We start from the raw sequence: 69,833 nt of genomic DNA on the forward strand, positions 1-69,833 counted from the left end.
ATGTTATGATACATTACGGCACTCAAATATAGGGATTTGTAGTTCATAGATTCTTTGTCACACTTTGAAACATTGAATGAACATTTGGACACAATTAATATGTTTTGTGAATTTTTCATGTATTTTATACTGTAATTATGAGCATTACAGCTCTATAAGTCCCAGGTCATGTGATCTTTTGGCTAAATAGATTTAGACCTGGTTTATTACACAGACTTTATTATTGGTTTTGGAGACTATTAATATTTTTTTAGTGAGTTTTTAATTAATTTTAATATGTAAATATTAGTATTTTAGCTCAATAGCTCCCAAGTCATGTGACCTACAGACACCAAATCTAAGCAGGATTAGAGCATCTCATAGAGTGATCAAGACACAGCACTTTTTACTCCATCTGGATACTTTGCATATTTTATATTGATATTTAACTGTAAATATTAGCATTTTGGCTCAATAGCTCCCAGGTCATGCGACCTAGAGACTCCAAATCAATAAGGATTGACAGGACTATAAAAGGTGATCAAGACACACCAGGTTTTATTACATTTGAATGCTTTATGAATTTATTATTAATTTTTTACAGTAAGTATTAGCATTTTAGCTCAATAGCTACGAAGTCATGTGACCCAAAGACTCCAAATCTATTTGGGATTATAGTATGAAACAGACTGATCAAGACACAGCACTTTTTATACCATTTGGATACTTAATGAATTTATTATTAATTTTTTACAGTAAGTATTAGCATTTTAGCTCAGTAGCTCGCAGGTCAAGTGACGTATTGACCCCAAACCGGTGCAGAATGATAGTGCTACTAAAGATGGTCAACATACGGCAATTTATATTTGATTTCTGGTCTTTATTGATTTTTAACAGTTTTTTTTACAGTAAATATTAGCTTTTTTGCTCAATAGCTCTCAGGTCATGTGACGTATTGACCCCAAACTAATGCAGAATGATAGTGCTACTAAGGATGGTCAACATACGCCAATTGATATTTGATTTCTGGTCTTTATTGATTTTTAACAGTTTTTTACAGTAAATATTAGCATTTTAGCTCAATAGCTCTCAGGTCATGTGATGTATTGACCCCAAACTAATGCAGAATGATAGTGCTACTAAAGATGGTCAACATACGCCAATTTATATTTGATTTTAGGACATAATTGATTTTTAACAGTAAATATTAGCATTTTAGCTCAATAGCTCTCAGGTCATGTGACTTATTGACCCCAAACCAGTGCAGAATGATAGTGCTGCTAAAGATGGTCAACATACGGCAATTTATATTTTATTTCTGGTCTTTATTGATTTTTAACAGTTTTTTATAGTAAATATTAGCATTTTAGCTCAATAGCTCTCAGGTCATGTGACGTATTGACCCCAAACTAATGCAGAATGATAGTGCTACTAAGGATGGTCAACATACGCCAATTGATATTTGATTTCTGGTCTTTATTGATTTTTAACAGTTTTTTTACAGTAAATATTAGCATTTTAGCTCAATAGCTCTCAGGTCATGTGACTTATTGACCCCAAACTAATGCAGAATGATAGTGCTACTAAAGATGGTCAACATACGGCAATTTATATTTGATTTTAGAACATTATTGATTTTTAACAGTTTTTTGACAGTAAATATTAGCTTTTTTGCTCAATAGCTCTCAGGTCATGTGACGTATTGACCCCAAACTAATGCAGAATCCCAATGCTACCTTACCTGGTCAGCATACGCCAAAGAAGAAGAAATAGTTTGGCTTAAAAGATTTTAAAGCAAAAAATTAAACATTTTTTAATGTAAATATCAGCATGTCTTCTCATTTCGGTCCAGATCATGTGACTTTTCGACTGAGGTTTATTTTATTATCACACTAATAGATCACTGGGATGACACACATCACTTTTTATTTGAATTCACAATTTTTAAGACAGACAGACAGACAGATAGATAAACAAGTTTTCAGCTTCTTATACTTCAAGCTATTTATTTAGTGTAAATATTAGCCGTACAATTCGATAGTTAACAGTTAAGCTGAGTCAGTTACTTAAAACATCCCTGTATAATACATCTGCGAATGCAACGCTTTATTTTTTAAACCGGAAATAGTTGATGCGCGGTCGTGCATTTACCGTAAGCTGACGATAAGAGCGCACTGAAAATGTAGGAGCGGCTGGCTTGACCACGGAGAAACGAGAGGCGGCTGGCTTGACCGCAGTTGAGAAATGCTCGGGCATTCCCAACATTTGTGAAAAGGGCCAGCACAATGAACTGATTTTCATTATTATTATTTTATTTCAAAACAGTGTACATGTGTATATTTTTGATTTTTGTTTGATATTTTTCCATGCCAAAAAACAAACAAACAAAAAAAACTCATGAACGGAAATGTGTCAAAGTATGTTTTAAAATTTTAATTAGAGCATTATTTTTATTTATTTATTATTATTATTATTATTGTTTTTTGTACGTTTTCTTTTTTTGTGATTTAAATGACAAGCCCCGCCCCATTTACCTACGTCACAGCACCGGTATGGAGGGTATTTTGATAAAGATGTTGGTTTGCTAGGCTAAAGCTAAAGCTAGCTGTAAATAATGTGCGTTTTAATGCGGACAGAAATAAGCAGTTTAGTTTACTAAAGCGACCTTCTCGAGTTAACCTACCGGCTTCTCCTGTAACCCAGTCAGCTGTCAGTCAACCGCTCAGGGCAAACCAGGAAACTCAGAGTTCGCCTCCTTCCCTGAAGTCTGCGGTCGATCACTGAGGGGTCACATGAAGGCAGATAGGATGATCACTTTAATCAAGTTTCTCACTTCTGCACCTCGGACCTGCTTCCTCTGAGAGTCCTGCAGGTCAGACGGAGCGACATGGAGCTCAGCTGCCAGGACTGGATGTCCGCTTTACCCGAGGAGCTGTGGGACGTTTCCCTTACAGACCTGGCCATACCTGGTACTTGTTTCATCTGTTCCCGTGTTAACTCCTAACGTAGCACAGAGTATTCGTGATTTAACAGCATGTTGGAGCTTAATGCACCCAATGTTCAATAATTGTACTCCACACTGATGTATTTCTGCTGTTTAATTGTGTTCATTGGAGCTGAAACTACTATTTAATTAAATCAATCAGTTAGCTTAATGGACTGGATTTTATTGAAGGGGACACACCACGGCAGCACAGGGTATCTGACAGACATCCCTCAGAAGCTTCCTCTGATTTATTGTATTACAAATGCTCTGAAATATTGTGTTTAAATATGCAAATGGGTTATATAACATACCAGTCAAAAGTTTAGTGTTTTTTATTTATTCGTAGTATTTTCTACATTGTAGTTTAATACTGAAGATGAACACTTTTTTGTTTACAACATAATTATATATATATTCTTTCATAGTTTTGATGTCTTCGGTTTTAATCTACGACTGGTAGCGTGTGTATATAGATAGATATAGATAGATCAAAAGTCCCTAATTTAAATTTAACCCCCACAGCAAAAATCTGATTTTAAGCCAGCTTAAAAATTCAAGATGTCATGTCGACATTTTAGAATCAGAGGTTGTTCAAAAGGGGGATTTTTATCATTCAGTAAATCAGAAAATATGGCAAACAGCTGGAAAAAACACATTTTCACCATGTTTTTTGGCATTAAGTGTTCCATAAATCAGGCTGGAGATGTAAAAATCTTAATAAAACTGGAAAGTTTGGTGCTCCTTAAAAAATAAACTTATTTTGAGGATATGACCATTAAATATATATATATATATATATATATATATATATATATATATGTATATAGGGTGTCCTAAGAAACTGACATCATTTGAGATGTCTGTATCACAGTGACTACAAGGTCAGGAGAAATGATACTTAATAGGATTTATTTTGGACATAAAATGGTTTATTCTACAAAGACAATACATGTCTGTTCCTGAAAACAGGGAAATAAAAACGATCACACTTTTTGAGCAAACAAATTATTAGGTGATGAAATTATGTCAAATTTTTTGGGACACTGAATAAAAAAACTGAAATCTATGGACCTCAAGAGACAAACAATAATAATATAAACAGCGAAACATGTATTTTCAGTGTTTTCTTTCCATTCGTCCAAAGAAGACGTGATGGAAGTAACATATGTACAAATCTCAGAAATCTTTATTATTCACCTGACATTCAAGGCATTTTTTTTTTTAAATTGAAGCCATCAAAATCATTACTGTCCAGCTTTTAACATGTGGACACCAGTCAGTGGTGGAAGAAAAACTAGAACAACTGCATTTACTCAAGTACTTTAAGTATAATGTTGAAATGCTTTAGTGCCCATGCCACTTTACAGCTGTACTCAACTACATTTCAGAGGGAAAAATTGTACTTTCCCCTTTATAATGACATTTATTTCACAACAACAGACTGCAGTGTTATACATAAAGCACATGATCGGCATATAAAAGCATTAAAGCCTCACACGTATTGCTGATGCAGACTTTGTTGTGCTTCCTCCCCCCCAGAAAACAGCACAAGATATGTAAGGTTGGAAATGGGGAAACTAAAAAAATGCACACTCAAAATGGGGTTAAAAGGAAACATGGGTTTTGTTTTCTCGAAGATAATGAGATTTGTCCCAGCTAGTGCCCTGAATCTACCAAAAGGACAACAACTGAAGGTTATGACCCCAAAACAGCTTATGTGGGACTCACTAGTTTTGTTAGTTGTTTGAGGAAAAAAAACTTGAGTCTCACATTCAGACACTCAAACTTTCCCCCAAAAGAGTCAGCTGAAGGTGCTGAATCTCCTGAACCCCCTCCCCACATGAGACGGGCATCAGAAATGCTCTCTTTATATAGACGCCAGTCAGGCTGATCACCAACAGCTGAGCTCCTCATCACAGGTGCAGCTGATCTACCTGATGAGCAGAGTGAGCTGTGGCCTGGTTTTGTTCAAGAAAAACTCAATAAAATGAAATCTCATACCAATCCACAGCAGCTTTTATGGCCATGTGACCACTTATACCTGGAGATTTACATTAAAATCGCTGTAATCTTGTGTGAAAAATCTGCTTTTGTTATCTTGGGGTCTCCATAAAATGGTTCCATTCTGCTGACAGATTCTGTCTTATTTTTATTCTTTCGAGTACATTTAGTGATTCTGTTTCTGTTTTTACTTAAGGAGGAATTAAAATAAAAAAAATAAAATAAAATTGGAATGGAGTATTTTTACACTGTGGTGCTATTAAGTAAAAAATTTAAGTACTTGTATCATTAATTTCTTCATTTATTCTGGTTATTAAGATCAGATCAATCTTCACCACACACAGACACACTACAGTAATTAAAATAATCAAACGTGATTAAAAAATACCATCAAACAAGACTTCAGGTACAGAGGAAGGAGTGTTTGTAGCTTTAACTGAAACCAGTTTCTTAACTTCTACCATTTTATTGTGTCTGTTCACTCAGGGAGCCATGATGCTATGAGCTACTGTCTGGACATAAACTCTCCTCTGCTCAGGTCGGAGTCAGACTTTTTCCGGGTCCTGGATGGACTTTTCTACTGTTTCACAAGGCCGATCATTTTCAAATGGGCCACCACACAGGTCTGTATGGTCTTAAAAATCAAAGATACGGCAACAACCAGACAACTCATGCTGATCATTATTATGTCAGAGTGACGTGAGCACATCTGTGGCTGACTGTTGTGGGTGTCATTGCAGTCAGACTCAGATATCAGCTGATGGTTGAACAGCATGGTCCAAAGTTTGAAGAGACAAGATGTTTTTTTTCCGCTGTAAATAGCTGCTGGCTGTAACTAGAAATGGAGTTGCTGAGTGGATAAAGTGAACCGAAAGGTCAGGCTTTTGAGACGGAAAACCAAACAATGAGAAGAAACTCTCTAAACCACTCTGCAGAGATTAGAGGAACTGCAGGGTCAGGACGGCTTTTAAGAACTTACTTCGGTTCCTCAATACTGGAAACGGCTTTCACATTTGAGTAATAGTAATAATAAAGTTCATTTATAAAGCACAAAGTTACAAAGTGCTTTAGTGTTAAAACATATTTTAAGTAATAAACAGTAGAATAGATAGATAAAAGAAAGATAAAACAGTTTAAGTTATTACAATAATTACTGTCCGTTTAGGAGGAAGGACTCTGACAGCAAAGACTTGGTCAGTTTCATTGGAAATTTAAAAATTTTGATTTTAGCACCTTTAAAAAAACAATGTGGAGGATTTAGAGGGATTTAATAGCAATATTTAATATAATGTATGTAATTATATTTTCACTGGCAGGCTGCACTGTCACCTCACAGCTAGAAGATCCCGGTTTGTTTCCCGACCTGGGATCTTTCTGCTCCTGTTTTCTCCAGCTTCCTCTCACAGTCCAAAAACATGCTGAGGTTAATTGGTGATTACTCTAAATTGTAGGTGTGAATGTGATTGTCTCTATGTGTCGTCCTGTCATAGACTGGTGTCTGTCCAGAGTGTCTCCTGCCTTCACCCTAAGTCAGCTGGGATAGACTCCAGCCCCCCCCCTGAGCCTAAAAAGCAGTGTAAAGATAATGGATGGATGTTTTTGTTGGTTAATAATTACCTGAAAGTAAGACTACAATTTTGAAACTGTTTTTTGTGCTTTCTTAAGATAGTTTTTAACTTAGTCTGACTTAATCTGCACAATGGGAGATGGAAACGCCTCTTTCAAATAAGTTCTGACCTCCTAAACATTCAGCTTACATGGCTGATCAGCTGTTGCTTCTGACGTTTTAGTGTTCAGACAGCATGAAACTTAATTAATATCAGCTGACGTGGAAGAATGATTGCAGCTGTCCTGATTGAAAACAGCGTCTAATGACTGGAGACTCAACATTTTTTCTTTCATAGATGACCAAAGTTTTCTTTGTTTCTTCTTCTTCTACTGTGCTTATTACAAACATGTCCCCCCCCCCCCCCCTTCTTTTGCAATATTTCAAGTGTTAACTTTAAAAAATGTCAGTTTTATGGAAACGCAGCTTCTAATATTCAGATTGTATCCAGCAAGAAAAAACATACCAACGATAGAGGGCTGGCTGAATAAATTAAACAAATTATTAACGCTGGCATGTTTTATATTTGTCCGCATATTAAGTCCTTAATAATGCCCCTTGTTACTCAGTTCATTTTAAAGTAAATTAAAAGACAGATAAGTTACATGCCTTTAACATTTAATTACTTTTATGAAAAATATTATGTTATTTCTTTATTAACTGGTTTCTGGCCTCCTGTCAGTCTGCAAAAGTAAACACTGGAAACAGCAAGTGCTCTGGAAAAGAGGTGAAGTGAGGGGCATTCAGGTGGTCTCAGTCTGCAGTCTTACTGTTCAATGCCACTAAATCCTACACACTTCTCCTTTAACTTGTCTGCAAAAACAATTTTGATTCCCCACAAAAAAGGCAGATTTTCTTCAAACAGCTGCTTTACAGCTAAGTGCTACGTGAACGTGAATATAAGAATCTCCTCTTAGATAGAACATGTACTTGTGTTACTCGATACATGATATATCAGCTACTGTTAAATGATACATCTGATTGTCATAATTGTCACAATTCACTGAGATTTATAGTCTTTTCCCTTCAGGATAAAAGCATCGAGGAGCAGCTGTCGATGGGGATTCGCTTCTTTGACCTCCGTGTTGCACATAAACCTCACGATTCATCCAGCGACCTGTACTTCACACATGTCATATACACACATTTAACAGTTTTGGTGAGTTTAATTTAAGCAAAGGCTTCAGTTTAAAGTGTCATATTGCTCACAGCTGATTTCCTTTCTCTACAGGAAACCCTTGTGTCTGTTGCCACCTGGCTGAAGTCTCACCCAAAGGAGATTGTTATCCTCGCTTGCAGCCATTTGGAGGGAATGGACGACGCACGCCATGAATCCTTCATTTACTCCCTGAAGAAGCTGTTCGGCTCCAAACTGTGTCCCCAGAAGGTCAGTTTTCTCTGCATATAAGTGATACATTGTTTAAAAACAGCACAGCCCCTTACAGCATGTAACCGTTCCTCCACCTCCCCAGGAATCAGTCCTGACCTTGAGGAACCTTTGGGCATCTGGTTACCAGGTCATTCTGTCCTACGACTCCCAGGTCGCAGCGAGACATCAGGAGCTGTGGCCTGCCATCCCTTACTGGTGGGCCAACAAGCCCACTGCACAAGGAGTGATCAGTTACTTGGAGTGGAACAAGCAGCAGGGACGTCCAGGTGAGTTTGACCTTGGACTGTAGAATGTGTAACGTTAACCTTCTGAACTCCAAGCGGTTTCTGGGCATTCTTTGTCACATTTTTATTCACTCTGACCTCATTTTTCACTTCAATAAAAAGTCCTGCACCTTTATGGAAACAGAGCGACCATGACGAGAAGTAGAGAGAACTCAGAAAGTCATAAATGACCACTGTTTTGATTCATTTTACAAAAACGGAGAAACCTGGAATAAAGATGTACAGCAGTTTTCCAAATTCCCACAAATGTTACCAATGCAGGAAACAATGGTGACTCTACATGTCTTATTAAAAAAAATCTGCCCTCCTCAACGTAACTGTGAAGCCTTGACTGACTCAGCTGTGACCGACAGTCACATGACAAAAATTCTGAGACTTTTTGGCTGAACTGCCGGTTGTGTTTTACACAACCGGCAGTTCAGCCGGCAGTTCAGCCAAAAAGAGCAGAGAAACAATTTAAAAATCTGGGTAAAAAAAAATATCTGTACGATGAAGAATCAGCATTTTTTCCCCCAATATCAGTAATACCTGTGGACACTTGGATAAACTGTTGTTTGGTGATTGTAGTTTTTTTCTGATTTTCTTTCTTATAATTCATGACATTACACCTGTGTAATCCTGCACAATATACATTTTTTTATTTCTGTTTCTACCCATGGTTGTGCTGTTTCCATAGAGGTGCAGGACTCTGTGTTGAGCCCACAGGAGGAAAAATGTGACAGGAGCAAAACACATACAATTTGGTTAAGTTTTCTGACAGATAAGCAGCTCAAGGACCGCTGGAAAGCTGAAACAGCGATGGTTTGTTTTCACTGTTTCAGGCTCTGATAAATGGTGTAACTTTTGTATTTTTTAAAAAGACAACATGTCTTTCAAACTTAGGTTTTGGGATTCAGAGGATTAAAGCTCATTAAGTGTATTTCCTGGCGTCTTTTCCTTTTCGTCAGAGGGATTCTTTGTCTCTGGCCTGAACCTGACAGCTGATAGGTGTTACATTGCCAAGAACCGGAAGGAATCCCTGCGGACGTTGACCTACAGCAACTGGGACAGTTTGAGTAAATGGGTGGAGGAGCAGATACCTGGATCGGACCCCAAAAGCCTCAACATCATCGCTGGAGACTTTGTTGGGCCCCTTCCGCTCTGCTCTCAAGTGATCGCACTGAACCAAAAACTGCGACGGAGGAATTCCATCCAGATAAAGAAGCAATATTAGCTGTGACTCACACACATCTTACCTCATTGGATTTTTACTTAGCTTCTCTCAATTTATATGAAATGTAATCATCGCTGATTTTTATCTGCAGTTTCTGTATTTCTTACATTCAGTATATTTTTTTATCTAAATCTATTATGTGCCATCAGTGTATGTTTACAAGAAAATACCTTAAACTGTTACAAATGTGTATCTTCAGGTATTTTAATATACTGTACAGCAATAACATATCATCTTATGGTACAGTTTGCAGTCCTTAACTGCTCCCGCAGCTGCTATTATCTGCCTTCGAACAGTTTCCTGTAGCGTCCGTGAGCGGCGGCGCTGATGATGACTCTGACAACAGCCGATCCTTCGTCTGCGTTCACCTGCACGTCCTGAACGGTTGCTTCTTTGTACAGCCAGCTGTGGATGAGAATGCACGCTTACCACAGATGCTTTGCTATTCTAAACGGTAATAATCATGATACGCTGACAGGAACAGATCAGCGCTCTCACCTGAGCTGAGGAGTGCTGAGGTTAACTGTGAGGTCTAAAATTTGTTTCCCTGTAGACTTTAAAATCTGCTCTTCCACTGCTCGCTGCAGCTCATCCAGGCCTCGCTCCTCCAGGGCAGAGATGGGCAGAGCGCCGGGCTCTGCAGGCTGATAGCTGATAGACACAAAGAAAAACAGATCAATAAAACGCTGCCACTCATAATAACAGAAATGACTGTGGGCTCTCTGGAGGCGATTTGTGTCTGTCTTTCCAACTTGTCATGCTGTGACTAAATGTTGCTCTGCATTGAGACATTCTACCATTAAATGTGCATTTTAGCTCTTTTATGTATGTCAACAGATGGTTTCATTTAAAAAAAAATGTTTCCCCCCCCCCCCGAGGATAAACTTGATCTTCTCTGTAATAAATTGAACTTAAACAGAATAATATGTGTACCTGCGACAGGAGTTTTGCTCTTGCATACCTGTCGATGAGATCGGTTTTATTGTGGACTTCTATCATGGAGCTCATCAGCCTGTCGGGGATTTGCAGGTTCTGCAGGACATTCAGTACGTTGGCCTTCTGATTAACCGTCTCTGGATGACTGATGTCTCTGACGTGAACCAGCAGATCCTGGAAGGAAGATGAGCACTAAGTCAGCAACTCTACTCCTAAAGTCACTGTAAAAAATGAGCTGAACGTCCCACATTTCATCAGTAGATATCTCTACGCTTTCTATATACCAGTCAGCCACAGCATTAAAACCACGGACTGACTGAATAACATTGATCATCTCGTCACAATACGATGTTCTGCAGGGAAACCTTGGATCCTAGCATTTACTTGGATGGAACTTTGACATGTATCATCATCAAACGTTGCAGACTGTCTGCTCATAGCAACAGCAGCCAAACAAAAATCACTCCATCAAGAGCCCAAGGCATTAATCTAACCTCCAAACTCCACAGATCCTAACCTGATTGAGTATTCTCACAATGCCATAGAAAAAGCCTGATCCACAGAGGCCCCACAACCCACTGGACCTAAAGGATCCGCTGTCCAGAGCAGAGACCACAGGTGTCAGGTGGTTTTATTGCTGTAGCCAATCAGTATAAATGAGACAACTGCTCTTTATGGGATTCCGTTATCCTGATTTCTCTATTTTGTGCACGACATCTACTGCATTATGCACATTTACAGGTGTATCATCCAATATGTTTGCATGTATGAATGTAAAAAAACACATTGTTTTAGCTCTTGGCTCTTTGAAGCTTCCTTCCCTGAAAAGCAGTCTGCTCTGTTTGGTCTATAATATCGGAATAATTGGTTTAATATTGGTTACACATTGTAGCTTCAGATCTATGAGTACAGTCAAAGCGGTATAGCTCTAGTAGAAGCAGTTTTAGCAAGGAAATAATCTTGGAATAAGAGAACGCTGCTCATTCTTGGCTTAGCGGCCAAACTCGTTGCTAGACATCATATAAATGTTTTCCATGGTGCCACAGGTAATTAATGGAAGAAAGGTCTCGACTTCAAATGAGGCGTTCCAGGCAGGTAAGGAACACGGAAAGAGAATAACTCCATTGGGCGTGGGCTTTGTAAGTTTGCAAATAAGCAGCTATATAACACACTGATAGAAAGGGGAAAACCCAAAAAGACTAATAAGGGCTGTTAAAGAACAGAGGAAGTTGTGTGCTCTTCAGACTGTAAACCACATGGATGCAAATGTGAGGTAAAATTTGAGCATGTACAGAGTGCTTAATGTCCTCCAGGGTGGCAGAGAAGGACTCGATGAGCTGGTGGGGCAGCTGGGATAAGAAACCGATGGTGTCCACGTACAGGACAGTCATGCGACTGGGCAGCTGGCCGGCGTGAACGGTGACATCCAGGGTTGCAAAGAGCTGGTTCCTGGGCTGAAGGCCGCTGTCACCAGTCAGAGCTTTGATCAGAGTTGTTTTTCCTACACAGATGAAGGGAAAAAATGAACACTCAACACTGCATTATCATAAAACACTGAATCTAATGGGGCGTGTCTCTCACCACAGTTGGTGTATCCTAAGACAGACACAACTGGGAACTCCTTGCGTTTACGCTGAGATCGCAGCAGGTGCCTCTTTTTACGAAGCTTTTCCAGCGCTGAGCGAATCTTCATCTCTCGCTCCTTTAACAGTCTCTGCTGGACCTCGTACAGAGTCTCACCTGTAAAGGCCATTCAGCAAGAGGAACGTTGACCATAACAGGCTCAAAAAACACAATTAGATTAGTATCCGCAGTGGATCAGATCATTTTTATTGTCCATGAATCTGTTAAATCTCAAAAAATTGTGAAATATGGTGTCAAACAGTGTTCCTCAAAGCCCAACATTACAGCCTCAAGTGTCTTGTTTAGTCTACAGCTTAAAGATGTTCAGTTTACTGTCTGAAATGGGGATACAGGAGTAAATTTTCATTTTAGACTAACTGATTAATCAATGAATTGTTGCTACTTAGTATCTATTGTGAATGTTCTGTTACCTGAGCCGCCGATGTATCTCGACCCTCCACCCTGCTGGTCCAAGTTTGCCATTTCATTTTTTAGACGAGATCTGCCATTGAAGTGAGGTAAAATTCAAACAATTAGGCATCATGAAATCAGACTGAAACAATCTTAATTGCTCAAAGCTTTTTAAAAATAAATGTTTTGTCTTTTCGGGATCAACGTAAGGTGTAAACGTCTTCATGTATGTCAAGGAAACACCAGATGTCAATTCAAAACATAACAGAATGTATGTGAATGCAATTATAAATTATGCTTTCTACTATCGATTCAGGGTTGGTTGCACTCATAATTCACATTTTATAGATTAAAAGACCAAGTGCTGAAGAGAGCCGACACTCTCCTGTCAGAGGTATTGTTTCATCTATAAGTCTACAAGCGTGAAAAAAGTGCAAAAATATTTAAATGACGGAAAATTTCATTCAGTTACTTACCTTAACAAGGGGATCTCTGCCAGCGAGATCTGTAATTTGGCCTCTTTGGTTCTAGCGTTGCAGCGGAAAATGTGAAGAACAACCGAGTATCTGTCAAAGACTTTCACCCCCCAGGTTTCCTCAAACTCCCTCTGAACAGATTTTTGAAAAACAAATGTCAGCACATGAAATCTCTGACAAACCACAGCCAGAAAGTAACCCTTAGAAAAGCTCACCTCAGACAAAGGGGACAGACGCTCAACATTCACAAACACAGCAGTGATTCCTGCTGTTTGCCTGATTTTCTCTGAAAGGGAAAACGCACATGATTAAAGTTTGTGTATAATCACAGACATTCAGGTTATTTTAATCATAAGTGCTTCAGTAGAAACCAACTCTAATCCAAGTAGTTTTCTCTGTTCTAAATGAGTAGTGGTGAATTGCACATATGCTTGTTAGAAATTTGTTTTGACACCATGGCTACAAGATGAGAGGTGAATCAAACTGTAACAATAAATGACACTTCATATACACTATAACTTGTGTTACAGACCATAAGTCCCTTAAAAGTTTACCTAAAATGCATTTTTTTTAAATTTTGTCTCATAAATTACACAAAAACAGACAACATATTCACGCTACTGGTTCCTATTACTCTACATCATTGTCTGTAACTTGTGCAGTTTTTCCTATTTAAAATATGATGCTAAAAATTGGTTATAGAAAAAAAACTACTCAACAAAAAGAATTGTGGATTTAGATTGTGACTCCTGGAGTGAATATAAAACTGATTCAGTTGCAGTTTTAACAAATCTCAAATGTATTTTTTAGCCCTGAACATTTTAAGTTCTATCTTCTGTCCATACGAAGTTATAAAAGAGCCAAAATGCAAAATTTCAACCCACCTCTGTGTACTTTAAGGGGCTTGGACTTTGACAATATTTTGGGTATGATTGTAAGAGTTTGCATGGCTTCGTTAAATATACTAAAGCTATTGTAAAATAAAGGCTATTTCCGAGGGGATCAGGTGGGAAGCACTAGTTTTAGTGAATCACCCAACGTCCCTCCACAGGCAGTTTCATAGTCAGTCAAACCTTAAATCATTTGAGTTTTGGATTGTTAATGGATCATGAGTCATTAGACTTAGGGGTGTCAATAAACGCCCGGGATTCCCCATTAGTCCCCATTTGAGGAAACCTCTTAGATGAGAGGAAGAATGTCTTGAAGAGACAAAAATGAGTTCAGTTGCCTCCTGCTCTTAGGAACAGATGATTATTATGAACTGATAAAATGTACAGACCCACAGGTGAACACTGGGATCACACAGTACCTGTGAGAGACTGGAAGTTGCCTTTCCCAAATATCCTCTTCTTCTCTGGGGTCTTGGTGGAGAGGATGATCTTGTCCACCACTGTCCAGTTGTCTAAGGTGTTCACGAGCCCCACAGCCTCAGCCACCATCAGCTCAGCTGCACATGCAACAGGTATAAATCTGAAAAGAAACCCTCTGACCCCCCCCATCATTTTCATTTAAGCATGTTTGTCTTGTTACCGGTGGTGAGATGTTGCTTCCTCCTTCCCCACTTCACATCAGGGTGGACAATGAACACTCCCTGCTGTCCGTCTCCGACGCCTGCAGGAATCTGCTGCTGGAACAGCTCCTCCACCTCTCTGTCCTCCAGGAAGTCTTCTTCCTCGTCATCCTCTTCTGAATATCCAGTGTGATGATTACTGAAGTCATCTGTGCTTTTCAGTGTGCAGGCAGAGAGCCCAAACGTCCTGGACTGCAAGGTGAACACCCCTCTGTTGAAGTGTTGTTGGACAGTGTTGACTGCAGCTGCATGGTGATGGGTGTGGAGCAGTCTGCAGGATGCTGCTGCTCTCTGACAGCTGGATGTCCAGGGTCGCTGCAGGAGAGGCAGCCATGAATGAATCCTCTGCAGTGCTGTCATGTTGCCTCAGGGAGCTCTCTGAATAGTGTCATCTGCACTGCAATAAAGTCCAACAATCACTTTCAATCATAACACTAAAGCCACCAGTGACGGAGCACACATCAGCGCCGTTAACGTCCTTCTGGCTCTCAAACGGCTAACAAGCTAACCGGAAAGCTCACACTGCCACCTACTGCGAGTGCTTCTGTTTCGCTGTTTAAATGGTTTTTCCACGCAATAAATAAACTAAAAGATAAGCTCTCCTTGGGAAAAACACAGCAGCCTGTTTTAGCGCTTGCACATGCGCTGTGGTGTTTTGGAGTTGGACGGAATTGTCACTTGCATCCTGGTGTTTTGTCTTGCAGGAAACGTTTCTTTACAGATTTTTCACTAAACTGCAATTAAGCCAAATAATGTTAAATGAATGCACAATAGCGCCGACTAGGATTTATATTTGGCGATTAAAAACAAGTACAGTGGATTTTGGATCACAGACCGTTAGGAAGTCGCTTCCTGGAAGGCAAAACTCAGGGAAGCGATGGTTTTAGTAGCTTTCGGTATCGCTTCCTGTTATGTCATTTCCTTTGTAAGCTTGGTTTTTTAAAATTTTTGATCAATTAGAAAGTCTTACTTTAAAAAACTGCAAAACAGAGTTAAATATCATACTTAACATAGTCATGAAACAAAAATACAAGTTTACAGATGTATTAAAAAGGGGCATCACTATGGTAACACGATTGACTCCGCCCCTAGTGGACCTAACTTAGCTTTTTTATTACTTTAGCCAGTTATGTCTTATCTAAAGTTGTTCATTGTAACTTTATTTCTGATTATCTACACGTTTCGTCTCATCTGCTGGCTTAGACGGACAAATATTAACAGCCAGTTGCAACTAGAGCTTTCTAGCAGCACAAAAATGAGTCTGAATATTACATTGCTTCAAAAAATGATCAGTATGGTTATTATGACTCATAAAATAGACGTTTTTTCTGTTTTCAAGAACGTGACTGCTAAAAACATTATATATTAAATAATTGCAGAACAGGAAGTGGGAAAATGTGGCAATAACAATTAAATGAATGAAGTCTAAAAATCACAAAGTAAACAACAACGACGACGACGAAAAAAGGAGTTGAAATGGAATTAGTTTAAATACAACAAAAACTCCAAACATTACTACAACAAAAACAATGACTGTCTTTCAAATTCTTCAGACTCAGGGAGATTTATAAAATGCATAAGATATTTATCCCCATGAAAATATAGCCAAAACACTATTTTAACACGGATTGTTGTTTCTTTGTTTGTTTGTTTGTTTTTTCTGTTTTTTTCCCAATCATTATTAAACATCTAATGAAAAATGAAAAAAATACATAAAATAGAATTAGGTATGTCTTCTGTGGAAAAAAAATTATCTAACAATTTGAGCAATATCAGATCTATGTTTGTTTTTTTTTTGTTTTTTTTTTTTTTTATGGCATCACGCCTCCTACATCATAATGGGTGTGTGTGACCTGAAAAGAAGTCAGACAGGTCGAACCAATATCCGCGCAATGACTCCTAACCGGATATTTTCTGACTGATACTGAGGAACCTCGTGTTTTTTACGCTTATTCTGCGTGGGAAACTAATTATTTTAAAACCAGTAGAGGTATTTTTCGTCATTTAAATCAGACAGGATAAGACAGAGCAGACAGGTATGGCACAACAAGCTGCAACATGACTGGTGATGAACTCCTGTGCGTAAGAGCTGGAACGAGCGGAGCACAAGGCGGTGAAGTCAGACTGTTCCATGATTTTCGGAGTCATGGACGTGTTTTGGGTTAATAGTACCAATAGTAAAGTGTATTTGAATGTGTTTTGTGCGCAAATGTGCGCTCGGCGGAGGATGCCGGCGGCTCTGTGGCACACTGGACTCCTGCTCAGCTTCCTGTGTATGTGCGCCTGTCTGGGTAAGATGACTGTCTGGTCATGTAGATCACATACTGAGGTGAGGAGTCACAACTCTGATTTTACATGCGTTTGTTTGTCTTGCTTCTACAGGGGAGGACTGTGTTCTTGGTATAGTGGGACGCCCGGTGTCTCTGCCCTGCTTTTACCCTGACTTACTAACTTTAGCGAATTATTCCATTGAGTGGAGGAGAGAGGATGAAGTGGTGCTCAGATCAGTGTGGGAAGAGGATGGAAACATTCAGATATGGAGCATGAACAGAGCCACGGTCCACACTGATGCTACACAAACTGGAAACTTCTCTCTGGAGCTGCCAGAAGCTGATCCCAAGCAGGACAACGTTTCTTACAGTTTTTTCATCATTTCAGGGGAGAATCAGAGGTCGCTGGTGTGCAAAGTGTGTCTCAGGATAGCAGGTCAGTGCCAAAGACAAAGATAGATGGATAGATAGATAGATAGATAGATAGATAGATAGATAGATAGATAGATAGATAGATAGACTACCGCTCAAAAGCTTGGATCCACCCAGACAATTTCATGTTTTCCATGAAAACTCACACTTTTATTCATGTGCTAACAAAATCGCACAAAGGTTTTGTAATCATCAATTAGCTTTTCAACACCATTAGCTAACACAATGTAGCATTAGAACACAGGAGAGATGGTTGATGAAATGTTCCTCTGTACCCCTATGGAGATAGCCCATTGAAAATCAGCCGTTTCCAGCTACAATAGTCATTTACCAGATTAACAATGTCTAGACTGTATTTCTGATTAATGTTATCTTCATGAATAAAACTGCCTTTCTTTCAAAAATAAGGACATTTCTAAGTGACCCCAAAACTTCAAATGGTAGTGTATATAATCACACAAATGACATGTAAGAAAAATAAGGTGCAAATCATGCTGGGAGAAGAACCAAGTTCAGGTACAAAAAGAGAGGATAAGACAATAAAATACGATATAAGCACACAGAATAAGGAACTCTTGTCTTTGCTGGTTGTTTGCAGCCAGTTTCAGCTTCCCAGACCTCCACAGGGAAGAAGCAGTCGAGGGCCAGGAGACGTCCTTCCACTGTCAGTCCAGCGGCGGTTACCCTCAACCTGTAGTCTACTGGCTCATCAACGACACCGATGAGCCCCCCGAAGGCTCAGTGAGGACCCTGGCAGCATCGCTCACCGACTCCCGCCTCTACAACATCACCAGCCACCTGACGGTCAACATTTCCAGAGACTCCAGCGTGACGTGCATCATAGAGAACCCGTCCATGAATGAGACGCAGACGTCCACCAGCTGTGAGTCGTTTTGTTTGAGTCGTTTTTGTTTATTCGGTAAGACTTCAACACACAGAGGCAGGTCACTAATTTGTGATTCTGGTTCAGACGGAACGCCCAGCGGCCCCGTGGTGAGCCGAGCCTCCGAGGCCATGTGGATCTTCAGCACGGCTCTGTGTGCGGTGGTGGGCGTCTTGGTGATAGTGGGGGTTTGGTACCAGATCCACCTGGACCGGATCAGTAAGAGGAAGAAGAAGGAATACCAGCAAACACAGAGAGGTGGGCCGGTCACACACACACCATAAAGAGTTTTTATCTGTCACTTCATTTCCTAAAAAGTCCAGTAAACAGAAAATCTAGAACAAATGTTAAGTACGAGAAGACAGAGTTTAACACCTTCTGTTTTCATGTCAGCCTTAACACAACCCAACATTTCTTGTCCTTAAAGTGGGAATATTACAGAGATCAAAGTTGTTCTCTACCTTGTGTGTATCTTAGTGTTTTTTTTAAAGTGCTCAAAAGCTGCATTTGACAAAAGCACATTAAGCTGTCATCTAGTGTTTTATACAAAGACTGCAACTAAAACAACTTAAAAGCTGGAAAATTACCACAAAAACAGCCAAAATTGTCACAAAAAAACAAAATCACCCCAAAAAGAGCCAAAACCTTTGAAAGGTTCAACTATGCCAGGAAACCCTCCAAAATCACCACAAAACATGTGAAATTGCAATAAAAATGCAAATTCAGCTCAAAAAACTTATATAATCACCCCAAAAAGAGCTCAGATGACCATGAATGGGTCAAATACGTCAACAGAAACACCCAAAATAACCACAAAGAGAAAATATTACATAAAAATAAAAATATGGTATATTTTTGTTGTATGTTTAAGTGGTATTTTGTCTAGTAAATGTGTGCAATTGAATCATAATAATATTTTATATTTGCACTTTCCATCATAATAGAAGCCATGGTAAAAAAAAAAAAAAGTACCTAAATCTGTATCAGCAAAGGCAGTCAGCCAAGAACAAGTTGGAAAATACCAGAAAAAAATTGAACATCGTGCATCTTTACTTTTTTGCCTTTATCTACATAAAATAAGGCTCTACCAAAAATATAATGTCCAATATATTTTTTAAATCTGTAACAGGATCTAAATCAGGTTAAATATCTTGTGGTTAAAAGAACCAATAAGAGCAATGAATCATAAAAAGCACCATTATTGGTCATTGATTGACTTTTTGTTGAAATTGAACAAACTTTGGTTGAGAAAATACAATTTACACAGCACTTGTATTTCCTTTATAGAGGCCAAATAAGTACTCAAATCCATCCCTTAGTATAAATACAGAAACTCAATGTTAAGTGGGTCTAACCAAGAAGCTATTATAGATTATACAGAGAGAGTGTTTCCAAATTAAAAATGTTTTTGTGACTGAAATGCATTTTTTCCCCATCAGGATACAAAAGACGACGTCGGTACAAAGAGGAAGCTGAAATGATGAGACAGGAGTCAAAGGAGACAGACGTGTGAAATTCTGAATCTATGAACTGTCACTTTTTATTTTTCAGCCGCAAGGCAACAAAGCACTGATATGTAAATATGTATTTGTTATGGTCACCACTTAAATATTCAGTCAGGCGGGTTTCACATACAGTGGTGGAAAAAAAAGTTTTCAAACACTCTTGAAATTTTATACAATCTCAAAATATTTGTGTAAAAATCTTTTTTTGTGTCTCAAAAGGTGTGGCTGCATTAGACAGACACAAAAAAACACAAATGATATTTTTTTTATTTTTTGTGAAAAACTAACAAAACTAAATTCTACCAAAATGACTCAATACTCAAATTTTCTTGTTTTTGTGGAGCCAATCAAATGTAAGTTTTTAATGGCTTTTTTAAGGATTTGTTTAGTATTATTGCTGTTATTGTACTAAAAGAAACTGCACTTGAAGACCAAGAGTGATTCTTAATGCAATATTTCCGAACACTTTTTCCACCACTGTAAGTTCAGTTCTGGGGCATCAGTTTATGTTCAGTGATCACTTTTTCTCCTCACACAGGGTTGTTGTATTTCAACTTTTAATAAAGATTCTCAAACCAACTGCGGAAACTTTTTTAACATTTCACCTCATAGACCCGTTAATGATCAGTGGAAAAGCAAACACTTTCTTTAGGCTTTAAATCTCTGAAGCCAAAATAAAGAAAATCATAAATTAAACAAAATGAACAAAAAGACAAAAAAAAGAAGTCAAACACGTCTGTAGAAACAAAAAGGTTTCTATAGACGTGAAAGATTCCAGTAAGAACAACTTGCACTAAAAATGGAGGCATTTTTTTTAAAAAATTGAGCGCGTCAAAAAAAATGGAGGTAAATTTTCACGTTTAACTGTTACCTGAAATGATTAACGACTTAATTTCTCACCTAAAGTCAGCAGTTTTCTTGAGGGGTTTCAGAGCTACACATAAAAAACTCAGTTCCTTTCCTAAGAAGTGAGTCTGCAGCTTTACTGCTCTCAAATCATGCAACAATGATTGTCCGAACTGCAACTTGTTTCCACAACTATGAGTCTCAACATTCTGCAGCAGAGATCTGTTGCAGTGTTTTGTGTTGTGCCTTTGCTTCTCCTTGTTCCTGTTCCCCATCTGTTAACTGAGATTATAATGCTGGTAATTTCCTTCGATTTTTTGATTCTTTGAAGCTGGTTTAAAATGAAGCTGGAATCCTTTAACAGTCAAATATCAATGGTTCACATTTTTAGAGATACAATGAAAGACTGATAATTGTAGATGACAAAATAGGTCAGTCAGAAACTGGTATAATCTGTTTATGTAATTATTATTCATCATTATACATGATAAAATATAAAACAACATTTTTAAAGATTCTGACAAATGAGGTCTGAACATGTGGTATTTAAAGGTCCAGTGTGAACGATTTAAGAGGCTCTTCCTGCAGAAATTGAACATAATATTCAGAATCGTGCTTTCATTGGTGTATAATTATCTGAAAGAGGGAAGTGCTGTGTTTTCGCTAAACTACAATGAGCCCTTTGTGTCTACAGAGTTCTCCATTTCTCTACAGTCACCCAGATCTGAAAACAAAACACTGACTTTAAAGACAGACTTTCACATTTCTAGTGGTCAATGAAAGTTCTCCTACATGCTTGGATGAGGGAGAGTAAGGCAAGAGGTTATTCATTTGGTTGTAATTTCATTACATTAACAAAGGTCCTATGTGGAAGAACATGGAGTGCATGCTGTATATCAAAGCTAAGCATTTAGAGGGGTTTTCCATGGCAGTAATCTCTTCCTGCCTTAAAATGGATTAAATGTAACTCTACACTGTTGCTTCTTCTCTAATGTTCAGGTCCATTCAAAACAGAATTTATTTGCTCACTGAAACTGATTAGAAAAAATAATAGATGACTCATTTTACTGGAAATTGTAGGAACATTATGTAGCACAACGTTTTGCAAAACAGCAGTAAAATGCAGAAATGAGACTGTCATCCACCAATGTACTTCCCCAGTGTGTGCTGGGAGGGACACGCCTTCCTCATGCAACACAAGATCTGCCTTTAGCTGGTCAAATGAACGAAGCGCACCAGAACTTCACCCAATCGATCCTCAATCGACTTTCAAAGAATCAAATCATCTGGACGAGAATTAACGTACAGTTCAGCGTGAATCATTTCAGCCACAGTTGGCGAACAGGACCACAGGTGACAGCGCTCAGCCTGATCCTTCCTGTGTTGACGTCACAGCGTAGAGGTCGTCCCGCCGCTGAGCTGTGATCGGAATCTGCTGCCGGATGTCGGACAAATACTGCAGATCTGGAGACGAGAGACACATGCAGAGAGGTTCAGTACAAAATAGGAATATAAAGAAGGCGACTGGATATCACTAAAATGTCAATGAAATAACCGTCCAAATTTAAAAACAACCACCTTCTAATCAGCCAAACAAAAATAACATGAGTTTATTCAAAAATAGTTTTGATTGTGTTCTTTTTATTAAGTTGAGATAATCATGACAGATATTACTTTTTTGGCAATATATTAAATTTTATATCAAAAACACCTCTCAAGGAAGTGTGTTAATTCCAGATCACATGACCTGCTCCACATGATGTCATTTCCTCCTGAAGAAAAGACTGGAAGACTCCAAGCCTTTCTGAGTTATTTAATATAAAGTAGTGTGTGAGTCAAGTGTGGATTTATGGCATGCCAACAGGTTTACTAAAATATCTTTATGAATAAGTTTCAATTTTACTGGTATTGTATATATAATATTTTAGCAGAATCTTTCTCTAAAAATGCCATGTGGTGTTTGGCTACAGGCGGCCATGTTGATTTTAGAACTGAAAACAGCAAAAATGTCAACTATGTTACAGAAAGTTCTGCAACTATATATTGACCCAGATGCTCCTACTGCGTCTATTGCTTGTGCTGTTAGTGCACTGTAATGCTGTAGATGTACGAGTAGACAGTCAACAACAGCATACTCTGGTTTATTAACTACCACAACTACCCCTGACTTGCTGTTATTCTGTCCAGTCTCAACAACAGCAAATTAGTTCTTCTCATGCAAAAATGAAACTCTTGTACAGTCCAGAGTCCCATCTTTCCATTTATGTTGATCACAATCTGATCAAATGTGTCTCAGATATCACACCAGACACGAGCAAACAGCTGATACGACGCTGAGTCGGCGAAACAACAAACGGCGTCAAAGCATCGCTGTCAAGAAGCGATGAATGGAAGAAGTTTTAATGTGACAGGAGTCCACCTACGGTCTGCAGAGACGCAAACAGCTCTTCTACTCACCGATGTCGGCGTAAATAATGGCTTCCTCTGGTCCTGCCTTGGAGACGACTTCTCCCCTGTAAGAACAGAGAGCGACAATCACAAATCTGCACCTGAAATATCAGCACGAGATGTAGTCGGACAGCGAAGGTTTAGGATCAACATCAAATGTCACTGAAGCTCTTTTCTCACAGGACTAGTGGTCTGTGTTTCATGCATCCATACGGGATAAGCAAAGTCTGGATTTTACTCACATTTACTGACAGTATGCACAGATATGACATTAATAGGCTACTGCATAATAACTGCATGAATCTCCTGAATATGCACTGAAAATGCTTCCAACTTTCATATATAATTGCCAACGCAGCCCTCATAGTTCTCAAGCACAAATAAGGACAAGAAATGCGCAGAAAGAACAAAAAATCCTGCCAAATAAACTAAAACTCAAACAAAAAACACAACCCCAAATCATCGAGGTGCAGATTGACATGCTGTTAATTAAATATTATACGGTGTACTGCTAAATACAGTTGTTTGGGAAAGTCTGGGCTTCCCTTAGCAACATACTAATTTTGTTGTTTTTTTTTAAGTGAAAAGATGTCAATATAACGGCTGCAGCAAACACAACTTTAAAAAAAGCCTTTTCAGATGTTAATGCATCACTACAGTTTATTCATGACCTTAAAATAGGCTAAAATGAAACACTAATTGCAGCAGGTGCAAAAGTTTGGCCACCCTCCCTGCAGAGCTGCTGCTTGGAATTACCAACTGATGACATTTTCAGATCTGATTCCTCAAACCTCGTGGTGACACTAAACAACCACCGTCTGCTCGAAGCGACGGACTGAGAATCTAAATATGTGAACTGATGCTTCCAAGACAAAGACAGATGAAGCAAATTTCACAGTTTGAAATGTCACTAAGGAAAGGCATTTAAGTGGGACTGTGGACGTCAAGATCTGGAAGAGCAAGAAAACTTTCAGGTTTAACGGCAGAGGAGCCGCAGGAAAGTTCAGGCGACACTAGAGGTGGAGCTGTTCCACTTCATTTCCATTTCATGAAAGCTAATTGTTAAACATGGAGGTGGAAACATTCTGCTTTGGGTTCCTGTAGCAGCCAGTGGAACAGAAAACGTTGCACTGACATAGAGAAGAATGAATTCCACTAAATATCAGCAAACTCAGGATTCAGCCAGCGGAGAAACTGACAAGAATCTGGCTTCAAGATTAATACTCCGACATTAGTATAACACAAACTGCCACACTGAAAATATGTGAGGAGATTTAAAAAATGCTACGTGCGTTTGATACCCTAAAAATAGCACAGAACTTGAAGTGAACTGCAGGAAGAGTGTGTGAAAATAAACAGGAACAGAGCAACTCAGCTGGTTACAGAAAGCATGTGCACGCTTTGATATCTGCCAAACTGAGGCCACAACATGCTGGCTTTATACGATAAGAAAACGTTCGCTCAGAATGCTACAGTTACTTGCAGGATTTTCCTTCACATTGGACCTACAAATTTGTCTACTGGGGAACATTACAACCATTAAAGCACATTTTAAGAACTCCCAGAAGAGATTTTTTGAAAGGTTGATGCTAGAGGTACGGACCCGTACCCGTAGCATCTGTACTAGAGGTACGGACCGTTAAGGTCACTGAAGAGCTGGCGCCGGTTAACTACTATTTGCTGCACATTACAGGCAGTTTATATGAATGACTTTGACGGCGAACATTGTATAATTTAACTAAAAATACACCGTCTCCTCTCACACTTTACGTAGACAATGTAGTTTTTACGCTTTTAGACGCCGTGTCTAAATTGTTTGAAGTCCAGTTCCTATTAATTAGTTTACCGCGTTCAGTGGTGGAATCGGCAGACGAACTCCATTGCAAATGTTCCCATTTAATTTCGGACGCTAATTTACAAGATAAAATTAAGGATGTCGAATATGAAACAAACACTCCTGAATGGTGAGGAGCAGCTCTTTAATTCGGCATGAATTAAAAAACCCCACAAACTCGATTTACTGTGATATTGTGAGATTTGTTTGTGGTGATGTAAATTAGCCATTCAACAGAGTCCGCTAACATTAAAGTGACTGTGATAGGGTCTGTGTTGACAGACGCAGAAAATACGTCAGGGTTTTGTTTAGGTTGTTAATATGTAATAGTCTGTCGCTACTTTTGAAGGTAAAAAAATACTTGTAGTTTGCTGGCTGTTAGTTCCGCCATTCATTCCGCAGATTCACCTCGAATCACAGAAGCGCCTTCATCAGCTTAGCCGGCTCATTAATATCTATGGGAGACGCCAGTGTTTACAAATAGTGACGTCACGAAGTCACGTGATTACGGCGCTGGTTGGCAAGAGGAACCAGAGGAACAATGGCTGATGATAGCAATGCGAACTATCCTTTCGTGAAATTGTCCGATTATGCTCAATCCTTATCACCTGAGGCCCGACAAATATACGTGAGTAAGCTGAGACATCAGGGAAACAGTAAAACCTTGCCAGACCCCTACAATTTGAAGACTGGGCGGGTTGACGATCCTTCATTCTGGCCGGACATTTCCTTCACCGACATTTATTTTTGATTGATTGACACCGCTGGGCAGTTCACCCACCCAAAAATATATAATTATGAATTAAAAATAATATATCTTCTGTTAATCTTCAACAAGATGTCAAAGAAACGTCAAGAAGTTGCTGTATTTTTTGTCTCCAGTATGGCTTCTATGTAACAGTAACAGACGCACAGCATTGGTGATCGAAAATAGGACAATTCTAAAAAACGATCGCTAGACACATACAGAAACACATATGGTTACAAATAGGAGGCTACTGGCTTAAGGAGATGTTATTGAATATGCTTCATTCGACTTTAGTATACTTTCATCGCCTAAAAAGCGATCGGTAACACATGACAACACTGAACCAAACCAAAAGTGTAGAGATCGCTTCACGCGAAGGATGCGACACAAAATCAATATCTTTTGGTAAATACGCTCAAAGTTAGACATACTAAACATGCTAAACTGTTGAATAGTTTACCTGAAGAAAAGTGGGAGCCACAAACACGATCTCTGCTGCTTACTGGGGTACAATTTTTCCTGTTGATGGCTTTAGCCACCGCCATCTTCTCTCTCCTGACATCGGTATTCGGTGAAATTTCAAGCCTGATCCCTTCTCAAAACGCTTCGTACAACCAACAACTACACACGCTATTACCACTGTGGTAAATACATGAGCAATTTCATTCATGAAAAGCGATAACTTTACGTATTTGTTTCAAACCCGATACCGTTCTCGTAGCAAGCCGTTATGTTACTGCCTGTTCTTGCCAACCAGTAGCAGTCTTGTACCACGTGACCATAGCAAATGACGACACGCTGGCGTCTCCCATATCCGTCGGATTATAATATGTATGTCCGTCGGATTAACAGCCAATCACGAAGCTCGTTCATCAGCCGGCTCATTAATATTTATGTACGGCTCATTAATATTTATGTTAAGGGAAAGTGCCGTATCCATAGGCCACAGGCTACGGGTACGGGTCCGTATCTGTGGACACTACCTTTTTGAAATAGCTTTGTGCACTGCCAGTGGTGACATGGAAGTCTGACTCCCATCTCCCCACTACTACATGGTTAATGGAAATGAACAGCTGTATCCCACTCGAAAAGATTATGTACACTCTAAGAAACGAATACACCACCTTTCTGAAGATTTGGCAGCCCTGCTTGACCTACATTGACATTCTGCGAACACCTTTATCAGACTTATAAAAACACCACGAGAAACCTGTATGAGCCAGGATTATTTACGCTGCCTCTTACTTTATCTTCTATTTTTCCCATTACTTTGATTATTACCTACTCATTTTGAGTCTTATACTCTTTTAGTTTGTGGAACAATTCTACAGTTACTGCTTGACTTTGTTTATGAATAACAAAAAGTGCATTCACATCTGGAAAAGGGTTCTTTTTATTGTGGATTTAGTGCAAGGATTGTATTTAGTTTTCCATATAACTGTGATAACTTACACAACTGAATATAGAGCAGTTCAGCAGCACAATGGTACTTAAAAGCTCATACATCTGTAATAATAATAATCAAATGATAAAATCCACTAATCGGCCCCAACATTAAAACCCCAGATCTATGATGCCAGCAGCACATTTTTGAAGTACTGACTTGTTTTTCCAGCACATCCTATAAACGCTTGATGGAATTAACAATGTTTGACCTGAATTTGGGGTCCAGGTCATCACCTTGGACTCATGAGGACGAGGACATGGTCCGCAGCTATTTTTCGGTAGGTGTAATGTGTCACCATAACATCCACATGAATGCACAATTTTAATGCTCAGAGCAACATCCTGCCTACATCATTTGGCTTCCACCCAGAATGCATCCTGCTGTCATTTAATGATGCAGACCAGATTAGGTTTTTTTCATTGCTTCATGGTTCGATTCTGTTGCTCACCCAGCAGCTCTGTTGGTGAGTTCTGACACCTCTTCTCTATAGCAGCATCAAGGTTTTCAGCCGTTCATGCAACAGCAGCTTTTAAGTTAGATTAGACCACAATGGTCCAGGCTTCACTTCCCACACAAATCTAGGAGAGCTGGGTGTCCATGACCGGCTGTCCTTCCTTGGACCACTTTTGGTACTAAACACCAGGAACAGCCTGCTCTGACCCAGCTGTCTAGTCATCAGAGTTTGTCAAAGTCACTCAGATCCTCACGCTGCTCATTTTTCCTGCTTTAATCAACTTCAAGACTCTGGCTGTATTTCCAAATTGTACACTTTTTCTCTTTACTTTAAGTACGTATTGAAGCTGCCCTCACAAAGTTTGCTCTGTTTTTATGCATACAGCTGGGACTTACTACTTTGCTATAATATTACACCATAACATTTGACTGTCGCAGTCTGTAAAGTGAAATAAGCTGTTATCTGTCTGTGCACGCTCGCCGGCTCAAGCTTGTTTATACTTACACAGGACATCGGCATCATATGTAACAGAACTGCACAGAGGATTGTGGGTTAAAATGTCCAGGAAAAAAAAAACACACAAAGGCCTATAAACTGAAAAGTCTGACAGGATGTAGTAAGAAATCCTGGAAATTGTGGCATATTACGTTGGACATACTGTACATTGGGACATTTTATTTTATTTTAAGGTATACTACATAGTAGCATTAATACTGGAACACACCCTGAGTGTTCATGTGCTGCCTAATACGCTCCACCCTTTGACAGAAGCCATTGTAATAAGATAATTAGCGGATTTAACTTCATCTGTCAGTTGTTCTAATGTTGTGGCTGACTGGTGTACACACCTACATTACTCTCACAGAGAACAAATTCAATACTGCAGTGTTTGGTAGTTTTATCTTGCTGATGCTATATCAGAACCAGAATTCAGAACTTATACTAAACAGATATTATCTTGAGGAATACCTGAATACTGTTGGTTTTACTGACACAAGTGAACTCCCTTCAAACTCTTGCATCTTTGGAACACCCTCCTGGTCTTACTCCTTTTTGTTAATTATAAGATAATCCTTTATTGCTCCCCATGTCAGGGGAAATTTCCTGTGTTACAGCAGCAACATACAGTAAATAATTATAATAAAAATATATACAATATATACAAGAATGAAGGATGAAAATGAATAAATAAAGTATTACTACACTATAAATGTGTTCATACCATCACATCTATGCCTCCAATAGTAAATGTCTTGTTTTCTTACCAGGGGTTTACAACAGTGCTGTGACCCCAGGCCACATAGGAGGCACTTTCATCTCTGGCAGGTGATGCCGTGGCCACGTACACTTGGTTATCAAGCGCCCTGCAGAGGACACAATAACATTATGTTTAATTATGAAGCAGTTAAATGTAGCTCAAGAATCTTTTTGTTTTTCTTCTAGTTTGGGAAAACCCCCAAAAATACACTTGATTAATATTTATCACATCGTTGTCAATGAATGAATAAACATCATCTTAAGCAGCTGTGATGCAAATTATTATTAGGAAATCAATGTATCTATTAAATATGATTATACAACTACACATTGTTGTAAAGCATGATCTTCTAAATCTGACGTATTATTCTTGTAATAGAACTATAATAATCCCCAAAAAAGGAAACTGGAGCTAACGTGCATGAAAATTCGACATGCTGCTTGGATTTATTCAACGCTGCAGCTTCTGAACATCAGTCAGGATCACTTTCACCTGGAAATAACCCTGACAGGATATTAACTTCCTTCCATGGATGAGAAAATCTACTTTAGATGGTTAAAAATTCTCATATTGAACCTTGTTAATCACTTTTGAATCTCCACACGATCTGGCTCAACACTACAAATCTGAACTTTCACCACAACATTCTGCACCCTGAGCCCTGATATCTGGGAAAAAGTTACTGAAAAAAGGCCAAAGTCCAACCTCAATTTTGTGTTAAAGAATCATGCTTTTATGATTCAGCCCAAACACTCTTGAACAAACTTCTGTTTAATATCAGAACGTTTCAGTCAGTTTCTTCATTCAAAACCTTTCAAAAACCCTAATGAAGAGACAAGCCTTTGAAAAACGTTTTATTCTTTCTCTGACGCTCTGTTATTGCTCTGGTGTTTCATTTTCTACTTTTTAATATTTTATTGCTGTTTTCTAGTGAATATTTTAATTTTTGTAAAGTACCTTGTTCAGCCCAGTTCTGAAATGTGTTACAGCAATACAGACTATTATTATTATTATTAGTAGTAGTAGTAGTAGTATTGTTATTATTATTCCTTCTGCATCACTTTTCTTTAGATTAGGACAAAATGTTAACAGTAGCTAAAGTTCAGTTTGTTGCTTCCAGCTGTTTGCAGAAGTCTTTCCTCTGAGTCTATTAAAGACCTGCAGTTTCTAAAAACAGCAGGATCCAGCAATGTGGAACAGCAGCAGTAACTCCATTAAAAACTTATAATCATAAATTATTCCTGAGCTGAAGACAGGATGGATTAGGATCTAGCAGCAGGTCACACTGTGTACTTATCTTCACAGTTTACAAGCTGCAGTTGAATTATTTGTTCCACAGCAGCAGGTTGAGTCCTGAGCTCCCTCTCAGTTGTTGGGATGTTTTTATTTTACTGTTCCTAAAGTGGGACTCGGTGGTTTGCACCGTCGCCTTGCAGCTAGAAGATCCCAGTTCGCATCCTCATGTAGGATCTTTCTGCAGTTCTCTGGCTTCCTCCCACAGTCCAAAAACATGCAGGGGTTAATTGGTGATTCTAAATTGTCTGTAGGTGTGAATGTGAGTGTGACTGTCTCTATATGTAGCTCTGTGATAGACTGGTAAACTGTCCAGGGTGTCTCCTGCCTTCACCGTAAGTCAGCTGGGATAGACTCCTGCCCCTCTGCCACCCTAAAAAGTGGTGGATAGATAATGGATGGATGATTTCATTGGTGTATAATTGCCTGGAAATAAGACTCCAATTTTAAAAAAGTTTTAAGCTTTCTTGAGATAGTTCTTGACTTAATCTGCACAATAGGAGATGGAAACGCCTTCTTCTTCATCCTAAATCAGCTGGAATAAACTCCAGCCCCCCCGTGACCCTAATGAGGATTAAGCGGTGGATAGATAATGGATGGATAGATGTTCTTAATCACTAATGTTACATATCTGAAAAGGGTTTAATAAATTTAATATGTATGAAATTAATTCTCAAAAGATTTTTAGGACTGCTGACCTCCCCCTCTGCAGCAGCTCCCAGTGAGCCGGACCAGTCGTCATGTTGAAGGCTCCGGGGTAAACCAGCAGCTGGCAGCCTAAAGACAGAAAGACAAACCCAGTCGGATCTCCTATAAACGGCAACAACGGTACAACTGAAGCCATCTGATCAGTCGTTTCAGCCGCTCACCTTTCCTGCTGTAGATCTGTGCGAGCTCCGCAAACCGTATATCATAGCAAATCCCGACACCCACTTTACAAAACGCTGCAGGAGAAAGAAATCAGGTCAACAAGAAGCTCGTCCAGACTGCTGGGAACAAAGCAGCAGCTATGAGCTCCCACTCACGTGTTTCAAACATCGACAAACTGTTGCCTGGACTCAGCGTCTCCGATTCCTGGAAGCGGATTTTTCCCGGAACGTCGATGTCAAACAGGTGAATCTTGGAGGAGAAAACACGAGTCGGTTTAGAGGAACTTAATTTCTCCAGATAAACTCATGCTGTGGGTGATGCAGACCAACCTTCCTGTGTTTGAGAATCATCTCTCCATCAGGGCCAAACACTGTACAGCTGTTATACAACTTCCCACCGTCCTCTTCAGGGATGGATCCTGATGAACAACAAACCACATGGTTCATTTCTCCACTGTGTTTTTAGTTTGACATCCTCTATGTCACTGAATTTAGCCCCTTTTTAGCACCAGATGAATTTATTCAGCTGGGGGTAGAACTGCAAGCTATTATTCACCATCTATTTTGATACTCAAATAATTTAAATGAAAAAAAGCCACAACTGTGTTCTTGGTTCTTAAAAGGTAACATTTTTTCATTTTTTCCTTCCCTATGACAATAAATTTAATCTTTCTGTGAACAAAACAAGACACGTAAGGATGTCCTGAGCTATTTGATATTTTTCACAATTTTCTGACATTTTATAGACAAAAAAATGTACCGCTTAATCGAGTAAATAATACACAGATAATACAACAATGAAAGTAATAGGTGAGATAAGAGGTCAGACAGTAGTTTTCTTTCCTACGCGTGTCTTTAATGTTTCACCTCTTTTGATGCGACTCAAAACTGATAAACAAGAGAGAATTTTAGATTAAACTTCAACTCAGTTTGCCTTCATTTACAACCTTAGAAGCTTATTAATCTACTATATAATAAGCAGTCTGTTTGAGTGCTGACAGATAAAGCTTTTGCTGGTGCACAGAGAAAATAAAAACAGTCAAGCAGAAGCAACAAAGCAGTACAGGAAAAAAAAAAGCCTGATTGAATATTTGGAGGGGTATTTTCATGTGTGACATTCAGTGTTTACTGGCAGTTAAAGACATTTTATCTGACTGTTGTACCCAATTCTCTACTTTTTTTCTCCTATACTTCTCTAAACTACTGGGAACAAGTCAAAGGAAATTAATTTTATACTCCACAGCAGACACATGGGTAATAAATAACACTGAGTTTCTGTATTAACTCTGCTTCTGGTGGACAAAAGCTAAAAGTTCCCCACATTTATTCACAACAATCAGGCATTCAAGCCAATAATTATTCACCAACCACTTCATTACGTGCACTTTGCTACGACTGCTTGGACCCTATTTGCCTACATAAGACTGTGTGATTTTAACGAGTTGTTTAAGGTGAGTGTACATATCAGCAAAACGAGAAGTGGATTGAAAACTGATTTTATCTAATGTCTGGGATCCCTGAACTAAATGAGACCTCAAGGTGAAACATTTCTAAAACGTGGTCATACTACAAAGCCATTGTGAACATTTTTATGCGACTTCAAGATTCATAAAACAAGTTCTACTTCAGACACATTTCATTCATCTGTTCCATGTATGTAGGTCACTACAGCTACAGAAGCTTTCCTACCTCCCACTAGATACACCTTATTCTCCTTTGCTGCTTCTGACAGCACCTGAGTGGACTCTCCAGGGATCTTCTCAGCATATGAGGAGAAGAAGCTGGTCCCATATGGAGAGTTGAAGCATTCCTGTAAGTGACAGGTGAGAAACCAGGTGAGTTTCAGTCTCTTCGGATGCTGACTGTATATCTTCCCAGAGTTAACCGAGGAGTCTGAGGTGCATGACTGGCCACCTCCACAGAGACCTGGGTTGTGTGAGTTTGTGGATAGCTGGTGCTGACACTAATAGCATTAAACATTATTGTCTGCTTTCTATTTAGGCTAGGCTCCTGGTTCTGTGCATGCTGCCTCGCTGTTATGGCTTACTAATGGAACAGAGCAATGTTTAATTAAAATGGTTTCAACTGCAACCCCCACGACCCTAATGAGGACTAAGTGGTGTATAGATAATGGATGGATGCATGCTTCAACTGCACTTTGCCTTCAGTGAAATGTCTAAATATCTACGTGTTATAAAGTCACAAATGCCTCTTTAAATTTCGAGACAACAGGCCTCAGGACACAGACTTCTAAAGAGCTCCAACATCCTCCTATATAGAGTGAAAGACACACAACGTGAGAACAAAAAACAAATCCCACAGTTGGCCTTGTTTGAGGCTCTTTGCAGTGGTTTTGCATCCATTTGTGTTAATATTCTGTTTCATTTTAGTCATTGTCTTAATGATTTGTAGATGTTTTAAGTAATTTTATTCTCGCTTTAATTGTCTTCGTAGTCATTCTGAGTCTCTTGGTGGTTGTTGTCTCAGAATCTGTTTTATTGTCATCATGCAATGTACAATGAAACCGCACACAAATTCTCTCCTTATACACAGATAACAGAGTGATATGTAAAGAAATATGAAAATATAAATGAGTAGTGCAATAAATGAGGAGTGCAATACAAACAAGTAGTGCAGACAGACATTTTATAGAAATATAAATAAGTAGCGCAAAGTGATATTGGTGACACTTCTTGTGGAAAATTGCAAGTGATGTCTCTTTGCAGCTGTTGATCATTCTGAGTGTCTCTGTAGCCGTCTAGGTCATTTTAGATCTCTTGTAGTCCTTTAGGATCATGCTTAGTCTCTGATTAATTAATTATTTCAATTCTGTCTGTAGTTGATTTCATTTATTTTGCTCCTCCTTGTCATTACATTGTGTCTCTATGTGGTCACACAGAGGGCTCCATGCACCCAGGAGGTCCAGTATTTATGCTTCTATACTCTGCATCATCAAATGTCCTGACCATGGACATTCTGAATGAGAAGAAGCTGTATTAATGGCATTTGTGCTTCTACTACTATAATCAATATTACCCAAAAAATAAATGCTGTGCAAAGTTGTGTTCAAGGACTCCAAAGTAGTACACATGCTCCTGCTCACCGGCAGCAGCACCACCTGTCCTCCCCCTCCTGCAGCCTCCTTCACCAGCCTCCGGACTCTGCTTAGGTTGTCCGCTTTGACGCTGCTCACCTGCAGCTGGACCACCGCCAGACGGAACTCTGAGGAGACAAACAGCCGCTTCACTGACAAATGAGCAGCTCCAACGTTAAATGAAGGACGCTTTTTAAATATTATAGTCAGAAATTTAACATTAAAACGCCGCATTAATAAGGGAACTTTTTACTTACTGGACATTACTTTGGCTAAAGTTGACATGAACGCGGAGTTCAGTTCAGACCTCTGAGCTTCGGAGCAAAGAACATGTGATTCCGGGTGGCTGCTCGCTTTTCAATATAAGAGTCTGTAAATTCCCGACGCTGCTTGCTGACATAACAAGATCCAGTAAATCAAAATTCTGCGATGCTAAACAATAATAATTGTTGTTATAGGGTGTGAATCAGTTGTTATTCTTTATTAAGAGACTCTGTGACATATTTTGGCGCTCATGCGAAGGAGAGATCCTTTAATATGAAGTTTAGAGGCGGAGATACGTCACACGGGTGGATGTTGACCGACCAATCCGGTGTCCGTGAAAGATCTAGGACTTTCCTCATTAGTTAATAGTAAACACAAAACGCATATAGTTATGTCTAAAGGTATTTCTACTCTAGTCAGATTTCGATTTACCATTAATTTTTTTTCTTACCAATAGCTAGAAAAGACGTAGAGAAGTGGCAAAAATATGGTATGGCACTGTGTTAGCAATTGTAATGATACAATTGAATTATTTCTGTTTGTTATTTAGTTTGTTTCTTTGCATGGAATTGACTTATGATTTCAACTTATTAAAATTTAATGTCGCTGTACCATGTTTAAGGGAAAAGTAATGTTCTTCTTATAGTTTCTTTCATGACACACAACACGTGCAAATATTTTATTCTAAACTGAAAACATTGAGTTGGCAGGCAGCAATAAAACGGCATTTTAATATTTGAAATGGAAACAATAAAGCATGTTGTAAACTATCAAGTGCTTAAATTGCAATAGTGGTAAACAACTGCACAAAATGTGAATCACTGAGGTGTTCATTTTGCTAATGAATAATTACATTTTTAAAAATAGTTTACAACTACTTTTATAAGCTGGAATCACCATTAAGTACCTGATATTTCAATATGTAAGAGCAATACTGTGGTTCTGTCCCAACTAGTGAAAACTCTCCTACTTCATCAAACAGGATATATTATAATCCTTCTATGTGCCACAAAGATGGTGCTGGTCCAGAATAGGCTTTCCATTTTCTTCACCAGGTTTCTGCCCCAACATAAGCAGCTGGGAGTGTTTTTCAGATAATGTGTCAATTTTCAAATGACTGATATTCCCGTACAATTATGCCACTTTATAGTGTGGATATAAACTGGAGAATTCCAATAGAAACATTAAGAGTTTCTGTGTACATATGCTGTATATTTATACTAATTAGGGTGAATGTAAATAGGACAGTAACAAAAAGAGAGAGACAACTATTCATATTGTTGTGAGCTATTTGCAGGGTCTCTTTAACTGAACACTATGGTCTGAAATTCCAGTTCTGCTGTGTCAAATGACTCAATGAGCGTCCACAGATGCAGTCGAATAATCTCCATTTATTAAAAACAGAAATGCTTAGAAAATAATAGCAGTACAGTAAGGTGCAAATTACACTGTAGACATGTTGCATTTTCGACTAGTGGTTGACATCCTTTGCCAGTGATGTTACAGAGGAATGTAAAGACTCCCATTGGAGGATGTTCCAGTCAATAAGAATACTGAAAAATATCACAAAATTACAAATTACAACACAATGCATGGATTACACAGGAATGCTATGAGAGACCGGAGTGAACAAAGACCAGATTTAGAGTCTTTAATTCAAGTTTTGGTTTTTCTTGCCCATATTTTAAATGTGCCTTGTGTTTTTGTCAGGATGATGAATCATTGTGTGATTTGTTTCAAAGGGGATCGACGCTCTCTGGACTGAAAATTCAATGCAGCAGTCACAAAGGAGGCCTTGACACTTCAAACCCAGGCTGCCGACACAACTAGACTTCAACGCAAATGAATAGGTAAGCAAGAAGAGAGCGAGGAAAAGTCCAAAACAGAGATTAAGATTAGAGGAGAAGCAGCAGTATACTGTGATATGTTGCCACTGCTGGTGCTAATATCACACATCACAGGCATGAGGCCGAAGGCAACAGTGGCAAGCAACTAAAGCTGCTCAGTTTCGACTAATGCAACTGACAAGATTTTAAAACATAGATATATAACTTTCCTTTAAACAAATCATCTTTTCATTCAGAGCTGTGTTTAAATGTGCAAAGCACAGTCTGTGTTACAGCGATCTTTTCCCTCTCAACAGTTATCAGCCTTCCGGAGGCCAACATGATTAAATAATTTCACCGGCACATTTTCATTTAGTTTTCTGGGGAATCATTTGCATCTGAATGGGATGAAAAAAAATACTGAGGTGCTCAGGCTCTTTACAATCACTGAACCTCCTCTGGTAATTCTAATGTAGTCCAGACAAATGTGGACGATGCTTTCTGAGAGCTACATCAGACTGCTATGAGATGAGGTTAATTCTTTATCATACGTAAAAGCAGAGAATAAATTACCTCCCAGAACCACTGTGAATGACTAGAAAGAAGGGGAACTTCAAACCGTATGAAGCCATGTTTAAGTTTCGCAGCATTGTTCTAGCTATCAGGATATGCTTTCAAAACGACATTGCAAAGGTCTGTGCTGATATAGAGCAGTTTACACAATATATACATTACATATTTATAAACACCCTCAAATAAGTTCTATTTAAGGCTGCCTGCTGGAAAAACAAAAGTTATCAAAAACAGTTGTTGCGGTAGGAAACCTGCCTCATGTGCCAGCACTGCTATTTTCTAGGGGGAAAGATGTGCGTCTTATGTCCAAGCTGGCTGATTCATGCTCACTTCCTGACCAGAACGATGACATCTACGTTAAGAGAAATGCAATACTGTTCACAACAAAAGGGTCAGAACTGAGATGCTCAGTGGACAAGGTCAGTCATGTGTGGATCGAACTGGTCGGCCAGTACGCTACGTTAAGGCCAGAGGGAAGTCATCAAAGTGGAACTGCACTGTAATGACACCCCATGTGGTACTAATAGCAAAGAAGAACATACACTATAACCAATATATTGTTTTTAAATTAGTGTAAGATAATGGTTGGATGACTGCGGAGCACCTAAGTATTTGAACAGCCCGTCCCAACAGGTCTGCAGCCGGCGATTTGCCCACATGTCCCAGAGACAGACACACAGGGCTTCACAGTCAACACTGCACTGGGATCTGTCCAGGAGGGAGGACACCCGAGGGAGAGCAGGAGGAGGTTTCACTCTTGGCAGACGGAGACTCTTCTTTCAGTTTGTTTCACGGGCGGTCGTCACAATTTCCCACGATGACCCCGTCGTCTCCGCTTACGAGCTCTCCAGAGCATCCAGAACTTTCATGATCTGCTGCTTGATGACCTTTGTGGCGTCGCCTGCGTTGGGTATCAAATACCTATGCGAGAAAAGAGAGAGAGAAGAGAGACGACTTTAGCTCAGAGGAAACACTGACGACTAAACGTATTTGATTCAATAACTTCCAACTAAGCTCACCTATCAAGCTTCAGTAAAACATGATACTGTACTAGAATCAATGCAAATCTAATGAAGCCTGATGCACTTCATCTCCCAGTGTAAATCTGTAGGCAGACGTGGTGAAAAAAACTACTTTAAAAACTCATCAGTGGAATTCTAAAATATAGTTCAACCCAAAGAGCTCGGGTACTTTTAGTGTAATTTTACTACTTTGATTTTTAAGCTTTAATCTTGGTCAATATAAGAGCAGTCATACATGCTGCTTTATTGTTTGGAACTATCTACTTTATAATTATAGTTGCAGATTCTTTAGATTAAGGAAAACAATCATATTATGAAATTGTTGTTTTTGTATGTCTCCCACTATAATGTTGGCAGTATAGATTTTTTTTGCAGAGATTGTCAGGAATCTGGCAATATCAGAACCATGATGGTGGGGTTCTGTATGACTTACAAAATAAATAAAAAAAATCTGTATTTAGTGTCCAATGGAAATGAAAGACTACTGTACGTACAAAATATACAGTAGTCTACTTCAAAGGTGGCAGACCAGACAAATGCTTGACCATTTGATGTCAAAAATTATTTTCTCTCACCAACACGTTGAACAGACTGGCGTTGTTGAAAATGTTAAACTATGCTGTTGAATTTGATATGTGCCAATAAAGACAGCAATAAAAACAAATCCTACTGAGAGGAAGGATGTGAATGAGGCTCTGCTAGGCTCTAATGGTTATAAAGTATATTTTCTTTAAATGACTCCAGAAGCTTCAGTAAAAATATCAAATGACCATGTCAGCCCCAACTTGTATGACCTCTATTTAAAAAAAAAAAAAAAATAGAGGTCAGGGTTGTCTTATATTCTGCCAGCAGACTTCCTAACATAAAGCACAAAATATTTTTTTCCTCACTGCTCTAAAACTAGTAGGACGCTGCCGATTTGAAATTTGTATGTGTAGACGAGCACCTCTCGACGGCTGATATCTCCACTCCAGCTGAATTGTTGCTCCCAAACTTGAATGTAATCAGTTCCGGGTGCTTCTTTTTGGAGGTGATCTTCACCACAGAGTTCAGTGCTTGTCTGGATTGGATGTAGGCAAAACCCTTCCTGGAGGCGATCTCCCTCAGGCAGTACATGTGAGTCGCTGTGATCAACAAGTGACTGGAGACACAGAAGAGAACCAAACAGAGTCAATGTTAAGATTAAGGGACTCCTAAGTTAATGCTGAGCTGCTGTATTCATTTTAAGGAAGTGGGGATTCGTCGTGTTATGCAACGTTTCTCACTCATCATCTACTCCAAACTCGTGCACCACTGACAGCTGGGGAAGAAGACTTTCAGGGTGTCATGTGAGAAATACTTTTACACACACATTCACTACAAGAGGAAGTAGTTTAACTCACCTGGGGAACATGTGACCTGTTTCTTTCACCTCGTTACATGGAATGTGATGTTTTACATCTGGTTTGTTGATCCAGGTCTGAATGTTGACAATCTCCTTCCGGTCGTCATCCGACATCGATGAGCTGTCGATCTCATCTGCAGAGACATTACATGGAGGTTACACTTTTGTTTTTCAAAATAAAAGCCCTCATATTACCAAACTATTTCAGCCCCCCTTTTTACCTGTGTCATACTCCTCTTCATCACCAATGCTGAAAACAGGCTTCACACCCCGGTAAGGTTTGCCGACTCGGTCACTGCTGCTCACATGTCTGTTCATATGAGACAACAAGTCAGGTTAGAGAGTCACTGAGAGACGGTTGCTGACTCCTATAATGAAATAACTGAATAAGACATCTAAGAGCAAGTTTGCACACAAACAGCAATGGCATGAGGGCCTCCAGGCTGCAGTAAAAATGATTAGACACAGGTTAAGCTGTTAAACATAAAAGCAAGAGGTTAAATGAGACATTTCTAGTTGGGTATTAGGAGTTACATATCAGCAGTTTAATGATATTCAGGGCTATTTGCAGCATAATTGTTGTGCTGTTTCCATTTTTATGGTTTTGTAAAATAGCCCTGGCTATCATCTGAAAGAACAATAATGAAATGGGAAGACAGCTGCATCTCCAAATGAACAGACAAACAGAAGCTGAGGTTCACCCTCAACGCCTCAGCTAGCTCAGACTACAAAGAGACGACAGCCTCAGTGAGTTGTGGATGTAAAAATGATTCAATGTTTCCTAAAAGGACACAGCAGCTCCAACAGAGAAAACTAAACAGTAGCTGAATGTTGTTAGTGAAAGCATGGAAAAAAAGAGCTTAAAAGACATTTTCTTGCACACAGCCTGCCCAGACTGTCATGTGCGGTTACATGAGTGAGCTGTGAAGGCAGAGATGCTGAGCATGCGTTAATGTGAGTCTCCAACAATCCCAGGGACTGGTGCGGGTCTACAGCCAGTGGGCATGCTGGTGACAAACAGCTCGATGTTTGGGAGCTCTTACCGATCTGGAATCACCTTCTCTGGCCAGGGCAGATTGAAAGATATTCTAGCATGGGATAAGGCACAAGTGACTTATTTTAAGTTAAATTACAATAAAACCAGAAAACTAAATCTCATTAACATTTATCAGAATGACCACAGTTTCCTGCTTTAATTGTCCAGTCACTTTAAATCAGCCCAGTGTACAAAAAAAGATCAAGTTCAGATGTGCAAAAGAACATTCTACACATATTAATGTGTTTAGTCAGGTGCAGATACATATTTAAGTGATAGTTTAGCTTCTTTTTGGTGGGGTTGTATGAGATACTTAGTTGATATGTTACCTCCAGAAATAGATACAACTGAAGTAGTTCTATCTCTCTCTTTAGAGTCAAAAACAGTAATTTTACTGCACACAACACGCGAGTTGTTGGCCGGTTTTCTGTGTGACACACAATAGCACAAACAAACTTATCAATCAAGGCAGTTTCAGACAAGTAACTCCTGTTTTCTGCAAGGTGAAATCACTGGTTCTGTTAATGGAGTCTGGTAGTTTTGCAGGAATTATACAGTAATGTGAAAGTTTCAGTTCCTGAGAGAAATGGCTGTCAGAGAGCAAAGTAAAGCAGTAAAAACAGTCTAAATACAGAATCTGTTGAATGTATTTTAGCTGGGCCTTCTACAGGTCGCTAAAATGTGGTTTTATCCACAGCAGTACACTGCCTTGCTTCTGTGCTAGTCCTACTGTGCCTCGCCAAACTGAGGGCGTTCTGGCCATCCTCTGCTGTCAGTTAAACACAAACTATGTTTAGGTATGTAATACAATACCATCTAATGTGTCCCCTTCAAACTCACATGACAAACCAACAGTAGCTTCTTCAAAATCTATTTTTGATTGAATTTATCATAAAGATACATGTACATTTGTTTTCAGGGGACATCATTACTGTTTTGCATTTTTAGTATTTAATTTCTGAAAGCAAACCACAAAGTTGGAATTTTGTGATATTAATATATTAAATTGTAGCCTTTAAAACTGTAGCAAAAGATTTGCATCAAAAAAAAGAAAGCGAAGGCCAACAGTGTGTTGTAGTGTGGGTTTCAGAGATGGAGGCTTCTTCATTAGGAATTCAGAGGAATAACGGGGTCCTCACCTGTCTACGGGGGTCGAGGTATTCTCAATGAAGCTGATCATTTTCTCCTTTACGTTGACTGACTTGGACTTCAGAGCAAACGTCATTTTGTTGACCAGGGACTTGACACCTTTGCTGTCTCCAGGGCTGCTCAGAGATTCTCCCTGTGTCATCCACGTAAAGAATAAAAGCTAAATATAAGATCACTGTCAGTGCTGCTCTTCATTACAAATCTTCCTCATGTGGCTACTTACATCAGCGGAGCTTAGACTGCTGTGAGATCCAGACGTACTGACGATCCAGTGCATATATGAGGAGTCCAGTCCCTCGACATTCATGTCTACCAGATGCTGCTGGAGGGCTGAAATTACACAAATCTCAGTGATGTTTTGCTTTGCACTAATATTTGCACTGCAGTTGTGACAAAGAACCACATATCTAAGCAACATGTACAGGTGTGCATCTCATGCACATTTCAAAATGTGATAACGTGTTTCTGGAGCCACTGACAATTGATACGATTGAAACATTAATTAAGACATTGTTTCAGCTGTCAATTTCACTGATTTTAACAATTATGACATAACAGCTGGTAATCATTTATAGAACATGCTTTTTACTTAGTTGTACATTTTTGATGTATATTGTTTTTTGATTTTTCTAAACTAAATTGCCCTTTGGGACAATTAAGACTGTACAGTCAAATCAAAAACGCAGCAAACAGGTGATTCACGGTTTACTATGGGAGTGAATTGCTTGTGAATGTGCCCATTTCTGCCTCTATGTGTTCACTGTGTTGTTATATTAATCTACTTACCCATAAAACCTCCTTTAGCAATGCTGACATATTCTTTGTTTTTCTGTAATAGGAAACATTTAATTAGCAAAATTGCAAACATACAGCACAAAACATTGGGAAACACAGATAATGAAAGCATTTATGCTGAAAAACACGATACACCAGCAATATCTCATTTTATGTCCAGCTGATTTTCCATTTAAAGATTGATTAATCAATCAACAGCCATTTTCAAGGAAAAATGATTTTCCTGCAACAGCTTTACTGATATTAGGATTTTAAAAAATTGACTGACTGTTGGTTGGACAAAAAAAATAAAAAATTTCGGCCATTGGGAGTTGAAACACCATAACAGATGTTTTTTGATTGGTAGATGCACTCCTCCTTCCACCCCTCACCTGTAGGAAATGTGCCAACACCATGTTCATGTACATGTCCTCCTCCTCTCTCCCGCTGCCCATGAAGCACAGGTGCTCTCCACTGGCGATGGAGCCCGATTCTAAAGATTGCTTCTGTGCCTCCAAGAGGGATTTCACAGAGAGAGCAAACTCAGAGGGATTCTGGAGCATCTGTGGCAAGAAAGGAAACACACGTATTACAATCATGTACTCCAGTTACACTTTTATATAAATCAATAATGTCTCTCACCAGGTCAGAGTCCAGGTGGAAGGCCGTGGACAGATGCCCAGCGTTGTACTGCTCTGCTGGTCGACAATCGACCACAAAGAAACGCACCCCATCCTAAAGAGCAAAATCCAATTTCATCAAACTACACATAATCTGCTTTCCTTCAACTCACAGCTTGACAAGTTTAATCATTTCCTAATGAGTTTAACTAGTAAACTCTGAGTGTCACTGACCTGCTGCAGCTGGTTCGCCTGCAGGATTTCAGGGACAGACACAGGAAGACACAGAGCCTGACTCAGGTCAGTGTCTTCCTCTTTAAGCGCCACCAGGCTGCTGCCAAACAGATTTTGGTTCATCTACCGGGCACAGAATGAAAACACACGATAATGGCATTAAACAATGACTTCATTTGTGAAGCTGCCTGCCCCTCTTTGTTCACTTCGCCGTCCCAGTCTTGTTTGTTCTCTGTATCAGGCACGTGAGTCTATATTTGTACATCTATCTTTTGTTTGAACGTTTATGCTTTACCTTTCTGAGCGACAGAGGGGTTTTGCTCTGGTAATACTGGGCCAGGGAAAACAAATCTTCAATGTCCTCAGATTCCAGGAGTGAAGGAGACGCTTCCAGCATTTCTGTAAGAAGACAAGCTTATTAAAAGCCAGTTCTTAACAAGACATTAAACAAACCAAGTAATAAGAGGCCATTAAGAGAAACTCACTGATAATTTCCTCTTTACTGCCTCCTTCTTGTGCAAGGATGGTCTCTCTGAGGATGAAACACGACAAATCAAATATACTTTTTGCACAAGGAAAAAAATACTTTCAGACATCCTTTCTTTTAATATGATGGGATCAGCTTCAAGTCTTTTTTCGTAAAAGTTGTGACTTGTATCAGGTTGGACCTAGTGTGATTTATGCTTCATTATCAACACACCACAAGCGTAAACTGCATGCAGTCCTATGAACACACGTACAAGATCGCTGCATACTTAATGTTGTAACATAAAGTGATCAACATGACTACATGCATCATATATCGCTTAATGTACCGTTAAATGAGTACCGTGTATCTCTCAGTCACTAATACGAGTTTGTATGAATGAAGCTGTGAAGAATATCAACATAAAAGTAACCAAATTCTGAATGACAGACTGCAACAGACTGATGAAGCAGCAAAGTTACACATCCAGTGTCTGAAAAAGGGCTTACGAGTCACCAACTGTTTCTGTAAAAACTTCCACTGAAGGCTTACATACTTGGCATTGACGAGGATGATGAGCATGAGGAAGAAGATGAGGAAGGGGTCGGCCTGCTGGAGGTAGGAGTCCCACAAAGACTGGGTAACATCAGGAGGGCAGTGGCTGGAAAACAGACTGCCAAGCTGTGGAGGAATAAACAACACACACAGTTCAGACACAGCAGCATCTGTATTACGAGTATGACTGTCTGAGATACAAACATACCCAGTTGATGGCGTAGGAGTCAGGTGTAATCTTTTTGGTGTCCAAGAATGAGCAGAGCTCTGGTTCATGATACTGCAGCAGTAGTCTGTACAGGTGGAAAGGCCGGCCATTTGGCACACAGTCTCTGTAAAAGACACAAATTTTTGCAGATGGTACAATTAAACTTCACATCCCTGTGTTTGAATGAGGTGAAATGGACGTTGCTGAGATGGCTCACCTGGGGATGTATTTGTTCATGACAGCGTAGAAGCAGTTGTAGAGGTCGCTGCGGGGCAACTGAAGCCCCAGCAGTGGTTTGAGCAGGTGTGGCCAGCTGAGCTCCGGGGTGAACGTAATGTTACGAGACTTACAGTAGAAAGTGATGACAGACTCCACATCAGACACCGTTTCACTTCTGTCTTCCTCTGAGGCTCCCAGCTGGTCTAAACATGAAAAACAGGGCAGGTGTGAGTGGCCTTTTTCCACAAACACTATGTGTGCATGCGTGTCCATCCACACCTAGCATTAATAAACAGGCAGTGGAGAAAAGGATGCAACCTTACAAAGAAATGTTAAAAAAGTTAATGACATTATGTCTTTTTTTTCTGTAGTGACTGTGTAACTGTCTAGCTTTAATTCTTCTTAGGACATTTTCTATTTTGAGCCACTCCAGATCTGCTTGTTAACTTGTCAGGACAGCTGAATATTCAAAGTCATTTCCTCCTCAGAACTCCTGAAGATATTTGACAGCGACTGAGACTCAAATTAAAGGCCTCTCTTCTTTCCTGCTGCCTATTATTGTGTGTGTGTGAGTTCAGAGTGAGCCTGACACTCAGCAACCACAAGAGACTCAACTCATGCATCAAAGTAATACTTTCATCGGCCGCACTTCAGAATAGTAGCAGCACATTATGTGTGTAGCATTAAGATAAATTTCCAGAGCAGACTATCTCTCAAACAATTTTATCCTCAATCAAAATGAACAGTCTTCCCAAATGATCTCATATCAGGATATTAATGAAAAAACATCATTTCTATGATGTTGCTGACGTCTTTCTAACACCAATAGCTTGGTTCAGTGAATTCAAAATGGGAGTCATATCGCTGCAAAAACGTTTATCCACGAAAGGTTTAATGGATTCTACTTGATATTGTTGCAAACACCTCATAAACAGACTCTTTGTAAACACTGCATTCAAAAGTGCTGACAGAATGGCGCAGCAGATAATGTGTCTTTACACAAACAGTGTTATCCAGGTGTGGCCAAGAACACTGACATCTATTAACCTAAAAAGAGCAATATTACACTCTCCCCATTTTTTTCACAGCACTGAGTTCAAATATAAATGAGCAGCAAATCATTAAATTAATGTTCTTTATGCTATTGTGCTGACTGTATTTTTTTTTTTGACTGCATATCCAGAACTGTGCTCAACTATTCAGAGGCGATTACTCACCGATCAGCTGCTGACTGCGGTTGTGAATGAGCGTTTGTTCTGGCAAATCGAGAACGCCGTCCCAGGGAGACAAGCTGTCTCCTTTTCCAGAGACATTTAGAGCAATCTGCGATCACAAAACAAGGACTTACTGCAAAACGTGGAGCTACTGAGTGATAAAGAGACACCTGATAAACACACAACAAAGACTGAAGAAAGGTCTGCAATCAGTGGTTTAACTGGTGCTTCACTGATGGACAACAAATCTGTACACATGAAACTTGATGAACGCACTAAAAACATTAATAGAAGCCTATTCAGAGATACAAACCCAGCAATCTTTAGTTGTTTACTAGATAAGAATGACTATAAACCGCAAGAGTTGGTCCACTAGATGCTACACTTTACATGTCTGAGCAACAGCAAATGGAGGAAATACACATAACTGAAATTTTAGATCGTATTCTTGGCAAAAATGTGCCATTTGTTAAATAAAACCCAGCACTTACTGAGTGTTTACTTGAACAAAACATCACTTAAAACATAAAAATGTTTTCTACAGATAACAGTTAACTTAATGGCCAGTCTCTCCAGAAAACACTTAAATAATTCTTTGGGATATCACATGTTTCTTCCATTCATTTGTAAATAAAAACAGAATCGTGAAATCCCAATTAGCCACTTTTTCAAACAACTTGTTTCGCTGTAAATGTACCAAAAAGACAATGAAAACGAGCATCGTTCAACTTGCTACCTGATATTTTCCTTCAAACTTTACACCCCTGTATTTATTCCTCTGAAATGTTGAATGTACAATAAAGACTCTATGAACTCTGCTTTAGATTGTCTCAAGGATAAAGCTGTTCTGCTGCAGTAAACGAGCAGCGTATGGACAGACTCTCTATAAACATCTTATTCCAAATAACACTACAGAAGAGGACAGTGGAGAATGCCTCTTTTCACAAAATTATTGTAAAAGCATTGCACCTACTTTTCATTCTTATTTGCCCTAATATGACATATTTGCACTAGTATTAACCGATTAACCCAGTTGTGTTTTTTGTCTTTTTTTCTTTTCTTTTTTCTTTTTATTCTTATATTACTTGTTCCAAATTTGTACATATATTTATCCCTATTGCTTTATTATGTCATTGTTGCATTGCCTTCTGTACGTGCCTTTCTAATTGCCTGCCTAGGGACAAAAAGTTTTCTGAATCTGAATCAAAATGCTGTTTTCCATACACAAAAAAGAAAACTGTGAAACATATTCACCTAAATAGAGCAACGCTTCACCCTCATCTTCATGTCTGTTGGTATTTTAACAGCACAGAATTTAAGTACTGACAAGCATAAATGAATAATGTAAATAAAGTGTCAGGAATTAACCACACTTTCAGTCTTTGTTCACATCCTTTACATAATGAAACTGGTAACAGATAGTTTGTAGGTGTGTTTCAGCCAGACCTTACGCTTTATTGTGGGTGTGTCAGTACAAGGTGATAACAATGACATCAATTGAGCCTTAGATGCTGGTCTTTCCAGTACGGTGACGTCTGTCCACGCTATGAGATTCTAAATATAGAGCAACTCTGAGCTCCATATGCATACGCGATATTTTGGCCATGGCAAACACTGCTAGATATCTTTTCTAATCAGATATTTGAAATCTAACAGTCATGTTATAGGTGAACTGATGGCTTGTATCACCTTCCACATCTTTGCCCTGTGCTGAGCTGAACTCTCCTGGACCTGGATGATGCTCCTCTCCATCTCCATGTCTGAGCCACCAGAGTCCAGAGCCTCAGCTAGATCCTGGTCCCTGAGGAGGCACAAACAGAACACACCTGCTTAGACATTCCCACAGAGTATAAAGGCAGGTTTTCATTTCCAAATAACAATACGGTCTCAAGGGCTTCTTATATAATTCAGTCGTCAGTATTCACATTTTTATAACAGCCACAATAATTACTGGCTTAACCAAGTAGTCAATCAACATATAAGTAGCAATGATTTATCAGTTAGAGTCCTCTTTTGCCTGTGACTATCATGATTGTAAATTAAATACAGACAATATAAGCAACTGTCAGGAATAACGCTCAGGTAAATTGTAATCTGCACCTGAAATTAGAGTGTATAAGATGTCAATTAATTGATAAATTAATTTAAAAACAATGACGAGTTAAAGTGATGTGTGATCACCATAATTCAAATACCCACAGCAGAAAAACAGAACAAACAAACAAAAAAACTAAACAATGTTTGCTGATTGTCAGTGGTTCTTATTACTATTATTGTTTATTCATCTGTTGATTATTTGCTGAATGAATTAATTAGCTGTATGGTTAACGAAGCATCAGGAAACTATTTTAAAAAGTTGACCAGTGTTTCCCAAAGCACAAGATAACTTCTTCAAATGTCTTGCTTTTTCCACAACCCAAAGACAGTCAGCTGACTGTCACAGAGGAGTAATGTGTCAGAAGGACTTATTGTTTATTAGAATGTCAACTACTAATCGAACAACTGATCAGTTCTTTGGTCTATAAAATGTCAGAAATTGGTGAGAAATGTTGATCAGCATTATTCAAAGCCCAAGACACCTTCCACAAGTGTTGTGTTTTGTCCACAACCCAAAGATATTTGGTTTACAATCATAGAGGAGTAAAGAAACCAGAGAATATCCACATTTCCGAGTCTAGAATTTAGAAAATTTAGACTTGCTTTCTTAAAAAAAAAAAAAAAACACAACAACCATCAAACCGATAAATCAATTACACTATAGTTGGTTGTAAATTTACTGGTTGACATGTTATTGATAATTCGATTTGTTGATGCAGCTGATGACTGTGGTTGTCTTTTTACTATTATGAAGTGAACAATCCTGAACATCAGCAGACCGTTTAAAAGGTGACACACGAGACGGAAACCCTGATGACATTTAGCTCACAACACCGCTCTTGGAAAAGTTTTCTGGTCAAGTCCACACAAATCCAATACTTTTCTGACAGTTCCATAAACTCAGGATAAGATGTAATATTCGATTATATTAGAGTGTAACATGAGAGCAGCTGAGTAGTGTTGGGTTCAGGGCTGAGGTTTGTTAAACGGAAGCGGCTCTCGGCAAACGCCGGCTATCTGTCTAGCTAGCTATTAGCTCCGTAGCTAACAAGCGTCGCATTCAAATTTCTCAAAAAGAAACAGAAAAGGGTGAAAACATAAACACTTTGACAGGCCTTTCGTAAAAGCACTTTGTCTATTTTTATCCGTCTTAGCGGCTGGGCTGTTAATTTTACCACCACTAACTTGGCTAATTCTCATTAGCTGGCTAGCTGACGAGCAGAAACGTTAACAAACTGCTTTCAGAGCAGCATCCAGCGGAGCAGCTTCTCTCAGCTTCAGTTACTTTACACCGAAATATCTGAGTTGAAGCCGACACGACTGTCTGACAATCGAAATAAAGCCTCTGAAAATGTTAGTCCGACCACAGATTGTCTCACCAGCTGCCCTGAAGAGCTTCCTCCGCGGCATCCGCCATTGTTGTGTTGACAGAGACACGTCAAATGTCGTCAACACGGACGATGTGTCGTGCAACGCTGTCACTGAGCAACTAATATAATATAATATAATATAATATAATATAATATAATATAATATAATATAATATAATATAATATAATATAATATAATATAATGTCAATTAGAAACACATTTTACATGATAGACAATTCCAAATAAAAGCTGTGAATACATTAGCAAAATATGATAAATTATTTTTAAAATGTGATTTGCATTTACATGTAATGTATTTATATGTAATATATTATCTGATATGTGTATATAAATATATAAATATATAAACACATATATTGCATGTACACACACGTATTACATATACAGATCACATAATATTAGGAAAATGTTGATGAGCATATTATGTATAGCATGTCATATAAATATACTGTTTACAGACAATTATGTGCAACCCATAATATTACACACACACATATTACTAGTATATGTATATAATAATTTAATCCAGTTTAATTTAATTTAATTAATTTAAATCCAATTATGTAATGCATCATGGCAAGTATATCAAGTATGTAATGATTGAATGTAATTAAAACATGCAGCACACTTTGTAATGTAAGTTTTGAAAGCTGCCATAGAAGCAGAATTTATTTTAATATTATGTAAACTTTGATATGTGCAGGTCTGAAATCTAAAACCCTCAAAGACGCAGAAACCAAAAATTATAGCAATGAAAAATATAACAATAAAAGCAGACTGCAGAGTACTCCTCCAAGGTTGCTCAGTCCTTGTATAACTTCTGACAAAGAAGTCTCAATAAGTCGTAGAGGTCAATTTGAAGCAGCATCACAGTCATGTGATCGATCAGCTGGCAGCTGACATTGTGTTCACTTGTTGCCATAGTTACAGTGACGCTGTGCTGCTATCTTGCAGTGAAACAGAAATCTTTAACAAATCCACGGATCCAGACTATAAGCCAAAATCTAATCGGGGGTCCTTGTGTCATTTCTGACCTTCCATGACAATTTCATCCAAATCCGTTACTCCATTTTTGAGTCATGTTGCTAACAGACAAACAGACCGACTGACAAACCAACACCGATCATCACATAACTCCGCCAAGGCTGTTTCCTTGGTGGAGTAATAACACATATTGCCTGCAGAGGGCACAAGCCTTAAATCTGAAACAGGTATTGTCTACTTTGCCTTTAGGTGGCAGCATTACATTTTAAACCTTTGTCATTTCCATGTACACGTAACTAAGAAGAAAAGTAAAATTAGGTTTCGAACTACAAAGAAATTACAGAAGTTATAGAGTCATCAGGACTCCAGAAAATCCATACAAGCTGAAGAAACTTCCAGCAGCGGAATTCATTCCAAGAATTATAACTTTATTAGGATTCATATTCTCTTTCATTTTGGTCACCATACACATCGTTGATGAAGAATGTCAGTTTAACTTCTAACAGCCAAAGATTTAGGTTTACATCCATTTTTCAAAGGTTAACTCCTGTTTTTACGGTAAGTTTGAGGAAGATGATTGTAGTTGAGAAAAAGTCCTCAGCAGCTGCAGTTCAAATGCATGACTTGGTTCTTTGTTACTACCACATTCAGTGAAAATTTGTCATCACTGCTGTGAGATGAATGAACGTCACAGAGAAACATTTCTAAAAAGTTAAAGTACTGCAAACAAACAAACACCCAGCAGTGATGTCTAATTTCAGTATTTTTTGTTTTGTTTATCTACAGTGAACGGATGCTACTTGAGAACCAAATCATACATCGTACCAAGAGATTCTCAGGGCTGTATGTCGGCTGGAAACAATAAGGCTCGGGTTGTGACAGTATACTTTGAAAAGGAGAGGGAAAAAAAATTAAAACGAAACCCCTGTCCTCAGTACTTGGAACCAAATGTAGAATGAAAAAATATTCACAATAAAATAGAAAATAAATCATGTTTCTCAATGAACGTGACCTAGGAAAAACCACTCAACATCCAATCCTGCGCGACATGTTCCGACGCTAGAGGCATTTCAAAAAAATAACATCTTCCAAAAAAAAAAACTGAGAACACAAAATCTGCTAAGCTTGTCTAATCAAAAGTGTTTGAACAAAATTCCATATAGTTAGGGTTTCCTAGTGTCCAAGACAGCACAAGCATTGCATTTACATTTATTTATAAAGTGAACATGCTGCACAAAGAATGTAAAAAAAAAAAAAAACAGGCAATCCAACCATTAAAAAAAAAAAGCATCTAAACTAACCTGTGCAGGCCCGTATCCATGGGATCAATTCCAGCATTACAAATACAGACATTACACCATTTGACTATAATTTTAATCTTGCATTCAGAACTGATAATGTATGTTATGTGGAAGTAGCCAGACAAAAACACTGTAGATCAGCATAAGTTAACGAGTGAACATTAGATTTATATAAAGCTCTCACAGTATTTTCTGTAGATTTAAAAGTGTCACAAAAACCTTGAAGTCAGTCATTGGTTGAACAGACTGCGCACATTTCAATTCTTTCACATTGTCAATTTCGACAAGTATACATGGACATTCATGTACGTTCTTCTCTGTAGATGACAACTTTTCTCTGCAATGTGAGCAATATAAAGGTTTGTCAATGATTTCCTGGTTAAATTAAGTGTCAGCAGAGGGCTGTGTTGGTTAAACAACTCACATCCTGACAAACCACTGAGTCTACCTGAGGCCTCAGCTTGATTGTGAAAAGAAATCATTCTTTTCCGTGACCCCTTTAATGTGATGTAGACACGATATATATTCAGGGTTCTTCCTTTTTTCCTCATAATCCAGTAATCTTTTTTTTTTTTCAAACAACAAATCAAAGTTAAGTCAGACAGTTGCATTTTTAACACAGATTCAGCAATGAAGACTGAGATTGGCGAACAATTGGCAGAGAAGTTACAGTGTGGGAGGTTTCAGCCCGTATTTCCTGGCCACTTCTGTCTGGGCGTACGCTGCATCACATAACGAGTACAAATGGGCCATCTCCATCTCTGACTTGGCAAGGTTAATTGCTTTGTTGAACATATCTATCGCCTTGTCCAGATTGCCCCTGCAAAGAAAACACCCTGGTTACATTAAGCTCTTTAAAAAGAAATCATGTGTGGGTTTTGCTCAAACTGATGAGGTCACCTTTGAACTTCAATGGTTCCCATAGTTTCATATGCAAAGTCACATTTGTTGTCGATCTCGATCGCCTTACTGATGAGCTCGAGACCTAGGTCAAGGTCTTGTTTCCACTGAAGCTGCAACAAACTGGATACACACAGAACAATTAGCAATATGAAATATGAATGAATCATAGATTCAGAGAGGTTTGCTTTTAATCAATATGCCGACAACGACAGGAAAAACCGCCTACCCTTTGTGGACATATGTGGTAGCATTGTCTGGTTCCAGTTCAATACACTTGTCATACATCTCATCAGCTTTTCCAAATTGCTGCTGATCGGTCAAAGCCTGAAAAGAAAACAAAATGACTGTTTTGAGCACAACAGCAAGGCTCAAAGTAGTGGTCTTATCAATTGACACTATTCAGGTTGACATCCAAATGTAGTACATATCTTAACCAAATATTCAGAAAATCAGGAAAGAAAACTTTCCATCCACTGCTCCAATGCAAACTCCCAGAAGGTGGCCACACTGAAATAAGTCTTTGTTGGAGCCAATTTCCAGTCTTGTTTCATTGAACCATTGCAAAACAAGTGGACGCATGAACATGATTTGCACAACTGACATGAACACTGAACAACAACAAGGAAAAAAATCAAGTTTGTGATTTCAGACCTGAGCATAAAGAGCGTAGCCCTCAGCACATTTTGGAAACCTTCGGATAACATCCTCAAAACCATCCATGGCTGTCTGTACTTGTGCTGGGTTGTTTCCAGTATATGCCTGTCTGTACTGGGGACACAAGGGACAAAAAAAACACTTATCAGCTATTTTAAATTGTAACAGAAACAGTTGCTACATGCGGCCAAAGTAGGGGGGGAAAAAAAGCTTTTGTCTTAATCGTTACATGAGTGCTTACAAGGGCAAAGCATTTCTGTGCTTGAGCCAGAGCAGAGTCAGGCCTGAGCAGGATGCACTCATCAAAGTCTCCCACTGCTTCATCCACCTGGTCCAGCAGGATCTTCAGCTGAGAGAAAATACACAGCACTTGTCATGAGCGATGTCAGAAAGCATCTGGCATCAAATGATCACCTTCATCTTGCACTAAGGCATGCAAATAATAAGTTAGCAGTTATCAGCTTACACTAGATTAATTGGAAAAGTGACGGACAGTAAAATGACAATCAGGTGTAAAGGAAAACCAATTTAACGCGACTCCTACCTGCCCCCTGTGGTGATACACGTCTGGGTTGCGTGTGTCAATCTCGGCCGCCATGTTGAAGTCTTGTGTGGAGAGCACAGGCTGCTGCTGCTGCATGTACATGCTGCCACGCTTGATCAAAGCATTGGCTCGGAGCTGTAGAGTTTAGATGACAGAGCAGAGAGGAAAAAAAGTCAGGTTGTAGTGTTTTAAGTTTTTTGTGAATGATGTTTTTGGAGCATACACATCACTAGATGAACCTAGAAATAGGCACTTAAGTCACAGAGTTTAGAATAGTACAATTTATAGTTCCTTTGCTTGAATAAAAACCAACAAACAGTAATGGGCGCATGTCTCTCAGACAATGTATTAAGTCTGGAACTTCACTTAGTGACAGTTTAATCATGTTTCCAGCCAAAATACAAAGAACTGTTAGGTCCAGGAACATTTCTACTATCAAACTACTAGCTGTCTGTGTTTCCACTGAAGTCTAAAGACACCTAATAAGTAATTTTTGTGTACAACTATACAACAACCTGCTCCACTCCAGTCCAGTCGGTGACAGTAATCTTAACCAAGAAAAGCTTATTAAACACAAAGTCCGTACCTTCACATTGGCGTCCTGCATGTTAATGACTCGGTCCAGGTCAGGCTGAGCAGCAGTAGCGTTACCAATCAGCAGATAGAATGTGGCTCGCAGCAGCAGTGCCTCGGCAGTGTATCGGCCTCCAGACTCGATCTCCTTGGTGCATTCACTGATGATTTTATCATAGTTTTCCTCCTCCATGTACTGCTTTGCCTTCAAGTAGCCAGAGCTGAGAAAATGGGAAAAACAGATGAGGAAAAGTGTGTAATGACAGGTCTTTGGAAATTACACTTTCATCGAAGTAGCACTGAAATAATTTGGACAAAGAAATAAAACAGCAAATTGTCTACTGAATAACATAGTTCTATGGCGCAATATCAACATCTTCTTCTGTACCACTTGGTTCTCTTTGTCTCCTAGTAAAACATAAGTCTGAAAAGTTGATATTTAGAAAACATTCTGACCTCTCAGTAACCTCGGCTGCCTCGCCCTCTTTGTCCTTGTCTTCATCTTTCTTCTCGCCCTTCTGCAGCGGCTGGGAGATGATGTCGTCTGTGAATGAGCTGAAGTATGACTTTATGAACTGAGGCGAAGGCATCATTGGCTCACGGTTCTGCAGAAGAGGAATGTGAGGAGGGGTTAATGTCATTATAAAGGCAGTTAAAACTGAAGGAAAAGTTTCTGAAACTAAGTGGACAAACAAACCTTGTACTTCTCTTTGGCCTTCTCCTTCCCCAGCTGTTTCAGCACCTTGTCCGCTAGCAGCATGCTCTGCTGGTTCTGGAAGGCCTCAAGAATACACACCGCTGTGACATCTAAAGATTAACAGAGGCTGATTGTCAATAAGACTCACATGCTCAACTTAGAAACTGGCTTTTAAAGAAGAAAAACAAGCATCTCACCCTCTAGGCACTCCTTCTTGTTGTCTAGTTTTTCCAGAGCTTTGGCCCTCCTGAACAGAGCCTTGACATAACGTGGATTCATCTCCACAGCTTGAGAGCAATCCTGTACAACTTCTGTCCATTTCATCTGAAATTCAAGTTTCAGTCTGGTTAGATCGTGAAACAGTTCAGCTGTACCTAAATGGGGGAGCTGTTTTAACCTCTCAGTCAAACATAAGAAGCAGAATGCTGATGGTTTGTACAGACTCTGCTACACATTGACCAAACAGTAACCACGGTTTTTGCAGAGGTATTCCATCTCTTCTGGTTAACAAATACTGAAGCCATTTCAGACATTTTAAGTTTAAAGACGACATGTAGCCAAGTCAGACTTTACTTCTACAACCAGTGCAACTCAGTGAACATCTCTGGACACAATACTGTACTGAGAACAGTAAAAACACTTTATCATACAAGATGAAAATGCTGTAAGTGGTTGAATGAGCCTTTGGGAACTTAACCCTAGCACTATTTTCTTTCTACATTTACTTTGTTTATACCGTTTAACATACACTGGGTGAATCATATGAAGAATTCAGCACAAGAAGCTGGTACCAACCTGCTGTTCGTATGCTGCTGCTCTGTTCTGGTAAAATGTGGACAAATCAGCCTTCTGTTCTGTCGGGCAGAGAGCAATGGCTTCTGTGTAGCACTGGATGGCGTTTTCATACTTGCCAGCCTTGAAGTACTTGTTGCCTTTGTTTTTTGCTGCTTGGGCCCGATCCAAAGGGCTCTAAATGAGAGAAAGAGGAGGCAACGATTATTGATCAGATACTCTCGTCTGTGAGTCAGTGGACTGGATCAAGGACTAAAGAGCCAAAAGACTGCTTTGTCGTAAAAGTGTTTATAACAACTATGACAGCGATGTAACCAGTCAGTGATGTGTGAATTGATTTTAGCGGTAGATAATGAAACACATGACATGCGTAATAGCAAACACTGCAACAACATTAAATTTCAATCAATTAATAATGTCTATGTGTGAACCTTGAAACATTCTGTAAAACAAAGTAGCACACTGCCACAGTACCATAGCCTTCAGTGTATATATGCAATGAATTATGTTGCCCACATTGTGCTGGCCTGTGTGTGTGTATTTATATATATACACACATACTGAGATTGCAACAAATGATTATTTCCCTTTCCACATTTTTGACTAAAGCCCATGATGATGTGTTCAAATACCTTTAAATCTTCTTTAAAAACAAAAAAAAATCTGTTTACTATTATAGAAGAGTAAAAAAAAAATGATCCTGGGTCAGATGTGCTGCTTAAATTCTATCTTAAATTGCAGCCGTGGAAATTTGCAAATTGCATTGTTTCAAATAGAGATTTCAAATCAATTCATGGTTCAGCCCCAATTGGAATACATGCACTTTACAACAAGTGGGAAAAACACATGCACACACAACCATGGCAGACCCAGAAACACCTGTTACTGTCAAAGTGCATGTGTGCCACTAAATTAAGGTTGGCTGAAATGCCTGTTTAGATATACTACAGTTGCACTGTAACGTAACTTTAACTAAACATTTGAAATTTGTAAACATTAGTTTAAGAACAAAATCTCTCCCAAAATACATGTAAATTATTGAACTTTGGATTAACTACTAGCTGTGCAAGTCTGTTACGACCATTATCCATGCATGACAGCCACATTAGATCTGTGTGTCCAAGACCATAACCCCAAGTGTTTTATGAATAGACCTGGATCTGCATTTTTACATTTGGTTGTTTGAACAGCAATAGCAATAAAGTAACAAAAAAAAAAAAAACAAAACTCTGGACCTTTTCATCTATCATTCCAATCGTGCAGTGCAGCCCTCAAAAACAATATGCTATAGTTTATCAAAACAACTGGGATATTATCTACTGTTTCTGAAAGTCTGATCTATTTACTATAATCTAAATGTTCTTTGTCATGACAATTGCTTTATTAGGTTTTTCTGTCACAGACTCAAAGCAGGATATCTACAGCAGTGACATTACTGTGTGTGTGTGGATACTATCACAGAATTAGATAGAGAAAACCGCCTGAATAATCAATGCGAGAAACAAATAAAATGTTCCAACAGGAAACCTACTATCACCATCTACACATTTTATTGTTTTGTATTCAGTTCCTGCAGTTAGATAAGCCTTCATTACACAATGGACAGTTTGCAGTGTTACTGGTCAGTTACACACACACACAGCCGATTTGGGTTCAACATCTCTGCTGTAACTCAAGGTAGTAAAAAATACTATGAAGTAGCCTGAGAACACAATCACTCCAACAAAATATAAATATCAATTATTGGACTCTGTATGAACTTCCGGCTGCGTATGTTTAATACTACACAGTACCCAAACATGACAACAGAGTGAAAGAGCTGACAGTCACCTGTATGCTCTTACAAAATTGTCTCTGCATAAAACAGACGGATTCAAATGACAGCCATCCCCGCCCAACTGGACTTTCTAAGAAAATAGCGTTAGCCGGCTAGCATAGCCAGCAACTTCAGGTAAAGACATTATTCCTTTCCAGGTGACATCTGTTTCTAAATTTTAAAATACACCAGCAATATGTCACGATCAATATGAGTGATTAACAGGCGAGGGCTGTCAGACATCACCACCTGGCTGGTCAACCTAGCTGCGCTGATAACGTTAGCATTAGAGACAGCTAACTAGCGGCTAACGGGAGCTAATCCAGCAGTGAACCGGCTGCTCTCGGCCTCGTTCTGCTGAAGGTAGCCGTCACCGACAATAACGGTTGGTGTCCTTGACTGGATCTTTACAACAATGACACGTGTAGTCTCTACAACGTACCCACCGCACCGAGAATCATCATGCTAATGCGGGGACAGCAACATTAACCTCGGCGGTTGGAGGAGGCTCCGTGAGACAGTTACCATGTTCTCCTGCTCTCGGCTGGCGCGAGCTGCTCCGTCTTGGCCCTGCACGGGGCTGGCGCTGCCTTCTGGAGTTTTCCGCTCCCCGGTGCCTTTCCGTTCCTTCGTCCTGCTGCGGTTCCACAGGTACACCGCCCCCACCCCCAGCACTATGGGAGTCCCGATTAACAGTGCCAGCTGCCAGCGGGGTAGTCCAGTCCCCGACTGCGGCTCGACTGGCTTTGAAGCAGCCATGATGTACAACCGAGCGATGGTTTAGCCAGCCAGCACCTCCAGCAGCATACAGCGTGAGAGTTCCACTTCTTCTTCCTGTGCTCCGAGAGGTCACAGCCCCGAGGAATCATGGGATACCAGCAAAGCAGCCCCGGGATTTTGTGGTACTTGTAGTGTGGTAGTGGAAGTTTGTAGTCCAAGCATCAGAAACAACAAAGGCATTCGAAGAAACAATTGGGCCTATAATAATAATAATAATAATAATAATAATGAGGAAGAAATAAACACCAACTGATAAACTATGTATATTCTTGTATATATTGTTAATTTTTTTCTTTTCTATATTATATTTTATTTTACTTTAAGTTACCTCCACTTTATACCTGACCTAATATTCTATGTCGTGTTGTTGTTGTCTAATCCCTTGTTGTTAAATACCAAGCTGCTATACAACAGTTTCCCTCTGGGGATTAATAATGTCACAGCTCCCTTCTCCTCTGCTTTGCCTGTCTCTCATCCGCTCCTCTGCCCTGTCTGTCTTGCCTGTCTCCCATCCGCTCCTCTGCCCTGTATCTTCCCCTACAGCTCGGTGCCTGAGTGGAGTCCAGCTTCTCAGCTGACTCCACTCAGGCAATCAACCACCTCCACGACTCCCGGACAGCTGACGATCATCTCACTAATGACTCACCTCAACAATAAGTACCGGCTCAGCCTTCCACTCCCTGCCAGAGTATTGAACAAGAACCACACAGTTCAGTTCACTCTCTTGCCTCTCACAGTATCTGTTTTGAGTTCCTACCTGGTTTCTTACGTTGTTTTTACCTGCCTCCTCACAGTTCAGCTGTCCGGGATCCCTGCCATTCTCCTTCCCCTCCGGCTCTCCCCAGACCAGTCATCACCGGTTTCCCCTGCCTGGACCCCCCACTCCTGCCTGGACCTCCACTCCTTCTTGGACCCCTTCTGTCCCTGCCTGGAACCCCCCGCTCCTGCACCCTGGTTTTCCCCCACCAAGCCACCATTTCACCCCCAGCAATAAAACACTCCATTCCAACCAGCCTTGGTGGTGTGGCTCTCTGCTCGGGTCCAGCCCTCCTCAGATCGTGACAAATAAAGTCTGTCTAAGTCTAAAGGCCACCGTCCACACTGACCAAATTAAATCAGGGGGAAATATTTCCTTAAATTCTGTTTGTTAACCCTTTATTGACTAAAATAATAACATTAATTTCCATTCGATGTTAAGCACATTTTGCTTACATAATTATGAAAATATACTTCTACCGCCAGCATTTTAGAGTGGGAACCATGTGACAAAAATGCAGTTTGATAATACAAAATTTCCCCTTAATATTAAGACAAGCATTTAAAAAAAAAAATCTGCAATGATCACTATCTTAAATGTTGGAAAATTTGAATAGCCTAGATTGTTTTGGTTTTTCAAAATTGCAGGTTTTCAGTGCTATTTTTTTTACATGAGACATATACAATCACTGTCTGTTTTTTTAATTATTCATTTCAAATGCTCTGAAGGCTTCTCTAAAATAAAAAGGGAAAATTGCAGATTTTAAAAAGGTGCGTACCAAAGTATTAATGCGTGTAATTTTACTTCAACCACCAGGGGGCACCATGCGGCAGTACTGCTGACTCCTACATGCAGTTTGCCCACTGTTGTACTGTTAAGAAATAATTCCTTAAAACGCTGCATGTGTACCTCTGCATCTACACGTTCTTGTTTATTAAATTACATTATGGAAAATCTTGACTGCTGTCTTTAGGATACAGTCTTTTCTAATTGTGTAGCATTTTTATCTTGATATATGTGGATTCAGCATGAGCTTGTGTGTCTGTCTGCATGTTAGCCAGATCCAGTCTCCTCTCTGCCCCATTTCAGAGCTCAGTGCTGGTCTGTCTGCACACTGCTGCAGCCTGACTGCTCAATTACTGCCCAGGGCCATGTGTCCTCCAACAGCGACCAGCACTGAACAGTTTCAAAGTCAACTGTATTCAGCTGGTTAGAGGGAAGCCTGTGTAATGAAGAGCCTCACAGTAAAACACACCTTTAATCAGACCTCGTTCCCCAATGAGGTGTTATAAAAACCAAGAGCATGCTGAAAGATATGTGACAAATAACTTGTAGCCTATTTGCACAATCAGCTGCTTTGCTGCTTCTTTCTGTGCCTGGACTTGCAAAAAAGATTAAAAGTCTAATTTTCGCTCAATATAAATGTCTTAATTCATCTTTTTCATCAAGTTTTAAGAGCAAAATAGGCTGAAAATTAATGCATTTTGATAGCAGAGCAGCATAAAACATGGTGCTGCCCCCATTCTTGTTTTGAAAAGCCATGAAATCAATTTTGCCACATAACCAAAACACGTGATGGGACACAATAACCTTGCACACTTCTTGTGTGGAGTGTACAGCTAGACAATGTTCAGTAATTTAGCTGGTATTTTTATTTTACAAAGATGAGAATTCCGCTGACTAAGGTCACAACCTGAGTGTCTGATCTTCTACCTATTCTTAACTCAGTCTGTTATTCCTGTGAACTGTGTCTGATGTTGTTAGCACTGCTCGGCTTTTTTTAGCTGCTCCCACAAGGTGTTGGTAACCTCTGAGCACAGAGCGTGTCTCGTAATGCAGGGAGATGTTTAGAAGAAGGGAGCACCTGTGAGAAAACAACAGTTCCAGTTGGATCATTTAATCTGATTAACTTAAATTCCTGGAATTATTTCTGCAGGTTGTTGGTGTTGCAGCTCCATTGCTCCAGGAAGTGTTTTCTTTGTAATACTTTGTATAGTTTGTTATCAAGCATTTACAAATGAAAATAGCTCCTTATGACACACACACAAACACAGCACAGTATTATATTATAACATCAAAGTACCATTTCAGTGTTTGAAAAGATACTAGTTGCAAAAATCCCTGCAGATTTTTAATCTAAATACTGCATTGTTTTCCAGCAATTCAAAAGCTATTTTTATATATTTTCAGGTGTCATGTAGGCACGCATAAAGAATATCTTTCTTTGTTTTTAATTTTTCTTGGGAATTAGTCTTCAGGTTTAACTTTAAGTGACTTTCATTTTAGGGTAACAGCAGCTTACTGTAATCTCGTTTCCAGCAGTGATCTAAGGTGAGAAAGTACCATGAATGTCTCATAACAGCACCTGCTGCTGAGGATTAGCCCTCCTCTTCATGACTCAGGTCTCTCATAATGTTAGTGCCATTGTGATCCTTTCACTTTGTGAAGCAGTGGAAGAAGATTTTATGTCCAAATTTAAATTTCACTTAAATTTAACTGTACATTAGGACTTCAGCAAACTGATTTACTTCACACTACTGATGTTGAACATGTGCTTGCTTTGTTTTGTACTGGAACTGTTGCCATTTTAATAACTGCTTATGTATTAACACACATTTGAAATTCTCATATATGAGAACTTTCCTCATCCATTTGATTAAGAAGCAGAAAAATAAATGAATAAAAACAAGCAAACAAAAGGAATATGAGTGCGTAGCACCCAGTGTGATATGATCAGATATACTTCCTCCCTGTCCGGTGCTGCAGAAGCCTCGGGCTGCCAACAAACAAACAGAGCTGCCTGCACTCCATAACTATTGACAGGTTTGATGTACTCAGCAAGTGGAAAGTATGGGGAAATTGGAGTTTGAGTTGTGTACCCTCAGGCCCATGACTGTAATGGAAAGATTAAAAGCCGTGGTCACATCACCCACCCAGAGCCAAAACAGGAGCTGCTCTTCCATGTTTGTTCCCATCACCTCCATTTTTACTTTCTACCAGCCACAGTAAATAGATTACAGAGGATTCACTTATTTAAAGACTTGGGCTAAAAGCTCTGCAGTGTATTTTCGGCTCATCCAAGAATAACGCAACTACAGCAACATGCTTGAGGCACCAGAGGATTCTAATTGAAGTATCCTACCTTTGCCTTGTGGGACAGCTTTGTGTAGTAGAGCAGCCAGTGTGAGACTTAGTAGGTCAGCTCAGCGTTGTCTCTCCCCTCAGCAGCACTGAGTCCGGATCACACTTTCATCAGTTGTAGCCGGACTGACTGCACCAGGAGGCCTCCATCATGTCTCTAAGATTACTGCCTGCTATCGTTATGGACAATGACGAGGACGATGATGGTAACTTCACAAAATGGATGAGTAGTTACTGGGGTCACGGAGCAGAATCTGGACACAGCAGGGAGAGAAAACGCAGTTTCGGGAGGCCTGCAAAAACACAAGCTGACCGAAGAGCATCTCTACCGACTGTGGTAAGAACTGATGAATCCATGCATGTGCTCAGTGTTTAATTAGTGTTTGCATTGATACATAAACAGCAACCAAACACTTTTAACAAAACATTTCTTCCACTCTCTGACACCTTTTCTACATCATGCCTGCCCAAGCATGAATCACATTTTCAAATGGATGGACACTTGTCAAAACAACCACCTTTCCAGATAAATTCACTAAAAAAAAACATCTGTACCTTCACCATTCAATATCTAATATGTCAATATGGAATTTTTATATAAGAATGCAAATTATGTTAAAGTAATAAGGCTTAAAAAAAGAAAGGAAACACATTTGTATGTAAATTTTACAGTTGATGAATGTATGCAAAGTCTCTATTCAGGCTGTGTAGGTCTGTTACAGTGTCCAGTAATAGTCTGTCCTGACCTGTGATTTCACTCTTCTCATCAATAATGTCTGCTGATGCACAAATATATGACGCTTCCCCAGCACACAATTAAAAACACACAAAGATGTACAGTTTAAAGCTGCTAATACACTCATGCTGCCTGACAGAAATAGAAAAAAATAATATTTCTGTACTGTTGTTTTTCCACTGTGCAAAATTCCGACTGTAAAGCCCTAACAAACTACAGAATTAGTGATGCTTGAGGCGTACTGGTCTTTAGCTTCCTCTGTTACTTTACATCAAACACTGCTCTCAAAATTCATCATTTATTGGATATTTTAAAATTTTGCTTTAAGTTGCAGTGCTGTCATAATGAAAGCACAAACAATGAGTTTTTAATGTACACACAGGTTGAATTATTTCACATTAATTTTGGTCTAATTGACTCAAAGCAGTTCCTGCACACAGTCTATTCCTACCAGTAAACTTGTCTTTGTCATGTCATTCTTAACTAAGTTTAAATTTAGGTCATTCACACACCAGGTGCAGCAGCTACTTCTATGGATGTAGTTAAAAGTGTAATATTTACCTTTAGCATAGCTGTTTTGCCACAATTCAATTAGCATTATTATCTGGTTGTTAAAGAATCCATTAACTAACTGGTTTGAGTCCAGAAGTAAACTACAATTAGATGGGTGAATTTGCTAACATGTTACTTAAGGTTATTAGTGTGTGACAGATTAACCCCGTTCACAGACAAAAGCTCAGTGTGGTCATCTGTCAGGTTTAATGTCACTGCTGAGCTGCACATTTAAAACACTCAAGGCACTGTTGTCTTATCAACAGTATCTGATATCATCAGACACTGTTGATCTGTCAGTTGCTGTTGGTCTGTTATGACACTTATTATCTGTTGTGTGTCATCCACAGTCACAGCTGGGATGCCATGAAGTTAAACAGATTCCATGCAGCCACGATGGCTCCGACTCCGAGTCACATCAAACCCCGGGAGGAAGAAGGGGGAGCAGGCCTCACCTGAGGGCTCGACGGGCTTCCTCAGACGACAACAGTCGCTCCAAGACGGTCCTCCAGAGAACCGCATCACCACCATCCCAGAGCTCACTGAGTCACTGGAGAAGAGACTTTGCCTCACTGATAAAAGAGCCACATCTCTTGGTGAGCATAGGCCATTAAAGTGAATTGAAATTATAACCAGTTTTATAGCTTTATAATTTGTCGTTAATTTTTAGTAGTTTAATGGGTTAAACATTACCTAGTTGAATTCAGGATGAGCCCTCTGTCTTCTCCAGTAAGGCGTTACAAAACCCTTACAGATTAAAGAGAACTTAGAGAGGGTTAATAGATGTTTTACTTTAACATGCTGACAGGATCACAGTCAGGTCTGAACTCAGTGACATAACCTGAACTCTTGTATAATTCACTCATAGTGTGTGAACCTACTACTACTTACTACTAAAGACCGGTTACTATGATCTCGTGAATTCATCATTTTTAGTCTCATATGATGACATTTATTGAACTATTTTTTAAAAAACATTCAATAAGTTCAAAAACTAGATTTTTCTATTTTAAAAAAATAACACAAATAGAGTTCAGAGCAAACAAAATCACTCATGACCTGTGTACAAATGTATTCAATATGGGGTTTATATTAAAGTACAAAAAGGTAAATAAAGGCATTGATATGAGATGTGTGTTTTGGGCTAAATTAGGGAGTAATTCAGCTAAATTTGGCTTTGAAGTGATGGAGTGGTTTACAAAGTTGTTGACAGTTACAAATATGAATTATTTTCTACTTTCAATAGCTAATGTGAAAAAACAACATAGAACATTTAAGCATTTCTTCTACACAAACCTGCTCAGTCACTATTTAATGCAATTTATATTGTTTATAGTGTTAATATTTACTGCATTATGTGGAATTAATATAATACGACATTATAAAAATAATTTAATCAACATTCAGAATAAGGCATTTCAGATTTAAATCGCTGAACTGTCTCTGTACCCATATTTTTATTTATTCTCATAAATTAGTATTTGATAGGCTTTGTTTGTAATTTCCTTTTCAAATTTTTATTCTTGGTTAAAAACTGTTCTATAATTAAGTGGGATTTTTTTCCCCCCTAATTCACCTGATTTGCATATTTGATAGGTCTAAGACAATACTGAAATTAAAATAAAATGAAAATAGCTAAAAAATACAATTCAATAAATCATATAAAATAATAATAATAAATTCTAAAAATTTCTAATTTGACGTTAAACATAATTTGTATTGATAATGATTAAAAATAAAAACAAAATATAATACCAAATAAACACAGTAAATAATAGATAAAATGCTAAACTCAAAGCAGTACGTATAAATAACATTAAAATTAAGCAGGCATGAATTTAAGGACAGTATATATATTGTGGAAGACGGGTAGGTTGAAAAATACGTTTTAATGTGCTATGTAAAATTGATTTCTGCTGATCCACTGCCCTTTAGTGATTTGTTTACAAGTAAAAGGAACTCTTTCAAAATTTATATTGTCACTCATGTTGTAAATACATGACATACTCAGGTGTGACTTTGTTAAGTGTGAAGTTTGAAAAAGCTCAGCTGATTTTTTTTTTAACAGAATGATAATGACAAGTTGTGCCTGATCTGTCATGAAGAACTGCGTACAAGTGGAGGAGTTCAAGAGTTCCACTGTACACACCGCTTCCACAAAGAGGTAAGAAAACCTGTACAGGTCACATCTACTGCATGTCTCCTCTCTGCTCTGCTCGCTCCAATCCCAGCATGTCAGACATCAGATCTTTGGTGCATGAAAGCAGCTCATTCCTGGACAAGCATGAGGTGAACTGGTATGAAAACAATCTCTGTAGCAGCATGGAGAACTCTGATAGCCACTCTCTGATCACGGTGTCTCCGTTTGCTGAAGGCGGCTCGGAGGTTAGAGCAGTTTCGACCCCAAAGCAGCAGCAGCAGCAGCAGCAACGAGGCGGCATCTCTCCCAGTGAGGAGGCCGTCTGATGAGAGGAGGAAGTCTGCAGATGAACCGATTTTCAAGGAAAAAGAGCAGTACACATTTCGTCGCCAACTGTCCCTGCGGAGGCATCGCTGATATCACTCTGAGGAGAGATAGAGGGTTTGCAGCCTCTGGCCAAACATCAGGTTTCTGTCCTGAATATTTACAACTGTCAGCTGTGACATTCAAGTGTTCAACTCTCAGGGCCTTGACTGTGTTTGACCTGATAAGAGTCCTGAGGTCCCCATCACTGTGTCAGCTTTGGAGTCATGACAACCTTTTCCTCTTTGAGACAAAAGCTGAAGTAAAAGGATTTACAAGTCAAAATTCATCAATAAAAACATGAAAACATCTGAAAAAGCCTTCAATTTTTGGGCTTGTTTGCAATTATTTTAGATAAATTATTGGTTTTGAGTTTTTATTTTCAAGAAGTTACCAGTACTTGAAATGTTCTGCTTATGTTAGCTTGTAGTTATCACCTGCCACATTAAAAACCGCTTTACCACGGCCAACAATTTGTGCCTCTGTAAAATATTACCTTAAAAAGGAAAAAATATGTGCAATAATGGTACTTTATGACTATGAATATCTCCATGTTACATTCATCAAATGGCTTTAAATATCACACGAGAAGAATATTTTCGTAAATAGTATTTTCAAACAGGATAACATTGTAATTTCATTGTGTCATACAGTGGATGTATTTACTGTGCTGCTGTGATTTGGTTGCATTTTTCTCTTCATTGGTTTTTTTACCCACTTATGAACTGTAGACTCTACTAAGGACTTTTAGGACGACTTGTGTAATCTTGATCTATTTAATGTAGCTCTAACACAGTGTTTCGTGTTCAAGTCAGTGTTAAGATTTTTGTGTTGTAACAAGAAAAACAAAGAGCCAATAAATAACCAAGGAAGTACAGTAAATCCCTACATTTTAAACTAATCTGCATGGGATTGACATTTTTCCAGCTTTTTAAGCTCAGGAAATTACTTGCATTTGAAACAGTTGGGGCTCATTCTACAATACAGTGCATGAATCCTCCAGCTTGTGTTCAGCGTTGATCAAATCAATGAAGAAAATCAATACCTGTGCTGTAAAAGTTAAGCTTTTTTCCTCCAACAGTCTTTAACTATAATTTTTTTTAAAAAAAAATTCAAATATATATTTATCTTATTTTATGAAATTGCAAATTATATAAAGTCACAGAAACAAGTATTAATTACATGGTAACTATAATCAAGTATTACAAAACAGTAAAATAATAGCTATAATAATATATTTAATTTACTATTTTACATTTGTCTGCTAAATTGCTCTACTTTCTACAATTAAATAAATTAAACAAGTATTTTTATGCAAATATTTGTCTGTATTTGATAGAAAAAAACAAGTATATTGAGGACTGAAAAAAGATTTATATTTTTATTTCTACAGAAAATCACTGATTTACATGTTGACTGCAAAAAAAAAAACACACACACACTAAAGACCAAAAACAATAGATAATTTTAAAAGAAAATCTTTGTTTTTACAAGTGGCATTTCATTCTTTACAATGTATAAAATTACGCTGTTTTGCTATATTTAAATTTATTTGCTGTTTTTCACTGTTTTGAACGTTAAACTACTCCACCACTACTCAAGTATTTTTCTGGCACACTTGTTGCCAGATTTTCACTGCTTTCTTTTTTTTTTTTACAGATTTTTTTTACAGTGTGGACATATGAGAAAGTTCAGGCTCATTCTAAACAGAAGCAGTCGAAGTAACAATGTCTTTTAACATGTGTTTCAGTGCATGGAGCAGTGGCTATGGAAGAAACAGACGTGTCCCACATGTCGTGTCCACGTGTCCATGTCAAAGCCCCTCTACTGGTCTTCATCACGCACTACAGTCCCATAATGGTCCTGCATGTCCATGTGACCTACTGACCCCAAAATCTCCACAAACCTTCAGCAACCTCCAGCAAACCTTCATCCCTCAGTCCTTCTGCACGAACACCCACTGAGAGACTGTCTTCTATCGCTGCAACACTGTGAGAGAGAAACTGCAATCTCACACTGCATCTTTATATATATGATTAATTTAGCATCTCCAGTGGAAATTAATGCATGATTACCAGAGATTTTGTCTTTTTTTGTCCTTTTTTTGGTTACCAATATTTTTCAAAGGCATCCTAAGCACCTGAATCCTGCAACTATGTAAAGCCAATTTGTTTTCAGTAACAAATAAGATATTCTGTCTTAATTCATCAGCTTCACTCTGTGCTTAGTTCAGGTTGGACATTGCCAGTTGGACAAAATCTGAATTCTTCTGGACACTAAAAAGTAAAAAACAAACAAAAAAAAACCCACAAGAAAGATACGAGCATGTGAGTATTCAGCACAGCTTGATTGCATACATCACCAAAACAGAAAAGGATCAAATGAGAAGGTAAAAGTGTTGCCAAGGGGACCTAAAGTATAATTCCAAATGCCAAGAGTGAAAAATGAAAACCATTTCAAATGAAAAACCAGTAAACCATCCAATTTTTATTTTTCCATTTTAAACCAAAAGTGAAAAAAACATTATTTTAAAAAAAAAAATCAAGTTAAACAAAGTGAGAAAATTGTTTTTTAATTTCTTTTTGCAAAGTAAACACCACCAACTACTGCTGGGGTGAACGGGAAGCAAAAATGATGTTTTAATACCCTGCCACACAGAATATTCTACTTTACTTCAGTCACAATATTACACACAGTATTCCCAATATCATTTTGGACAGCCAATAGCATCCAGTGTTATAGCCTTTGCAGATGCTTCCATATTAAATGACTACAGAGCATCATTCTTGTGATGACAGGGACCATCCCTATTGGATCTTTAATTTCCTGAGGGGTTTTATACTTTAACAGGAGGTTGAATATTTCTGACATGTATTGAATGCACTGTAAGTGGTACTGGTTGACAGATTTCTTGTGCATTCCAGTACCCGTACTTCTATACTATACAGCATGCCAAAAACAGATTTAAAAGGTCCTCATGCACAGTATGTCAACCATCCGTCCATCCATGCATCCATCCATTATCTATACACCACTTTGTCCTCATTAGGATGGTGGGTGGACTGGAGTCTATTGTCCACAATCCTCTGCAGCAAAAGATAAGCTACATACATCATGGTGTCTCTTTGGAGTACAAACAAACCTGAGCAGCTGGTTGCACACAGACAGATGACAGTATTGAAATGTCACCCTGCATTCAAAAACCACATTCTTTTTTCTTCAAATTTCGACTCCTGCAGACTGTGACAGATACATGAGCAAAGGTCGAAGTTCAAGTTGTTAAAATTGCCACAACTGTGTGATAGCTGCCATAAAGTCTAAAGGTATGCATGCAACATCCGGACGTAGTACATCTTTGGTTTCGGCAGCTGATTAACTGACTTCTTATCTGCTTCAGGATTAATCTGAAGATTTATTGTGTTTTTAGGGAGGTTTCAAATGGGTTGGTGCCACCTTGTGTAGCCAAAGTTTCATCTTAATATCGTAATTATGTCAATCCACAAGGTCTCGTTCCAATATCTGAGTATAGAGGTGATGGGTCATTTGCAGTGATGGCTCCTAATCTCTGGAACAGTCTACTGTTTTGTGTAAGAACTGCTCAGACTTAAGAAACCTATAAATGGCTTCTGGAGATCTACATCTCCTGATTGGCATTTGATTCAAGAACAGCTTGACACTCTGACTTCATCTTTAACTGTTTTGTAATTTTGTTATTCTATTTACTTTATTGTCTACTTTATTCACATTTGTATTTTAGTCATTGGGTTTTATTGGGTTTTATTGATTCCTGTTTAATCATACAGCACTTTGCTTGAACTCTTGCAGGTTTATAAAGGTGCTTTATAAATTGATTTGACTTTGACTACTGGAAGTGAAGGCAAATTGGAATGCAGGGTCTGTTTTATTTGGACAGAGCCAGGCTGTTTCTGTCTGTTTCCAGTCTTCCAATTTCCAAGCTAAGCTAAGCTAACTGACTGCCAACAGTAGCCTCAAATTTAACACGTAAAATGGGAGGGTATAAATGTCATCCGCTAACCCAAAGGAAGATTTCACAAAATGTCCAACTACTGAATAGGATCTGAAGCAGGTTTTTTATAATATTTATACCACATTTGGCTGAAAAGCAATCTTCAAAACTAAACTGAATATGTTAAAACACTTCGATGTTATTTTGCATATTTGGATATTCAAACTAATTGCAGCTGGTGTTT

At 38.9% G+C, this 69,833-nt stretch overlaps 7 protein-coding genes, 1 long non-coding RNA gene and 1 other non-coding gene across 11 annotated transcripts; 5 read left to right on the forward strand and 4 right to left on the reverse strand.

The window, feature by feature from the left end:
* Positions 1-2,522: 2,522 nt before the first annotated feature.
* si:dkey-66a8.7 (PI-PLC X domain-containing protein 1) lies at positions 2,523-10,281 on the forward strand. 2 transcript variants are annotated; one of them, XM_022218998.2, is made up of 6 exons: positions 2,523-2,948; positions 5,453-5,589; positions 7,603-7,731; positions 7,804-7,959; positions 8,045-8,228; positions 9,194-10,281. In XM_022218998.2, exons 1-6 carry the CDS (start codon positions 2,867-2,869, stop codon positions 9,457-9,459), a joined length of 954 nt encoding a protein of 317 aa, XP_022074690.1. In that variant the 5' UTR covers positions 2,523-2,866; the 3' UTR covers positions 9,460-10,281. The 2 variants fall into 2 exon arrangements, with proteins under 2 accessions (XP_022074690.1, XP_051803445.1); XM_051947485.1 differs by lacking the exon at positions 7,603-7,731.
* gtpbp6 (GTP binding protein 6 (putative)) lies at positions 9,650-15,144 on the reverse strand. Its single transcript, XM_022218997.2, has 10 exons — positions 14,436-15,144; positions 14,215-14,352; positions 13,121-13,191; positions 12,906-13,036; positions 12,450-12,520; positions 11,977-12,135; positions 11,688-11,896; positions 10,421-10,569; positions 9,958-10,110; positions 9,650-9,864 (listed from the first exon to the last, which is right to left on the reverse strand). The coding sequence occupies exons 1-10, from the start codon at positions 14,833-14,835 to the stop codon at positions 9,738-9,740; spliced, it is 1,608 nt and encodes a 535-aa protein (XP_022074689.1). The 5' UTR covers positions 14,836-15,144; the 3' UTR covers positions 9,650-9,737.
* Positions 15,145-16,328: 1,184 nt separating this feature from the next.
* LOC110968975 (ICOS ligand-like) lies at positions 16,329-19,647 on the forward strand. Its single transcript, XM_022218999.2, has 5 exons — positions 16,329-16,766; positions 16,858-17,181; positions 17,776-18,060; positions 18,148-18,318; positions 19,500-19,647. The coding sequence occupies exons 1-5, from the start codon at positions 16,607-16,609 to the stop codon at positions 19,571-19,573; spliced, it is 1,014 nt and encodes a 337-aa protein (XP_022074691.1). The 5' UTR covers positions 16,329-16,606; the 3' UTR covers positions 19,574-19,647.
* Positions 19,571-34,229, reverse strand: nit2 (nitrilase family, member 2). The gene is made up of 10 exons (XM_022218996.2): positions 34,114-34,229; positions 33,866-33,984; positions 32,452-32,572; positions 31,093-31,181; positions 30,919-31,012; positions 30,763-30,837; positions 30,592-30,670; positions 28,608-28,706; positions 22,869-22,924; positions 19,571-21,875 (listed from the first exon to the last, which is right to left on the reverse strand). Exons 1-10 carry the CDS (start codon positions 34,139-34,141, stop codon positions 21,775-21,777), a joined length of 861 nt encoding a protein of 286 aa, XP_022074688.1. The 5' UTR covers positions 34,142-34,229; the 3' UTR covers positions 19,571-21,774.
* A 1,262-nt stretch (positions 34,230-35,491) lies between these two features.
* On the reverse strand, positions 35,492-48,972 carry tbc1d23 (TBC1 domain family, member 23). 2 transcript variants are annotated; one of them, XM_022218991.2, is made up of 19 exons: positions 48,877-48,972; positions 47,090-47,201; positions 45,404-45,509; positions 44,185-44,389; positions 43,968-44,091; positions 43,761-43,885; positions 43,224-43,270; positions 43,034-43,137; positions 42,739-42,861; positions 42,527-42,619; positions 42,277-42,447; positions 41,897-41,939; positions 41,334-41,440; positions 41,101-41,243; positions 39,969-40,013; positions 39,147-39,235; positions 38,924-39,059; positions 38,488-38,682; positions 35,492-37,440 (listed from the first exon to the last, which is right to left on the reverse strand). In XM_022218991.2, exons 1-19 carry the CDS (start codon positions 48,912-48,914, stop codon positions 37,356-37,358), a joined length of 2,091 nt encoding a protein of 696 aa, XP_022074683.1. In that variant the 5' UTR covers positions 48,915-48,972; the 3' UTR covers positions 35,492-37,355. The 2 variants fall into 2 exon arrangements, with proteins under 2 accessions (XP_022074683.1, XP_022074684.1); XM_022218992.2 differs by lacking the exon at positions 39,969-40,013.
* Positions 48,973-50,280: 1,308 nt separating this feature from the next.
* tomm70a (translocase of outer mitochondrial membrane 70 homolog A (S. cerevisiae)) lies at positions 50,281-58,002 on the reverse strand. The gene is made up of 12 exons (XM_022218994.2): positions 57,679-58,002; positions 55,341-55,514; positions 54,743-54,869; positions 54,546-54,655; positions 54,305-54,453; positions 53,862-54,069; positions 53,276-53,410; positions 52,973-53,080; positions 52,729-52,845; positions 52,304-52,401; positions 52,075-52,197; positions 50,281-51,994 (listed from the first exon to the last, which is right to left on the reverse strand). The coding sequence occupies exons 1-12, from the start codon at positions 57,910-57,912 to the stop codon at positions 51,841-51,843; spliced, it is 1,737 nt and encodes a 578-aa protein (XP_022074686.1). The 5' UTR covers positions 57,913-58,002; the 3' UTR covers positions 50,281-51,840.
* An 8-nt stretch (positions 58,003-58,010) lies between these two features.
* LOC127533785 (uncharacterized) lies at positions 58,011-59,650 on the forward strand. The gene is made up of 2 exons (XR_007941661.1): positions 58,011-58,642; positions 58,728-59,650. It is a non-coding gene; the product is annotated as an uncharacterized LOC127533785 (long non-coding RNA).
* A 2,049-nt stretch (positions 59,651-61,699) lies between these two features.
* Positions 61,700-63,738, forward strand: lnp1 (leukemia NUP98 fusion partner 1). The gene is given in 4 exon segments (XM_051947669.1): positions 61,700-62,192; positions 63,492-63,554; positions 63,557-63,622; positions 63,625-63,738. Coding segments are annotated over 4 exon segments (453 nt in total). The 5' UTR covers positions 61,700-61,982.
* A 1,448-nt stretch (positions 63,739-65,186) lies between these two features.
* LOC110968969 (uncharacterized) lies at positions 65,187-67,526 on the forward strand. Its single transcript, XR_007941662.1, has 3 exons — positions 65,187-65,283; positions 65,494-65,726; positions 67,373-67,526. It is a non-coding gene; the product is annotated as an uncharacterized LOC110968969 (transcript).
* The last annotated feature ends 2,307 nt before the right edge of the window (positions 67,527-69,833 follow it).

This window comes from Acanthochromis polyacanthus, chromosome 4 (genome assembly GCF_021347895.1).
Source record: "Acanthochromis polyacanthus isolate Apoly-LR-REF ecotype Palm Island chromosome 4, KAUST_Apoly_ChrSc, whole genome shotgun sequence".
Lineage (NCBI taxonomy): Eukaryota > Metazoa > Chordata > Actinopteri > Pomacentridae > Acanthochromis > Acanthochromis polyacanthus.

Coding starts and splice junctions, on each gene's coding strand:
- LOC110968975 (XM_022218999.2), top strand. CDS start 16,607: ATGATTTTCGGAGTCATGGACGTGTTTTGGGTTAATAGTACCAATAGT. Junction 17,182..17,775: donor AGTGTGTCTCAGGATAGCAG/GTCAGTGCCAAA, acceptor GGTTGTTTGCAG/CCAGTTTCAGCTTCCCAGAC. Junction 18,319..19,499: donor ATACCAGCAAACACAGAGAG/GTGGGCCGGTCA, acceptor TTTCCCCATCAG/GATACAAAAGACGACGTCGG.
- gtpbp6 (XM_022218997.2), bottom strand. CDS start 14,835: ATGACAGCACTGCAGAGGATTCATTCATGGCTGCCTCTCCTGCAGCGA. Junction 13,037..13,120: donor GTCTGTCCCCTTTGTCTGAG/GTGAGCTTTTCT, acceptor AAATCTGTTCAG/AGGGAGTTTGAGGAAACCTG. Junction 9,865..9,957: donor CTCAGCACTCCTCAGCTCAG/GTGAGAGCGCTG, acceptor TCTCATCCACAG/CTGGCTGTACAAAGAAGCAA.
- nit2 (XM_022218996.2), bottom strand. CDS start 34,141: ATGTCAACTTTAGCCAAAGTAATGTCCA. Junction 31,013..31,092: donor TGATTCTCAAACACAGGAAG/GTTGGTCTGCAT, acceptor TTCTCCTCCAAG/ATTCACCTGTTTGACATCGA. Junction 30,838..30,918: donor TTTGTCGATGTTTGAAACAC/GTGAGTGGGAGC, acceptor TTTCTCCTGCAG/CGTTTTGTAAAGTGGGTGTC.
- tomm70a (XM_022218994.2), bottom strand. CDS start 57,912: ATGGCTGCTTCAAAGCCAGTCGAGCCGCAGTCGGGGACTGGACTACCC. Junction 54,454..54,545: donor AGGCCAAAGAGAAGTACAAG/GTTTGTTTGTCC, acceptor CCTCTTCTGCAG/AACCGTGAGCCAATGATGCC. Junction 52,198..52,303: donor ACCACATATGTCCACAAAGG/GTAGGCGGTTTT, acceptor GTGTGTATCCAG/TTTGTTGCAGCTTCAGTGGA.
- tbc1d23 (XM_022218991.2), bottom strand. CDS start 48,914: ATGGCGGATGCCGCGGAGGAAGCTCTTCAGGGCAGCTG. Junction 47,202..48,876: donor GAAGCTCTTCAGGGCAGCTG/GTGAGACAATCT, acceptor GTGCCTCCTCAG/GGACCAGGATCTAGCTGAGG. Junction 42,862..43,033: donor CCCCTCTGTCGCTCAGAAAG/GTAAAGCATAAA, acceptor TGTGCCCGGTAG/ATGAACCAAAATCTGTTTGG.
- si:dkey-66a8.7 (XM_022218998.2), top strand. CDS start 2,867: ATGGAGCTCAGCTGCCAGGACTGGATGTCCGCTTTACCCGAGGAGCTG. Junction 2,949..5,452: donor TACAGACCTGGCCATACCTG/GTACTTGTTTCA, acceptor CTGTTCACTCAG/GGAGCCATGATGCTATGAGC. Junction 7,960..8,044: donor CCAAACTGTGTCCCCAGAAG/GTCAGTTTTCTC, acceptor CCACCTCCCCAG/GAATCAGTCCTGACCTTGAG.